Source organism: Chrysemys picta, chromosome 6 (assembly GCF_011386835.1).
Source record: "Chrysemys picta bellii isolate R12L10 chromosome 6, ASM1138683v2, whole genome shotgun sequence".
Classification (NCBI taxonomy): Eukaryota; Metazoa; Chordata; order Testudines; family Emydidae; genus Chrysemys; species Chrysemys picta.
The window spans coordinates 78,816,222-78,870,263 of record NC_088796.1 but is presented as its reverse complement, the minus strand read 5'-3'; the positions used below and the strand labels follow the sequence as shown (position 1 = coordinate 78,870,263).

General features: G+C 42.2%; 1 protein-coding gene and 1 long non-coding RNA gene across 2 annotated transcripts; one reads left to right on the top strand and one right to left on the bottom strand.

Moving 5' to 3' along the window:
- Window positions 1–11,827: 11,827 nt before the first annotated feature.
- On the top strand, window positions 11,828–37,184 carry ALDH7A1 (aldehyde dehydrogenase 7 family member A1). Its single transcript, XM_005310723.5, has 18 exons — window positions 11,828–12,221; window positions 12,846–12,899; window positions 14,485–14,550; window positions 16,647–16,727; window positions 19,750–19,873; window positions 20,972–21,104; window positions 21,411–21,455; window positions 22,956–23,033; window positions 24,306–24,403; window positions 25,856–25,897; window positions 28,161–28,255; window positions 29,840–29,924; window positions 30,187–30,293; window positions 31,560–31,676; window positions 32,216–32,313; window positions 32,490–32,563; window positions 35,420–35,495; window positions 36,663–37,184. The coding sequence occupies exons 1-18, from the start codon at window positions 12,030–12,032 to the stop codon at window positions 36,715–36,717; spliced, it is 1,620 nt and encodes a 539-aa protein (XP_005310780.1). The 5' UTR covers window positions 11,828–12,029; the 3' UTR covers window positions 36,718–37,184.
- On the bottom strand, window positions 27,711–53,786 carry LOC135984344 (uncharacterized). The gene is made up of 3 exons (XR_010602281.1): window positions 53,665–53,786; window positions 51,201–51,281; window positions 27,711–27,846 (listed from the first exon to the last, which is right to left on the bottom strand). It is a non-coding gene; the product is annotated as an uncharacterized LOC135984344 (long non-coding RNA).
- Window positions 53,787–54,042: the final 256 nt, after the last annotated feature.

Here is a 54,042-nt window from a genome sequence, read left to right as displayed (position 1 = left end):
TTTCCGTCAAAACTTTTTTTGGATCAAAAACTAGGGGTTTTTAAAAAGCAGAAAAAATCACGGACAATGTCCGCTTTCCTTCAAAATTTATTGTGTTTTTTTTAATTGAAAAGCTGAAATTAGTCTGCCAAAACCTGAACATGGTTTGGGGGTTCAGAAGTGTGTGGCGAAATATTTGCTGCTTGCTGTGTTTGATTGTTTAAAGAAACAATAAACAAATTCTGCTTAAAAAAAATCCAAAACTTTTGAACCACTTCAGCTTGTGACAAATGCCTGAGCCCATCCAGTCAGACATTTTTCCAGGTTTCCAATACTCATATCTGTCTCCATAACTTTGGGTTCACTTAAGTTAGAACATAAGAATGGCCACACTGGGTCAGACCAAAGGTCCATCCAGCCCAGTATCCTGCCTACCGACAGTGGCCAATGCCAAGTGCCCTAGAGGGAGTGAACCTAAAGGGCAATGATCAAGTGATCTCTCGCCTGCCGTCCATCTCCACCCTCTGACAAACAGAGGCTAGGGACACAATTCCTTACCCATCCTCGCTAATAGCCATTAATGGACTTAACCTCCATGAATTTATCTGTTTCCTAGAGACTGGCTCCATGAGGTCCCTCACAAACTGGAGACGGTTACTGTGGGTTTGTCTTTAGTATAGCTTATGTACATACTCCACGAACTGAGCATTTGAGCTTGTTCCAGAATCTGGAATGAGCCTACGTTGTGAAAACTGAAATGCTCAAAATAGCACATGCATGTGAATGGACACAGGGTGCTAAAATTAAATTAACCCAGGGGTTCTCAAACTGGGGGTTGGGACCCCTCAGGGGGTCACGAGGTTATTACTGGGGGTCGTGAACTATCAGCCTCCACCTCAAACCTCGCTTTGCCTCCAGCATTTATAATAGTGTTAAATATATAAAGAAGTGTTTTTAATTTTTAAGGGGGGTCGCACTCAGTGGTTTGCTATGTGAAAGAGGTCACCAGTACAAAAGTTTGAGAACCACTGAATTAACCTCTCTGGAGCCTCAGGGAATGCAGGGGGGGGGGTCTCCTTTGGTAGGGTTGGGAAGGAGGTAGGTGGTGTATGATATTGCTCTTCTCATGTGATCCCTCCCCCATGGCTCTCTTGGCTCTATCACTGTTAATCTAAAGTGGCTAATTTTAAATGAAGCTACCCTCCTATGACATGAATCTCCCTATGGCACTGAAATTAAATGTAGACTATAATTTGGCATTTGAGAAGTGAAAGGGACGGTAGCCCTAAGGGAAAAGATAACAGCTTGGCTCATTGTGTTAAATAGCTGTCTGCAAGCCTCAAACTGCTGAATGAGCTTTAGGGTAGGGAAGGCTGTGCCTCCCCAAACAGCCTGGCCCTGCCCCCCGACTAGCCCCCTCATAATCTCTGACCCATCCTGCTGCATGTCCCCTCACCGCCCTTCCCAACCACCACCCCGGGACCCCACCCCCTACCAACCCCCCCGTCCCCTGACTGCCCCGACCCCTATCTACCCCCCCGCCAAGTCCTGACAGATCCCCGGAATGCCCATGATCCAACCCCCCGTTCCCTGTCCCCTGACCGCAGCACTGTCCAGGGCCACTCCTGGGTTAACGCCGCCTCTCCCCTTTCTCGGAGCCTCAGCACGCCGCGTCCAGGAGCTGCCTTGGCCCCTGGACAGCGCTGCAGCGGTGTGGTTCCGGCAGGACCGGAGCTCACAGCCCTGCCCCCTTACCACACAGCTCTAACTCAATGGGAGGAGCTCAGGCCCTACCGGAGCCACGCCGCTGCAGCGCTGTCCAGGGCCACTCCTGACGCGGCGCGCTGAGGCGCCAGGGGATGGGGGAAAGCGGAGGCGGGGCTGGGGGCCCCTGTGGGGCCCCGGGCCTGGGGTAAATTGCCCCATTTGCCCCCTCCTCTGGGCGGCCCTGTCTCTGAGCATACCACGTGGTAGCACATCAGCAAGGTGTCACCAGATTGCCACTTCCTGATGGCATAGTGTTACAGTGTTGCCACATTATCTCAACAGATAGCCATACTGTATGATTGTGTTATCTTTTGTCAATCTTCAGGGCCAATTACAGTCCCTATTTTTATTTATATAATTATATTGTGCAGTTATATAACACCTTCCTTCCTAGCCTGTAATGGACTTTACAAATATTAATGAAACATTAGAAAACTGCTATTAGATAGTTATACATGATTATTCCAATTTTACATAGTAAGTTACCGTGGGCCTCCATGCAAGTATGGCCTAGCCCCGTGTTACATGCAGCCAGGATAAAATGTGACTCATTATATACCCCAATTTCCCAGGTTAACTCACAGTAAAACAGTGTAAAGGGGTTTCTATACTGTAGCCTGATCTATGGATTGTGTATTAATTATATTGATTACTTAAGAATTCCTAGTTATCATTCTGAAGTTTGACAGGTTCTTGTCCCAAGATCAGGCCCAGTGCTATTAAACTTACTGTTCAGTTAGAAATCACAATGTGCATAGTTGCAACACTCATATTTTAGGAGCCCTTCTGTATTTGTAATAGTTTATTAATACATTTAGCAAAGTCACAAAAACTCTAACCCAGCATGGTAGAGAGAGATAATAAAGAATGTACATCTGAACAGCCATATACTCACTATGCCTTGCAGAAAAACTTGAAATGTTCACCATTATCTTCCTCATCATCACCATTGTCCATAATCCTGGCACCTCCCAAGGGCTACATCTCTCTCTCCTCTTGTACACAGGCTGGGATACAACTTTTAGTTATGATAGTATGCCTAATCATATTTGGTAGAGGTTTCTTCCCTCTTCCTTATTTTTATTTCCTCACCCTACTAATGTTGAGGTGCCCTTCTTCTATAGGTTAATATTTTAATAATCTCAATTTATCATCATATCTGTCACTTTGTTGCCATGGTACTCTTGTGGTCAGACATCTGCAGATGTTCCTATCCTAAAATATCCAAAAACTGGTTTTTGTTCATATTCTTGTGGTTGCCTGGTGTCATTCTGTACAGACTTCTCCCTTAAACACTCTATTCCCAGTTCCCCAAAACTTAGGGATGACAATTTGGCCTCAAGCCTTATGCTTACTGCTAAAGCCAATGTCTTACAGGATACAGGCCTATAGGTTCCTTGCGTTACTGCTAAATAAAATCAATACTAAAACTAGCTCTATGGGCTGCAATACTTAAGTTCCAAATCCTGAAGTTCTAGTTCAGCTTTTACTTAGGTTCTGGCCCTGCAATAAGGGCAGAACCCTGTGTTTGTATGGTGCTCGTTGCAGAATAGGGGCCTTAGGCTCAGATCCACAAAGGTAATTAGATACCTAAACCACAGATTTATGTGCCTATGTCTCAGTTTTAGGCTTCACTGAGATTCACAAAACTTCCACTCCCTGTACGTGCCTAAACTCGCTTGGCTCCTAAATTTTCAAGGTAAAAATTCCCTTGGTGCCTAAGATTCTGCGTCTGGGTATGCACATTGTTCTATCTCCCTCCTAAGCCCAGCACAATCCACAAACTGGGAGAAAATAGGCATTCCTCCCATATCTTCTTTGCAAGGCCTGATCTGGAATGCATGTTCTGAGCACACCTCATGGATTTGGCCCTATTCAGAGTCTAAGCAAGGGGTCGAAGGGTGCCAACCTTATAACTTTTAGCCCACTGGTTAGAGCTCTTATCAGGGAGACCCATGTTAGTTCCACTCTCTGCCTAAAGGTGGAGAAAGGATTTGAACAGTGGTCTCCTACACCTCTCAGAAGAGTGCTCCCCCCACAACAGGAATATTTTGATGTGTGAGTGTCTCTCAATCTCTCCTGTTTAAACTTTAGGGTAAGAGAGAGACTGTCATAAGAATGGCCATACTGGATCAGACCAATAGTCCATCAACCCAGTATCCTGTGTTCTGACAGTGGCCGGTGCCAGATGTTTCAGAGAGAAAGAACAGAACAGGGCAATTATTGCGTAATCCATCCCCTATCGTCCAGTCCCAGCTTCTGGCAGTCAGAGCCTTAGGCACACCCAGAGCATCCTTGACCATCTTGGGTAATAGCCATCGATGGACCTATCCTCCATGAACTTATCTAATTCTTATACTTCTAGTATAAGAAAATCCTAATTGTCTTCTTATTGGCAATATCAAAAGAGTAGCCAAAGGTGGGTGTTAAACTACCTGGTATGTGGTATTAACTATACACTATAGTTCCTCCAAATCAGCAGGGCTGGCCTTACAGTGAGACGAACCGAGGCGGCCTCCACTAGGACCCAGAGTGTAGAAAATTGTGTCTGCTGCTCGTGCATATGTATTCTCTATGCTCTATATGCACAAAGATGGTGGAGTGCTGTGCTGGAGAAAGGAGGGCACAAGAGACATAACAGGCAGGCAAGAGAAAAGGTGAGAGGGAATAACAGAAAGCAGCAGGAGCTGCAGGGAGAGAGAGGAGGAGAAGCCTCTTATGTACCTCTCTAGCACCCCCAGGAGCCTGGACTGATTAACACCAGCTTCTCAGTGAGCTTCCTGTTTCCTGCTGCTTCCCTGAACCCACTTGAGGAGAACAGGCAGTCAACTGAAGTAGTAGGAGCCAGTTAGGCCCTTAGGCTGATATCTTCCTTCACTCAGGCCCTGCGACCAGCCTGCTTATTTGTCCCCTTCAACGGAGTGTTGAGAGCCACTATAGCTGGCACAGAACAGCAGTCATGAGTGAAAGAAGAAAATGCCCCTTCGGGGCAGCATTCAGAAAAAGAAAGAAAGCAAAGGAAGCTTTTCTATCTAAGCAGGAAGGAGCTCTCCTGAGATACACAGACACAAATGTTCACGGTGAGCCTTCTGGCCCCAGTGAAGATGTGAGTGGTGAGGAGATGCCTGATCTTCCAGTTAGTCAGAGTGCAGGTGACCTGGCAGCTACTGCAGCATCCATATCTCCATTTCAAATGGATGTAACCATGCACATTCCTGAAGAAAAGTGTAGATCAGAGAAGAATGTGGTGGAGGCGCAAGAAACAGAATTTAGTTCCTTAAGTCTAGATGATCCAGGACTGTGGACCCACTTGAGCAGTAGCCTGAGGGACTTCCTTGTACTGCATGGGCCACAGCAAGTGAAAAACTTCATGTTCCCCAAAGACAGTGAAAATAGAAGTTTCCATCCAGCACAGTACTGCCGTGAAATCCCCAATGGTGACAAAGTGGAGAGGCCATGGCTTATGTACTCAAAAACCCAGAATGCTGCATACTGTTTTTGTTGCAAACTCTTCCAGTCTAACGTTCCAGCCACACTGGGTTCTACAGGAACAAAGGACTGGAAAAATCTGGCTAGAAATCTGGCATGCCATGAGAAAGCAGCAAATCACCAGAGAGCATTCCATAGGTGGAAAGAGCTTGAGATGAGACTAAGGTTAAAGACCAGCATAGATGATCAACATCAAGAGAAGATTGGTTCAGAGTCTCTTTACTAGCAAAATGTTCTGAAAAGGCTCATTGCCACTGTGAGAATGCTTGCTATCCAAAACCTAGCACTGTGTGGCACTTCAGATCAACTGTATGCGCCAACCAATAGAAACTTCCTTCAAATTGTAGAGCTGATGACTGAGTTTGATGCTGTACTCTAGGAGCATCTAAGAAGAGTCACCACCCAAGAAATGTAAACACACCACTACCTTGGAAAAACCATTCAAAATGAGATCATACAGTTACTGGCAACAAAAGTCAAACAGAAGATTGTGGTAGATCTGAAGTCAGCAAGATATTACTCTGGTATTCTCGACTGCAAACCTGATATCAGCCATACGGAACAAATGACTTTAATGGTGTGTTTTATAACAACAACAGAACCTAGTGAAAATATCTCTGCAATGGTGACTGTCAGAGAGCATTTTCTAGAATTTATTGACATTGATGATACTACAGGAGCTGGTATGACAAATGTGCTTCTTAAAAAGCTGGAAGATACGGGAATTGCGATAGATGACATGAGAGGTCAGGGCTACGATAATGGTGCCAACATGACAGGAAAAAACAGAGGAGTGCAAACATGGATCCGAGAGTTAAACCCTCAATCTTTTTTTGTCCCGTGCAATTCTCATTCATTGAACTTGGTGGTCTGTGATGCAGCATCAGCTTCTAGTGAGGCTGCTGAATTTTTTAATGTAATTCAAAGCATCTATGTATTTTTCTCTGCATCAACTCATCAATGGCAAATTTTGAAGCAACATCTGGGAATATCCTCTCTGACTCTGAAACCACTAAGTGACACATGATGGGAAAGTCGATTGGAGGAGATTAAGCCTATCAAATACCAAATTGGGAAGATAGATGTTGCCATAGTTGCCCTTATGGAGGATAATGCTATGACAGGAACTGTTTGTGGGAGAACAGTGGCAAAGGGAAATGGAATCACCAGAAACATACATAACTTCAAATTTCTGTGTGGCTTAGTGTTGTGGCATGACATACTGTTTGAAATAAATGTTGTAAGCAAGAGACTCCAAGGTGTTGACCTTGATATATCTGGAGCAATGGAACAACTGGACAAAGCAAAGTCATACCTACAGTCTTACAGGTCAAATGAGGGATTTCAAAACGTTCTGAAGAGTGCACAGATGTTGGCAAAGGAACTTCACACTGAAGCTATTTTCCCACCCATTCAGGAATACAAGAGTCACCAAAGAAGACAACATTTTGATTACGAGGCATGGGATAATCCCATAAGAGACCCCAAACAACAATTCAAAGTTGAATTCTTTAACCAGGTGCTAGATTGTGCAATACAGTCAGTTGAAGAACGTTTCATGCAGCTCAAGGAACACAGCAGTATATTTGGGATGTTGTATGATATTCCAAAACTCCTCACTATACCTGAAGAAGACCTACACCAGCAATGCAGGGCACTAGAGACAGTGTTGACACATGATGACATGCACGATATTGATGCAAGTGATTTAGGTGATGAACTGAAAGCCCTTTCAAGATACATTTCAGCAGGATCAACTCCAAAGGCTGTTCTGGAATATATGTGCACAAATAAGATGACCACCCTCTTTCCAAATGCTTTTGTTGCTCTGCGCATACTTCTAACACTTCCTGTAATAGTTGCCAGTGGAGAACGCAGCTTCTCCAAGCTGAAGTTAATAAAAACACATCTACGCTCCACAATGACACAGGAGAGGCTGGTTGGCCTTGCAGCCATCTCAATAGAGCATGAGCTGGCCCAGACTGTGGACCTTCAGGAAGCAGTTCAAATCTTTGCAACCAAGAAGGCACGGAAAGCACCAGTTTGATTATTCAAAGAGATAAAAATGCCAGTGTTTACTATTCATACAAGAAAAGTTACATTTGCTATTCAGGTGTTTGAAAGTTAAATGTTACTTAAAATTTTTGAACAAGGCATTTTAAATTGTTAGTTCTCCTTTACTGGGGTAGGTAGCAGAGCAGTACCATGAGAGGAGTAGAACAGGAAGAAGGCAGAACTGAGGCCTTTTAAAATTTTGGCCCAAACGAAGGGGAATGGGGGCATCATTTGAGCTCCCCACCTCAGGTGCCAAAATGTTGTGGGCCGGCCCTGCAAATCAGGATTGATACAGATTGGCAGGCTAGTGTGGACAAGTTGTGTGCTACATGTGCTATATCTGTTCCATGGGTAGATGATTTCAAGCCCCAAGTCTGTAAATCTAGCACATTTCACACTTAAATTCACTTCAAGATATAAAGAACTCTAACAGTAAACTTTTAACATAGTTCTAAGGAGCAGATGGAAAAACAAGGAATATGGAAAAGGAAGATATTCAGAGGGTGGAGTCTTTCAGTTCTCAAATGTGGGACACAATAAGACTATCTTATATACTTATTAAGTGTGCCCCCCTCCCATTACCAGAGTATCTGAGTACTTCACAATCTTTAATATATTTATCCTCACACCCCTGTGAGATAGGGAAGTACTATTATCCTCATATGCAGATGAACTGAAGCACAGAGAGGCTAAGTAACTTGCCTATAGTCACACAGGATATCTGTGCCAGATGAGGGACTTAAACCCAGGTTTTTTAACTCTTAGGCTAGTGTCCAAACCAGTGGACAATCCCGCCTCTCTCTCAGAAGCACTCCAAAGCCAAAATACAAAGAAACCTTTTAGACACTGTGGATTTAAGGTGACTGTGAAACATACAAATGAGGGCATATTTCTGAAAAGACAAGGTCTGGGCAAGATTTTCAAAATTCATTAGTAAATATCCCCTTTCAAAATTCTTCATGCTGGATCTGTCATACAGTCTTTATGTACCAGGTTTAGAACTTCAGTGTTCAATATTGAGAGAAAACCTGTGTCTTTCTAGTGTACCTCTCTAGTGTCTTTTTATTGTCCCTTTGAGAGGTGTCAGAGTCAGAACTTCTGAACATGAACTCTCTGAAGTTTCAGAAGGGTCATCTGAGTTCATAATCTCTGTGAGGCTTCTTGTCAGTTTCAAACACAGATGCCTGGGATCCTTTTCTTTCTGGGGGTTCATTGTGTCAGGGAATGGTAGGCCACAGCAGTTATGGCCACAAAGCCCTCTTAATTAAGTGAATCAGGTACTGTTCTAAAAGCATGCCCTTGCCTGATCCACCTCTGGAGCTGCTGAAGTTCCAACTGCATCAGAAGCTGCATAACTTACAGCCAACTGGAACCTGCTTGATCTTAGGTATTAAATTAACCTTAGGAATAAGGTTTGCATTAAGAGTTACAACTACAGGGAGACTGAATGACTCAAGAAGTTATGGGATACAGTGCTTTTTACCTCTGGGTCACTAGTTCAAACCCAGCCCAGGTCAATAGTGATTGAAACTTGTTATCTAACAGGTCTTGTGGTGACCTGTGTGAAAGGAATTGATGGTATAATTCTAGTACCAGCTGGCATCCTTCTTGGTAGTTTTAGCAGAGTGGACAGTGATTGAATAGTCATGGAGACTGAACTACTTTATAATCTATAGAGACCTCCAGGTCATAGTTGTGAAGGCACTCTGTCAGGAAGGGGTGAGGAAGCTCGAACTACTGTTTTGTGTGCTGTGCTTGTTGTGTGGATAGATAAAAGACTTCATCTTCTAGTGAGGAAAATTATGTACCTTTCAGAACCATTGATTTTACTTTAAAGTGGTATTTATTCAAAATTTTCTTATATTTCCCTTCAGAGTAAAATGGATCACTTCCTTTTTAACCTAAGTGCCTACAACATCCAAGAATATTCTTCAGATAAACCAAATAGAACCCATTCCTGCAGCCACTGAAGTCAACAGCACATTTTGTTGTGGAACTGAATATGTAGCATTTTGTTTGTTTTTGGAAGGGTGTTTTCTGGAATCGTCAATAGAATGCACTTTGAATTTGGCTGCCTTTTAATAAAATGGTTGATTACTTTTCCTTTGCGATTCTCTTTTATTGCATCCAGGCAGAATTTTTCATTGCATATGATCATTGTTATGGAATAATAAATAATAAGAATAATACTACTTAATTCTTATATAGCATTTTTCTGTGATAGATCTCAAAGCGCTTACAAAAGTGGTCAGTATCAGTTGCATTTTACAGATGGAGAAACTGAGGCAAAGAGTGATGTAATAACTTACCCAGAGCAATAGAAGAAAGGTTTCTGTTTTGGGGTATTGTTTATGGTTTTGTAGAATCCCACGGGAGGGTTTATGGGCCTGAGTTCCAAACTCTTAGAGTCAGTCACTGATTCACTGTTTTACTGATTCATGGTTTTGCTGTTTTACTGTGTTATTCTTGTATTTCTCCCCCACTTCTTCCCAGTTTTCTGTACCTTTTATCCCGAATACACTTACCTTTATTTGCACCATATTATCTTGTCTTCTCTTTATTTTATTCTGTTTCATGAGTAGCTAAATCCACCGGTGACAGACACGGAAGGGAGCCAAGTCTGTGCTTCTGAGAAAAGGGGCTTTCCCTGTTATATCTTCCCTCTACCATCTCTCTAGTATTTCCTTTGAAGCGTTACCTTCTTCCCCTTGAGGTAACAGGTGCTTTAGTGTCCACTTTAAATTATATATTTTTTGGTTATTCAAAACATGTTGCATTCCTGAAAACATATGGTAGTTATCTAGTGGCCATAGTAAGTCATCTAAATTCCCATAAGCATTAAATGTGAACTGCAATTGTAGTGTAAAATGAGAAAAGGAATATTTTACACTGTTTTGCATGGGTGTAAATGACTACACAAAGTGCAAGGCAGTGGGGAATTAGGACCATAACGATTCAGGCAGTCTGGAATCAACCTGTGCAGTGAGGGTGAGAGCATAACATATTTACAGACTTGTCCCCTATACATAGGTGCTGGAACTAGGGGTGCCTCTGGCTTGAGGTAGTAATAACAACCCAAATACATGGTTTCTGTCTTCAGTACCCCCACTATAAAAATTGTTCCAGCACCACTGCCTCTACACCTGACATCAAAGGGATCTAAAATGAGTTGAGGTCACTCATGCTAGCTCTGGAGCCATAAAATAAACACTAGGTGAGGACTGTGAGAGTCTAGTGGTAAGGCTGGCAAAAAATGATGTTTACTTGTGAGTGGAGTGGTGCCCAAGGAGGCAGCTCTCAAAAATGGAGGCAGCATAAAGGTGCCACAGAGCTAGAGAAGGTAGCCCCAAAAAGTCTGAGTGAGCAGTGCTGTGGTTGCCTGCAAAGCTGTGGAATTAGAGCAAGAGTGGAGTCAGTTCCCATATTTCCATGGTTGGTGGGGCAAAGCTTCAACGGAGATGTAGTGAGGCAGAAGCTCAGGCCTTACAGGTTTAGTCCAACATTTTTAAAGGTGGATGCTGGTTTTGAATCCCTTAGCTGCCACTGACTTCACAGCACAGCTCCTGTGAATATTAGCTTCAAGGTGTCTCCAGTCAGACATTAAAATGGAGGCACCCCAAAACAGTAGTCACTTCTGAACCTTTTTGCCATAGCCCTTCTAAAGAGATCCTTTGGAGGGGAAATAGGTGCTGTAAATTTGATGTTTTACTAAAAGTCCTTTCAAAAGACTATATACACCTTTGCTTGGGACTGTGAAAGACTGGCAGTCTGGTAGCACTGCAAAAGGAGAAAGAAGCAATCTGACAAGTGATCAGCAGACAGCAGCCCTTTCCCATTTGTATTAACCTGTTTCAAGGATTATATGCAGGGGAAACCAAGTATCAACAGATGGAGGGGAACTGACCAGAGATCTTCTAAATATTGCCAGCAAGCAGTAATCTTGTGTGCCAACAGAAGCCAAGGAAAACCAGGCATGGGAGCTTTCAGCATGACAGTACTCCAGGACTCTGGCACTTTTCAGTTGTGGCTCCCCTGTTCTTTTCTACGATGGCATCTTTTCCTTGTGAAATATTTTGGAGTGGATCTTGATTTGCAGCCTCGGTACTGATGGATTATTGTGTTTTATCTCCTTTGAGCTACAGAATTTAGTGCAGTTCCAGAACTAGATGACCTCCTCAGGTCCCTTCCAACCCTGATATTCTATGATTCTATGAACTCAGGCTTTGAAGGGTTTTGCTGTCTCAGAGTTCTCAAATGCCTTCGTTTCAAATCCCAGTATGAGTTTTTACAAAGCTGTCTGTTAGCCTCACTCTGACGCAAAAAAGGAAGCTACATAGTTTAACATTCTCTACTGCAAAATTAAAAATACATTTCATTGCACAGTGAAGCAAACACGCTCCTTGCCCACAAGGCGTTCCTTGCATCCCCCAGCTTGGTGCCTGTAACATTGATTTCTTCATACACTAGATGGCAGTAACTAATTCATTCGCTCCCCCTTTCACTACCCTGTCTGTAAAAAGGATATGTTATTTCCTGTAAGAATAAACTCTCTCATGTATCGATGGTTGGAGGAACAGCTTGTCTTGACAATCCTGCGGAATAACCTCCCCGGATCAAGAATGTGGGCAGACCCTTGAATTCACCAATCATGTCTCCCAGAGTTTGGGGGCGGGTCAGGGCTACGTATTGCTGGCTGCCTCTAGTAGGTTTGACTGCTTGTATTACAGCTTCTGTTCGCTATGCTGCAGCTAAGCTTTGCTCTCTCCAGGCACGTTTTACTGAGGAAGAGACTTTTAGCATCTTGTAAGAGGCCTGCTGCATTCATGTCTACTTTGCTGATCAATCAGCCCCAGTATGCGTGGTTGAAAGACCTGGGACTGAAAGAAGAAAATGAAGGCGTGTATAATGGGATCTGGGGAGGAAGAGGAGAGGTAGGTTTGTAGCTCGAGGAACCCTGAACCAGTGGCACTGATTTAAAGAGTGGCTGACTTTCTGGATTAGGAAAAGCGAGCTGCTACCAAAAGCTGGAGGCTCCTGAAATCAATGTGCTGCCGAAAAAAGGGAAAAAACTTGTTAACTATGTTGCAGTCGGACAGCTTTGAAACCCTATAAAGTTATTGTTTCTGTGCCAAAACATTTCTCAGTGGGAGAGCAAAGTAGAGATGTTTGTCCCATCCCCCGTTATAGGCCCTCTGAAGTTAATAATCACTAGGATTGAATAACTACAAGTTTGTATGTGGCAATTTCTTCAGGCTCCAGCTTTTGATATGCATTATTTGGCTTGCCTCCTTTGTAGGGCGATGTTATCTTGTTGCATATAGTCTGGTCTCTCTCCCACCTGGAACATCTCCTTGGTTGGTGTAGTTTTTTCTGACACACTTTGTGTTTAGTATATTTTTGTATGTGTTTGCATTATTGCTTATATTCCTTTTTGCATAAAAAAAGTCACTGTGTCTTAATACCCTAGGTATCATACCCTCTCCATCCAATACACACCAACATTTCCCCTTGGTTATGCATATTCCTAACCTGACTGTAAAATATTCTCTCTTTAGCTTGTGACAACATGTTGCCCAGCTAATGATGAGCCAATAGCAAGTGTGCGACAGGTAAGTTTGTCTTTTCTTTTTCTGGTGCCTACTTAGAGCAAGGGCTCAAAAAAGGCCACATGGTAGCCAAAGGCTAATTTGGAAAATAAAGTCCAAAACCCTGGTGAGAAGACCAGTCCTCCACCCCAGCTGCTAGGAAGGAGAGGGAGATGAATTTCTGATCAAGTTGCTGTCTCTGAGTCCTCTACCCATATTAGTCTCTGGCAATCAGGTGGCTGGTAAATGTGAAGCTCTTGGGTGGCTGGTAAATGTGAAGCTCCTGCCTGTGTTTTGGAGGGAAGGGGACAATTTTGCTATTCAGTCTCTCTCTAGTCTTGGAGGTGCTGCAGAAAAGGAGGAGATTCTGCTACTCTCCCTTCCCATAATCTTTTTTAAGGAGTTGGGGGATGTAAGGGAAGCTCCTATTTTGTGACTAGCTCTAGTGCCTCTTGCTTCTGTTCATAACTTTCTCATCCAAGTATCTGAAACTGATATTTTTCTTCATGGTTTCACTGCATAATAACAATGACATGGAACAAGAGTCTTCACAATTTCACTGGTCAACCTGTGCATAATATAGTTGGACAACTTCTGTGCTGTGGTGCTTAACTAAATTTCTACCCTCCTTATTACAAAAACAACATTAAAAAATGTATGTCTGTACTGTGAGGAAAAGAAAAAAAGGGTATTCTTAACATAGGTTAGCTCTGGTTAAAATATCCGTGAAGACAGCAGCTCAGCTAACTCAGGTTCACAGCTCGAGTTTAACCCAAGTTTCCCCTAGGCTGTAACTCTTGTTAACTCAAGTTAAAAAGCAGAGTTGCCTTGTTTCTGCTACTGTTTTAACCTGAGTTAGCTAACATGGGTTACCTAACCCTAGATAAGACGACCCTCCCCCCTCTTTTTTTTTCTTTCAGTATAGACATACCTTTAAGCTCAAATGCTGCCCTTCCGGTCCCATAGGTGAGGCGAGCACAAACCAGTAGATCCAGATGGAGGAGATATAGCATGGGGGAGAGAGGGCTTGTTAACCTATTCTCTTTATTCCCCCACCCTCCAAGGGTTTCAGGCTTCATAGATCCCAATGGGCTGGGTGCAAAGGAGTGAAGCTGGGAGGGTAGATACTCTGCAGTACTTTTTATTATTATTACTATTTTTATTTTGTATTAATAGTGGGATTTACAATAATAAAGCAAAATGTCACTAAATGGGCCATGTGTATTCCTATGATTTTTTTCTCAAGGGGAATACAGCTGAAGGAAAACTTTATTTAAACTGTAGACTTTGGCTAGGATAGTAGATATGTTCCCCAGACATCTTTGTTTATGATATTAATTTTCCAATTTAATTTTCATTTCTAGCAACTGTCTTGTCAGCACAGTTAGAAACCAGCATGTCACACTGTGAACACAGTAGCTTAGAATATAACTTTCCTAAAGAATGATACCTCCCAATTCAGCACCGTCCACAGAAAATCCATTCTGCTTGAGTCATGCTCACTGCCTCTTCTGAATTTCAGCTTCAGGCAACCAGTAGCAAAGTGACTTCTGTGTTTTGTGTTCCCCCTCCTCTCCCCTCCCTCCCCCCCCAATCCTTGTTCATTTAGGCCAGCTTGGAGGACTATGAAGAAACAATAAAGAAAGCTAAAGAGGCATGGAAAATATGGGCAGATGTAAGTTGACAAATGATTATTCATATTTTTGAAAGTGTCTCTACAGCAGATAAGGACCCCTGAATCCACTAAATTACCCTTTTCTGTTAGAGACATAATCAAGACCCCCATGTCCTATACCAAGGGCGGGCAAACTTTTTGGCCTGAGGGCTGCATCGGGTTTCGAAAATTATATGGAGGGCCATTAGAGGAAGGGGTCATGGCCCGGCCCCTAACCCCCTATCTGCCCCCCCCAGGACTCCTGCCCCATCCAACCACCCCTTCTCCTTGTCCCCTGACTTCCCCAGGAACCCCTGTCCCTGACTACCCCCCGCCGGCCCATCCAACCCCCACTCTCCTTCCTGACTGCCCCCCCCCCCCCCGGGAACCCTGCCTCCCCCCACTCCCTGCCCCCTTACCGCGCTGCCTGGAGCACCAGTGGCTGGCGGCTCTACAGCCGCGCCGCCTGGCTGGAGCCAGCCACGCTGTCACCACCGCACAGCACAGAGCACTGGGTCAGGCTGGGCTCTGCAGCTGCGCTGCCCCAGAAGCTCGCAGCCCCACCACCCAGAGCATTGCGCCGGCAGCGGAGCGAGGTGAGGCTGCGGGGGCGGGGGAACAGCAGGGGAGGGGCCGGTGGTAGCCTCCTGGGCCAGGAGCTCAGGGGCCGGGCAGGAGGGTCCCATGGGCTGGATGTGGCCCGCCGGCTGTAGTTTTCCCACCTCTGTCCTAAAAGATACCTTAAACCTAAATTGCGCAGCAAGGACCTCATAATCACACAGCACCTTTTCCAAGCCCTCACTGCCCTCCAGGTCCAATGTGTTCATTTGATATAAAATGTAAACCATTTAAATGTGTCTCCAAACTTTCAGTGTGCCACAGACATTTGTATTGTAATGTGTTTTTGTACTATAGAAACTGTTGTAGAGAGTGGAAGGAAGCTAGAAGTCTTTAAAACTAAGTAAGAAAAAGGTGTGTGTGTCTGTCAGAGAGATGTTTCTTGTTTGGTTGGTTTATCCTCTCCCGCCACCCTGAAGCTGCCCATGGAGGAGGTTTTAGTATCTAGGAGGGCAGTTGATCATTGTGGTAATGGGGAAGGCACTAATCTTCTTCCCCCTTGGGTAACTTTTTAATTTTGGGAAAGATGGATATTGCAATTCATTATTTTTCTCACCCCAGAAACCTTTTAGTGAAAATAGCTGCTCTTATCCCAATAATAATACATCCAACAATGATGGATAAATATATCAGGCCAAATTCTTGGCTAGTGTACATCAGCATATTTATGCTAGTTGAGAATTTGGCTCATCAGCTTTCTTTCTGCTGAAATTATCAGCAGTGAAATATAGTTAACAAGGTTAACATTTAAAATATTCATAGTAGGCTTCAGAATCGATAAGCAGCTGAGTATTAATTGTTCCCATTAATATCAACAGTACTATAGTTTCAGCCTGCCTGCAGACTCTGGTAGATATTACTGGAGTGATTACATAAAGCTCACGTCCTGAAGGTTGTTTTTGCAACCAAAAGGATTAGATCGCCTTTTTTTTTTTTTTTTTTTGTGTGTGGACAGTTTGGCTTCTGTAGCCTAGCTACGTAAGACATCTCTTAAAATAGGGAATTATGTTGCCAACTGCTCTGTCATGTAAGTACATTATACACTGGGCTCTAGCAAGATATTCACAATTCACTATCTGAAATCAGGACTGGCTGGACTAAAAAGGAGGGCAGTAAAAATGCATATTGAGCATGGTATGTGAGGAATTTACTTTCTGACAGGTCCCTAAAGCTCGTATCTGTTTGAAAATGATCCACATGTATACTGGAATAGGATAAGGAGAACAGTAATTTGAAGTCTGCATTCAGCCAATGATGCAGAACCCGCAAACCCTTATTCCCGTGAGATGTTCTATTTGAGGCCCTGATTCAGCAAGAATTCAGCCTAACATTAAACATAAGTAACCCACTGTAGTCAGTGGGAGGAGAGAAGACAAAGGTACAGTACCTGGTTGGTCTTCCCTTAATGTAAATAGTGGCCTGGCTGCAAGTGCCTGTAGCATAAGGTGCAGTTTAGTCTCTGAATCAGTTTCTTTAAAAAAAAAATTTTTTTTGTCTAGGTTCCTGCACCTAAACGTGGAGAAATAGTGAGGCAGATTGGCGATGCCTTGAGAAAGAAAATCAAAGATCTGGGAAGCTTGGTAAGGTATCCAGAGAAACGTGTACACATTTGAAAAAGTCAAAATTATGTTTGACTCTGGTTTTAATGTAGCTCTGGTAATTAAGTGAGAAATTAATAACTTCTAAATACTTTTTGGTTTCCACTAATGATCTGTGGTAACAAATAAGATTTGATTTTTTTTTTTAAAGGAAACTAAATGTAAGTCTGCATTTTTGGTGCCCTATTTTAAAAATAATGCCACTTCAGTTTAGAGTTTTAAAGTGATGCCGTCACAATTCTCAGGTTCAGAATTTAGGGTGACCAGATAGCAAGTGTAAAAAATCGGGACGGGGTTGGGGGGTAATAGGTGCCTATATAAGAAAAAGCCCCCAAAATCAGGATTGTCCCTATAAAATCGGGACCTCTGGTCATCCAATCAGAATTCGATCAATATTTTTCTTTTTCATCCACTACCCCTTCTCCCTTCCTTCTTGTACCAGTTCACAAAGCTGTATTTGTTGTAACTTGTGTCTTGTGTGGGAAGCACTGCTTCAGTTTTTTAAAAGACAGTTTGTTTACAGGAAGTGGGCCACAAATATTTATGAATTAATAAACCGAGGATGGGGTTTTCAAAGGTGTTCAGAATTAGTCTAACTCTGCTGGCTCCCATTGGAGCCAGTCATCAAATTCTTAGTGACTTAAATGGAGTTGGGAGCTAGCACTTGAAAAAAATCATACCTCTAATTCACAAATGGTCTTAAAACTATACTAGGCTCCTGGTTACGCTGTCATCTCCAGTTTCTCCCCTTCCCCTAAGAGCATTGTCCTCAACACACCTGTCAAAACAGGAAAAAATGTAAATGATTCTGAAACTGTCCTCTTTCCAAACAAAGACCTTTACTGTGCTCAACTGTCACCAAGCTGCTTTCCCACCTTTCTGTGAGACAGGGCATTGATACTAGAACGGTCCTGAAAGAAGACTTCCTCTCATACAGAGTTTTTCAACATAAGTTCTTTCTGGTGATCTGAAAAATTGTGAGAACTAAGACTAAGCTTGATAAGTTTATGGAGGGGATGATATGATGGGATAGCCTAATTTGGCAATTAATTGATCTTTGATTATTAGCAGGTAAATATGCCCAGTGGTCTGTGATGGGATGTTAGATGGGGTGGGACCTGAGTTACTACAGATAATTCTTTCCTGGGTGCTGGCTGGTGAGTCTTGCCCACATGCTCAGGGTTTAACTGATCGCCATATTTGGGGTCGTGAAGGAATTTTCCTCCAGGGCAGATTGGCAGAGGCTCTGGAGGTTTTTCGCCTTCCTCTGCAGTATGGGGCACAGGTAACTTGCTGGAGGATTCTCTGCACCTTGAGGTCTTTAAATCACGATTTGAGGACTTCAGTAACTCAGGCTTAGGTTAGGGGAGTGGGTGGGTGAGATTCTTTGGCCTGCGTTGTGCAGGAGGTCAGGCTAGATGATCATAATGGTCCCTTCTGACCTTAAAATCTATGAGTCTATGTGGAGAATGAGGGATTTAGGAGGTGAGATGGTCTGTGAAAGGATCTCAGTAAGTGCTGGTGCAGGATATAAAAAGTCGGAGGATTGCTGCTGTTGGACCATTAGATAGTTTCCAGGATGGAATTAGTGTTCTAGGTACCTCTGTGTTTACTCAGAGTACTGTTTTCCTGCCTAGTGTGGACAGACAGAGGTCTGAAAAATGTGCTAGAGACAGCATGTGATGCAGCTCCGAGTTGCTAAAGCATGAAGTTATTACATGGTTCTCAATCTGATAAGGGAAAAAAAAATACTAGAACCCTGCTTGAAATATATGGCTGCTGTTATACAGGAGATGATCATAATGGTATCTTTGGATCTATGACTCCTCCTAATGAGGTAGGGACGCCCCTCTCTAGTAGTTTCAAACTCCCACCCCTTGCCTTGGGTGAACCCTCTATCAGCCTTTTGGGAGGCAGAAAACACTCCAGCACCTTTACAGATACAGATGAATGTTGGTGGATTAAAAAAAAAAAAAAATTCAAGTGCCCCTCCAACATCCATCCCTTAGTCACAGAGGAGGGCACCTCTTTCCCCTTGTTTGGCTGATCTTGAATGCAGTGTGGTGCAGACTCATAGTGGCCATAAAGATAAGTTGCCCTTTGAACCCAGAACTCAGACTCCTAGCCTGTTGTGTCTCTGCAGCAGTAGCAGGTGCCATGTTCTGCACCCTGCCCTGTCTCATTTGATACAGTTCCACATGGGAAATTATTAGTTAAATTGGAGAAGATGGGGATTAATATGAGAATTGAAAGGTGAATAGCACTGAATAGTCCTTTTTAGGTGCCCATCACGTTGGCGGCTCATAGTCATCCTGCCATCAATCAATACATCTGTGTCTTCTCTGTTGCTTCCAACTGGTAAGTCCCCAGCTTATAGCAAAAATATATAAACTGGCCATCAACAAGTTTAGACTTGAAAAAAGAAGAACGTTTCGAACATCAGAGGAGTGAATTTCTGGAACAGGCTTCCAAGGGGAGCAGTGGAGGCAAAAAACCTAACTGACTTCAAGATTGAGCTTGATAAATTTATGGCATGTAGCAGATCTGTGATTGCTGCCACCAAGTATCTCCAACAGCTGGTGATGAGACACTAGATGGAAAGGCTCTGAGTTACTACAGAGAATTATTTCCCAGGTGTCTGGCTGGAGGGTCTTGCCCACATGCTCAGGGTCTGAGTGGCATATTTGGGGTGGGAAGAAATTTTCCTCCAGGTCAGATTGGCAGTGACCCTGTTTTTTTTTTTTTTTGCCTTTCTCTGCAGCATGGAGCATGGGTCACTTGCAGATTAAAACTAGTGTAAATAGTGGATTCTCCGTAACTTGAAGTCTTTAAATCATGACTTGAAGACTTCAGCCAGAAGTTATGGGTCTGTTACAGGAGTGGGTGGGTGAGGTTCTGTGGCCTGCAATGTGTAGGAGGTCAGACTAAATGATCATGATGGTCCCATCTGGCCTTAAAGTATGTGAGTCTAAAAAATGATCCTGTGTGTTCTTAATGTTGTCAGGTCTCACTAGAGATGGGAAAGATTTTTGTCGAGGGTGTTGGCGAAGTTCAGGAATATGTTGATGTCTGTGACTATGCTGTTGGCTTGTCCCGAATGATCGGTGGACCTGTCTTGCCTTCAGAAAGTAAGCACGTGTATTAAAATTTGTATTTATAAAGTTCTGGATATAATGGAGCTCGTTCTACATTACTGCACTGTAGATTATATATTTATGCAAGTTACCAGTTTACTGTATCTGCAGTTGTGACTTGTTTGATCTATGTGATGATCTGTTTTGGTACTACAGAGTGCATCCATTCTTGTCTCAATTAGAAACTGCATACATACGGTAACAGAGAACTGAGTTCTTCTCCATTAACAAAGTCGCTAAATCAAAGTATAGAATGAGTACAGCAAAATCTAGCTAGTTTGCACTAAGACATGGGAAACCTGTTGACAATTAAACTTTGCAGATTGATGAGTCAGCAAGAAGCATGCTTGTACTTTTGTTTCCCTCATTATCCAACTGACATGATTATTCCTTACAACTAGTTTACCAGCATGCTGTAGAGTACAACTGTAACACAGCATATATTGTATGAGTAATTAATTCCTACAAATAGACTTCATTAAAGCTATTAAAGTTCTGCTGAAAAATGAGATGATGCTGTTTGATGGAAATATCTGGCTTGTGGATTATTGAAATAAGTTTCAGCAGATCATCTAGCTGGAATGTAAACACCCTTTCTATGTATTAAGATACTGCTATGCACCAAGACAACTCTAATTCAATTTTGCTGAAACTGACCTCTCTCTTTTTGTTCCCTAGCAGGCTATCTGCATTAACATTTTTGTGTCTGTCCTAACGGTTATTAGAAAAATACTCTCTGTTATGCAGTAGAGCTTATGCTATGTTTTTGTTCTGATAACTATGCAACTATTGAATGAATTCTGGTGCATTTATCAGCAAGTATCTTATGTTGTGTTAAAAAATGTCCTACAATTGCCAATACAAAGGTAATAAATTGAGTGCTGCCCACATCACTGCAAATAAGATAAGATAAACCATCCACCTACTTCTGATAAACAAAATAGATGGGTCCCAAAAGTCAACAAACTTTGGCTTTGTCTCAGATCCTGAAGATCTGTTGCAGTCCATGCCTTTTCTTTTTTCATTTATTGAGCAAAACAGTCAGGCACGCACACACAATCAAATTGCTCTAATTTGTGTCTTTGTTTTCAGGACCTGGCCATGCCCTTATAGAACAGTGGAATCCTGTGGGATTGGTAGGAATTATCACTGCGTTTAACTTCCCCGTAGCAGTGTATGGTTGGAATAATGCAATTGCAATGATCTGTGGGAATGCTTGCCTCTGGTAAGATGCTCAAATACTTTGCAACAAATACTTTAAACTAAAATGCTGATAGTGGTAGTCTTTGCTCATCACAGCAGATGTAGCTGTAGCTCAGCTTCACTTCACTAGAAGTTCTGGATCCGTAACACCTCTAATGCTAGATACTTAGCTGGAAGTCGCTCAATGTTTAGACACTCAAATCTGAAAATGTCTGGCTAAGCTTACTGTGCCTTACCTCTAACTCTGATTCCTTGCATATTACAAGAGTTGCATAAGGTATTTTGTATTTTTGGGAATGAAAATGATTTTGCATTTTTTTTCTTAAAGGAAAGGTGCTCCTACAACGTCCCTCATTAGCGTAGCTGTTACAAAGTAAGTTTTTGAATATATGTACATATAATTGCTTTTGCACTTTGTCTCTGAGAGCTTGTGGCTGGGACGAGAGTGGCTTTGTCTCCTTCCCCTGCCATACAGACAACAACGTATATTGAATAAATTTGTTCCCTTGGTTGCCCCTTTTTTGAGTCCTCTGCTGAGCAGTAGCAGATGTCTGGGGTCTTGCAGTTCAGATTCTCATTGGAGGAGAAATCAATGATGGAGAGTCTGCGTGATGCTCTAAGTGTAGCATGTTTTGTTTGTGCACATACCAATTCTGAGTGAGACTGTGAAACAGCATGCTGACGCTTCCGGCTTCCAGGAACCTCAGCCCAACACCAATGCCTAGATTTAAGGAAGCAACTTCAGGCTCTGATAAGTGTTAGTTCTTGAGGCAAACTCTCCTGATGCTTGCACAGCGCTCTCTCTCTCTCCTCTCTCTCTCTCCTGAAGTTGCCTCAAAACAGAACCTGGCCTAATCCAAAACTAACAAGCCAGCATGTCTTCCCAAGAATCAAAACTTGCTCACATGCAAAGGAAAAAAAAATTGGACAACTGTAATAGTGCCACTTGGTGACACCTGTGATGACACTATCAATACATTGAGGAGATGGCTTGTATGCACTTTAACCCGTTTTAAGTAATGAAAGTACTACAATATTTACAGTACTTGAGAACATGACCTATGAAGGAAGGCTGAAAGAATTGAGTTTGTTTAGTTTGGAAAAGAGAAGACATGATAGCAGTTTTCAGGTATCTAAAAGGGTGTCATAAGGAGGAGGGAGAAAACTTGTTCACCTTTAGCCTCTAAGGATAGAACAAGAAGCAGTGGGCTTAAACTGCAGCAAGGGAGGTTTAGGTTGGACATTAGGAAAAAGTTCCTAACTGTCAGGGTGGTTAAACACTGGAATAAATTGCCTAGGGAGGTTGTGGAATCTCCATCTCTGGAGATATTTAAGAGTAGGTTAGATAAATGTCTATCCGGGATGGTCTAGACAGTATTTGGTCCTGCCATGAGGGCAGGGGACTGGACTCGGTGACCTCTCGAGGTCCTTTTCAGTCCTAGAATCTATGAATTTATAATACTATTCATTCCTGAGAGTATGCTCCTGCCCCCCCCCTCAAATGCTAGATGCTACTTCTGCGAATAATTTCCTTTCCTTTCCAAAGGAAATACTATGAATTATGCTATAATTGGGATTTTATATGCTCATCTCTCTTCCCTTTGCCAGTTACATCCTGGAAGATGCACTATATTTTAAATATGTGGATTTTGTTATAAGCCTTACTATTACACTGGACAAAGATCTTTTCAGAGAGGAGAATATATTTCTATATAAACAGTGCACCTGATACAGATGATAGACTCTTAATTTTTTTTTTTTTTTTTTTTTTTGCGACAAGGTGAAAATAGTAACTGCTGATTTTTTTTATCGCATGCATCTGACTGAGATCTCTCAAATCCCAGCCTCTCAAGAAATTTCTCTTTTTTTCTAGGATAGTAGCCAAAGTTTTGGAGGATAACAAAGTGCCTGGTGCAATCTGCTCCCTGATATGTGGTGGAGCAGATATCGGGTAGGCAAAACTTCTTGCATTTTGTGGGGAAGGGAATGGCGGAAGGGAGGCTTATGGGAATAGTCTAGTTTGAAAATAGCTTTGCGCTCTCTGAGCCTTGTACTACCACTTAGAAACTAATTGAATCTACCTTGTTTTATTTGCCTCTAACTTGGACATGCCTGTCTATCCAGAGACTCTTTAGCGCAGGAAACATCCTATCTTGATTGTCTGGAAGGCATCCAGCACATTGCTGGCACTACTGTAAATATGTAACTAATAATTTCATGGACCATTGCTGGAACAACCATATTACTAGCTTCCAGTTTGGTGAGGGTATTTGTCCCCATTTTTAACTCTTCCCCTCTCCCCCTACTTCGTAGCCACATCTAACAAACTCTCTGAACAGCCATAAAGAATACAACCTGGGTATAGTCCCTGCTATATCCCTTCCCCCCAACAACCTTCATGGGCATGCCAGTTGGGGATGTTCACTCCCATAGAGGTGCATGTGAGCCCACAAAGTGCCTAAAGCCTTGGCAGGCCTACACCCCAAGTTGTAGTTGACAGCATGGGCCTGATAGCATTAGGTTAGTTGCCATGCCAGTGGTGCTGTACAAACAGCAAACAAGTGCTTAAACAGCTTTGTTCCTGTAGGCAGGGTTAGACTTCAGAGTTAGTGCAGATGTCACGGTACTAGAATCTGACATGGAAATATGGCACTTATTCCGGCACTTAGGATTCTTTGAGTTGCATTCCAATTAGGCACTGACTTGATTCTTTTAAATCTGTTTTGTATTCCTGGCTTTCAAAAGCATAAATGTAACCTTTTGTTATAATTAAGGCTAAGATTTTGTCATGCATATTTTTAGTAAAAATCACAAACAGATCATGGGCAATAAAGAAAGGTCATGGGCTTCTTATGCATGACAAAATGGGGAGTTGTGGAGTCCCCACACCACCCCTGGGAGCTCTTCTGGAAGCTGTGGGGTCCCTCCATCGCCCGTGACCTCCGTGATTTGAGCCCGCAGTGCCTGGGAGCTGCAGGGTCCCCCGCACGGCCCGCGATGGCTGGGAGCTCTGGGCCCCACAGTTCCCAGTTACCATGGTTGATGGGGAGACCCTGCAGCTCCCAGGCGCTGCAGGCTCAAGTCATGGAAGTCACGGAATCCATGACTTCCAAAGACCTCTGTGACAAAATCATAACCCTAGTTATAATTAAGAAACACACTTCTCATGTCAACTTTCTCCAATTGTACACACTTTTGAGGATAGTTGTGTTCTCTTATGTAGCACAGCAATGGCAAGAGATGAGAGAGTGGACCTGCTGTCTTTCACTGGCAGCACTAAGGTGGGCAAGCAGGTGGCACTTATGGTTCAAGAGAGATTTGGTAAGTATGTAGATTTTTGCTTTTTCCCCTTTAAGTGTTTTATTTGTTTAGGAAATGGGGCTGAGAGAACTCTGACAAATAGAACTTCTCAGTTGCCTTTTATTTATTTATTTATTTATTTATTTATTTAAAACTTGTGTTACAAGTGCAGCAGCGAAGCTGCATTTCTGCTAACTCTAGCCTAATCCAGGACTTTTTTAGAGTCTCCTGAAATCTGGCCTCTGCTGTACTCAGTGGGCCTGCAAATTGTTTTTTGATGGCCTCTCTGAATCTACCTGATTCTTGTCTAGTGTGTGATTTAATTTAATATAATGGAGATATCCTATCTCCTAGAATTGGAAGGGACCTTGAAAGGTCATTGAGTCCAGCCCCCTGCCTTCACTAGCAGGACCAAGTACTGATTTTGCCCCAGATCCCTAAGTGGCCCCCTCAAGGATTGAACTCACAACCCTGGGTTTAGCAGGCCAATGCTCAAACCACTGAGCTATCTCTCCTCCTGATGATGCCACTGTGGTCAGCACTGATTTCTGGGAGGGGTCAACAAAATTATCCATGCGTAACTGCCTCTCCGGACCCAAGTGTAGCTGCCCCATCTTTTCCTTTTTTTTTTTTTTTTTAAAGAAAGGGAGAGGGTGTGTTATCATCAGGATATCACAAATTGCCTCTGCTGCAGAAGTGTTGCTGAATCCTGGATCCATGCCCGGTTGTCAACATCTAGATATTTTCAATGGACTATTCTCCGCATAAACCAAAAGCCTTGGGCCACTATCCCTCCATTTGAGGATTTTGGGTTGCATTTTGCACTTTCTTCAGTCACTCCCTGATTTGAACTATATAATTCAGAGCAGCTTTCGCTATCAAGGCTCATCAAAGAATGGAAGGCCATACCTTCCTCCAAATTTAGAGATTTAGGACACTTGCCAGCAGGGCCGGCTCCTGGCTTTCTGCCGCCCCAAGTGGCGCAAAAAAAAAAAAAAAAGAGTCGCGGCAGCGCGATCGCGCCACTCCACTCTTCGGCGGCAATTTGGTGGCAGGTCCTTCGCTCCGAGAGGGACTGAGGGACCCGCCGCCGAAGACCCGGACGTGCTGCCACTTGGTATTGGCCGCCCCAAGCACCTGCTTCTTTAGCTGGTGCCTGGAGCTGGCCCCGCTTGCCAGGAAAATAAGCACAAGTGCTAATTTTTCTTGCTGATCCCCTTTGATTTCATTATCATCTCTCTCATTGTCCATGTCTTTCACACGCTGCACTACTTTAGTGTTTTTTAAAAAAAAATTTTAAACCAAAAACTTTCACTGTAGGATAGACTGTGTTACCCTTAGTTCTTGAGTAGTACCATTGGTTTCAGTGGGAGCATTCATGGAATAAGGTATTAGTCACTGTACAGGGACAGTCTATGATTGTTACTCACAACTAGCTTCTTAACTCACATTATTATTTACTTATTTTAACAGGACGGAGTCTGTTAGAGCTTGGTGGAAACAACGCCATTGTTGGTAATACACAGTATAATAATCTCTTCTCATACAAGTTACTTCTAATGTTAATATTGTGTTCATAGTAGACTAATCTTTTTATCAGGGATTGTCGTCTTATGTGTATGGAAAGTACCTAGCATATAGTGAATGCTATCACAGCTGAAGGCCCAGATTTAATAAGTTCCTTGGGCAAGTACCTGACTTGAAACACATGAAATACCCTGCTGAATCAGGACTAAATAATATGTGACTAATGATCCCTCCCCCTCCACACACACCTCCCTTCTCATGAGCAGTCTTCTACCTCCCAGCTCTCAAGGCGCTACATCCTAGTCACCATCTTCCAGTCAAGGACTAGATGGAAATCCCTTTTGTCTGTCAGTGCCTCTCCTTAACTGGCCAGAGGGATCACTGTGGAACAAAACACCCTTAAAAAGCTGAACAGGCAGCCTCTGATCTTGGCATTGAGAGATGGGCATTATAAATTGCACCCAGGTGTCTCACATGGTTGTTCTGAACATAAACACTGGATCATAAGACTTCTATTTTATAGGGTTTCTCAAGCTAAAAATAGTAAAGCTACTACCTCTGTTCTCTATTAACTGAAAACTGTAATATCTGAATTTATTTTTCGCAGTTGTTGCTTTTTCCAACTTTGCTTTATTTATTTTTGCATTGCACTCTTCTTGGGCGATAAGTCTAGAATGGTCATTTTTCCATCCTGGTTGTTGTGTACTAGCGCACTGCTGTTCTGGGTTTGCAGTATTGTAAGGGACAAACTAATTTAGGAAAATACAAGTGAAAGGTCAAGAAAAATGTGTCTATGTATTGGGCCTGGGGGGGGGGGTGTGGTTTTATTTATTTTTCTGATATATTCAAATTATGGGATATAAACTATATCACTTGAGAACCATGTTTAAGGATGGCTTTAATTGGGGGGTAGCTGTGTTTTTAGTGTTCTAGAATATATTTATACTTAAGGGCCAGCCAATAGGCATATAATTTTGGGAAAACATTCTTAAGAAAAATATCTACTTCCCTCTTTGTTGTCCAGTAGCATAGTTCAGATTTAAGTATCTTAAAGCCTGATCTAGTGCCCATTAAAGTTGATGTGAGACTTTCCATTGACTTCCAGGGAGTTGGATCAAGGTCTTGGGGAGCTGCGGGGAGCAGCTCGGGTAGCTATACACGGGCTACCTCTGCTTGAGCTAATGTGCTACAAGATCAGTGTGGCCATGGCAGCATGGGCTGCAGCTCAGGGTAGGTACTCCAGTTTGTACCCAGCAGGTCAGGCGAGATTGTACTTGAGCAGCTAACCCGAGCTGCAGCTTGTGCCACTGCAGCCACACCAATATTAACATACTAGCTCACGCTAGCACATGTATGACTACCTGAGCTGGGAATTGTACCTCCTTGCTGCTATGTAGATATAACCTTAATGGGGGCAGGAGAAATGCACGCTAGTTAACACTTGATGTCCTGGTACACTTTTTCCCCCTCTGTTGCACACTTTTAGCCTTCTTAGATTGTTGAATTTCCAACCTTGCTAATGGATATCAAATCCCTCTGAAACTTGTGTTAAGTTTTATTTCTATGTCTTGTGGCAGGAAGTAGCATAGATTATCTTCCTGTTGTTTTAAACATACTGCCTTTTGTGGTCATGGTCTTGTTTAGGTGACAGGGTAAAAGTTGCCTGATCATTTTTGCCTTTTATTTAATAATCTTGTAAACCTACAAAGTTCCTGCTGGCTAATCTGTCTGAAGTCTTTTTGAACAGTCAAATCCCAGTATGACACCAGTTTGGGCTATATTAATTTTTAAATTTACCACTTCTTTTTCTGCTTCATGATTTTTTATTTTCTTTTGGTGCCCTGGGTCCACTGAATTAGTCACTTGTACCCTTTGGCATTGATCCTCCATGCTATCTGACCTTCCTTTGGTGTTGTTTCTCCAGGCAATCTGGGTTCCTGTCAAGCAGAATAGAGAGGGGAGGGATGCAGGAAGCGGGTTGCAGTTTCTTGATTCACAATCAAGTTGTGTTGCTTGGGGAACTTTGTTCAAAGTGGCCTGGAGAACCAAACCTTTGTGCTTAATTCCAAATACATACAGGAAACTAATTTTAAAGTGTTCTTAACCTACACTATTCATTCATCTCTTTGCTAGTGCTACCCGAAAGGCCTAATAGAGTTTACTATGTTGACTAATTTATGTCCACTGAATTTAGAGGCGCTTGGAACCAGAAGCCAATAACTTACACCTTGATGTTCAATTCCTCTTTAAGTGTTTGAAGATGCAGATCTTAACCTAGTCATCCCCTCTGCTCTATTTGCTGCTGTGGGGACAGCAGGCCAGAGATGCACAAGTGCCAGAAGGCTGGTGAGTACATATGTATTGTACAGTTGGGATAGTTAAATCATCCAGTATGAAGGAGGAGAACAGTCAGGAGTATTCTTAAAACATACTTCAAATGCATCTAAAGCCAGTGCGACAGGAAAAATGACTGTTTAACCTGCGGGTCATGATTTTAAGTTCCAGAACTTTTTCCTTACATGTGTTTATTTAAAAATACACAATGACACTAAAACTAAAATATAAAATCTAACATTTCTCATCCTTTATACTCATTGAATTTCACTTTGCTTTCATTGCCAAGGCAGTCATCTTCATTTATTTGAAATATACTGCAGTTTCTGCTAGCAGGTTTGGATTATAGCATATAGGGATTTTCTTTGGTTTTTAAAAAAGTAATTTCCATCATATTAAAATTGTTTTGACTATCTCTGTTGATATCCTTATTATTTTGTAAAAGCTTATTTTAACAAAATCTAAATATTGGAGACTAATTTAACCAATGTCCCTTTTTTAGATGAATAGTTACTGAACAAAACCATAATTTGAGCAGGAAAACTTCAACTAGTTTGCCCGGTCTAGGATTCTAAAACTAATGTGTTTAGTGCTCAAATATTTTGTCTAATTATTACACTTCAGGCTTCAAAGCCAAATTAAAAATAAAAACTAGTCTGTCTTGCAGCAGTATTACAGATGTCAGTTGTTTGGCCACCATAAAAAGTTCAAGTGCAATTTTGGTATGAGGAACAACTTCTCAAACTCAGTATAAGCTTTAGAAAGACATTTATAATGAATGAGGGAGATCCACTGTAAATGAATGTTGCAAATTAACCATAAGCAAACAAAGCAAGAATAATATATCAGTGTGTTTTCACCATTTATTTTGACTTGTATTTAGTTTTAAATTGATAGCTTGAATCTTAGCATGAGACTTCACAGCAGTAACTTGATATCAAAGTTCACTTGAGATGGGGAACAGCACTTTTTTTTTTTTTTAAATTGACTGAAGTGTGAAGATTAGCAAGGCTCTACTATAAATTTCAGTACTTTTGTAGTGAGAGAGGCTGCATGTCTTCAATTTTCAGTCCAGTGAGTGGGGTAGGATGGGGTGAGAGAAAATATTTCAGAGTTGCTAACTAAATCTTAAATCTATTTATCTTCTCTTTGTATTACAGGGGACTGATTCAACAGGCATTTTGTTGCTAACTCTCTCAATATTATCATGAGTCTTATGATATTTGGAAGGTTTTTTCCCCTAAAAATCCCCAGGTTATAGCATTTTATGTGTATGTGTGTAATCTCAACTTTTCATTTGGAAAAATATGCTTTTTAGACCTTGTGGAGAAAAGCTTTGAAAATGTGTTCTGGGTGTCCCCTGAAGACCCAGAAATCAGAAGGCAAATTAAGACTCCCTTTTTAAAAAAGAGAATAGTTTTTAAGCCAGTCTCATGATTTTTGAGGCCTTATTTAGGCTTTTATTGAATGCTTGAGGTTGATTATACAGCTCCTATTCTTCAGGGATGCCCAAAGCTCAACACACAAAGTTTTGCAAATTTCAACAGCTGTGACATATTACTAACTGTTTCATAAAACTCTTGTGACTCTCTTTAGTTCTTGCATGAAAGCATCCATGATGAGGTGGTGGAGAAACTTGCTAAGGCCTATGCACAGGTTCGCATCGGCGACCCATGGGACTGTAAGTAGGGTTTTATTTTATTTGCTCCTACTTATAGAGGGAAAAGACTATTACAAAATGATTGAGTTAGCTTCAGTTAGAATAGGAGCTGTGAAATAGGGAGGAGGAATCTAATTAATCCTAATTGTTTTGTTTATCTTGGACACATTAAATGGCTATTTTCCCAGCTATCATGGTGATAGGCATGTTAGAAATGTATACAGTTGTCCTAAAATAATGTCTTTGATCTTTACGCCATATGTAATATGTTTTTACTTTTCAGCCACCACTCTGTATGGGCCTCTCCACACTAAACAAGCAGTGATGATGTTCCTTGATGCAGTGGAACAAGCCGAACAGCAGGGTGGCTCTGTGGTGTATGGTGGGAAGGTGATTGTTTTTACTATCCGGGCTGTTAGAATAGAGCATCAGAAAAATGACCACAGATTGGTGGGTCACGGAGAACCCAGATCATATTCCGACTGGTTGTATGAAGCTGTAAGGAGCTTCAAATATATAAGTCTATCAAATCCGACACATGGTGGGTGGGGATGGCTCCATCTGACATCTGAGGCAACATGTTTTAGAGAATTGAGGTGAGTCTGGGAAAATGAAATCCTGAGTTCAATGTCAGCTGTGCCACTAACACAGTGTCTGGCCCTGGACAAGTCTCTTGCACTTTCCCCAATCTGTGGAAAGAGAATTCTGCTTTCCTTATTCCTGTGTTGTTTAATTGCAGTTCACATTTTCACACAAAGAAAAGCAGCTCCCCTCCCCTCCAAACCCTGGCCTCCCATTCTCAATGAAACACTGGAGCTGGGGCTCTGAACGACATCCCGAGTCATGTAGGCATCCCTGTGGAGCAGGATAATAAGCTCTTATCCAGGCCTTCAATTTGGATTATTGCAATCTCCTCCCTGACACCCATATCTTTCCCAGGTTTCTGGCTGGTGGGTCTTGCCCACATGCTCAGGGTCTAACTGATCACCATATTTGGGGTAGAGAAGGAATTTTTTCTTAGTTCAGATTGGCAGAAACCCTGGGGGTGGAGGGAATTTGCCTTCCTCTGCAGCATGGGGCACGGGTCACTTGCTGGTTTTAACTAGTGTAGCTGGTGGATTCTCCGTAACTTGACATTTTTAATTTGTGATTTGAGGACTTCAGTAACTCAGCCAGAGGTTAGGGTCCCATTACAGGAGTGGGTGGGTGAGGTCCTGTGACCTGTGTGCAGGAGATCTCACTAGATGATCATGATCGTCCTTTCTGGCCTTAAAGTCTTTGAGTTTTTGTCTCCACCTTCAGTGCATTCAGAACATAGCCACTCAAGTGACCTTCCCTGCTTGCCATTCACAACACAGATGGGAAGAGGGAAGCTTACTGTCTGTAGGGTCACTTTGCAATTTGATTTTGTGTGTATAATTGTATGTGTAATGCTGTACATTTTGCTCATCTATTTTCTGGATGTGTTACTAAGTAGAACTTGGTTCAGTGTGTTCAGTTTAGCTACTTATGGAAGGTTTTCCGTTTCTCATTGCAAGATATAGTTACTGCATCCAAACTCTGAATGGGATGCACTAAGTGTACCTAGTTCCTAAGCCAAATACTGATTTGTCTGAAGTAATAACTTGGCTATCACTTTTTGTGTGTGTTTTGAAGGTTCTAAATCGCCCTGGTAACTATGTTGAACCAACAATTGTGACTGACCTTCCCCATAATGCATCCATCGTGCACACTGAGACATTTGCCCCCATTCTTTATGTGCTGAAATTCAAGGTAAAAACAAACCAACAGAAGGAGGAGTTAATTGAGCTTTGGTCCAGTGTTATTTCAATAGTGCATATGGCCTGTATGTTAAATTGAAGCATGCAAGGGGGAGAGGGAGGATGAGAGAAGTATTCCCAAGTGTGTGTCATGTTCATGAAACTGTCCTAATTAGGTGTATTATTGGCCAATTATTATGGTTCTCAACTGTAGGGGTATCTGGCATAACTGCATAGCTTAGGACTTGGTTATGTTTATATATCTTATTTAAAAAGCACCCAGGCTTAAAGATGGTAGTCTATACGGGACTGTAGATGATTATTGCATACATTGGAGTGGGGGGGGGGAAACTTTGTCATTGCCTTTCTGTACAACCAGTGTGTGCAGGCATGCTAATATATGACTAGGTATACAGCTATTTGCCATGTGATTAACATGATGCAACATGGCACTAGTTTAAGTTAGCATTCTGTTTTTCATGGTACCTTTTTGTGGTGTTCACTGCTTATCTTCAGTAGTCCTGGCATAACTACTTATGTACTTCCTTCCAGACAGAAGAAGAGGTCTTTGCTTGGAATAATGAAGTAAAACAAGGTCTCTCTAGCAGCATTTTCACCAAGGATTTGGGCAGGATTTTCCGCTGGCTTGGGTATAACTCTTATATTTTTCCTCTTTCTAAAACACAGGATTGTCTAATTTGCAAACACTTAGTCAAACATTACTTCTTCAACATTAAAGCCTCTTTTAGAGAAGACACCTGGCTCTTTTCCTTACCATGTGACTACAGAAGTTCACATCGTTTGTCTATCTTGTCTTTGCTCTTAGGCCTAAGGGATCAGACTGTGGTGTTGTAAATGTCAACATTCCAACCAGTGGGGCTGAAATTGGAGGTGCTTTTGGTATGTTAATTACATTTCCTACCTTGATGTTTTGGAACAAATTGATAGATTTAACAGTAGTAAGTTGGACCAGGACCAGATGGTATTCACCCAAGGGTTCTAAAGGAACTCAAATATGAAATTGCAGAATTACTAACTCTGGTATGTTAACTATCATGTAAATAAGCCTCCGTACCAGATGACTGGAGGACAGCTAATGCGACGCTGATTTTTAAAAAAAGGCTCCAGAGGCAATTCTGTCAATTACAGGCCAGTAAGCCTGACTTCAGTATCAGGGAAAGTTGGTTAAAACTATAGTAAAGAAAAGAATTATCAGACACATAGATGAACACGATTTGTTGGGGAAGAGTCAATATGGCTTTTGTAAAGAGAAATCATGCCTCACCAATCTATAAGAATTTTCTGAGGGAGTCAACAAGCGTGTGGACAAGGGTGATCCAGTTGATATAGTGTAGTTGGACTTTCAGAATGCCTTTGACAAGGTCCCTCACCAAAGGCTCTTAAGCAAAGTAAGCAGTCATGGGATAAGAGGGAAGGTCCCGCTCATGGATCAGTAACTGGTTAAAAGATAGGAAAAATAGTAGAACTAAATGGTCAGTTCTCACAGGGGACAGAAGTAAATAGGATCCTCCAAGGACCAGTGCTGTTCAACATATTCATAAATGATTTGAAAAAGGGGTTAACAATGAGGTTGCAAAGTTCACAGTCAATACAAAACACTTGCATCTGAAGAAGTGAGGTTCTTACCCACAAAAGCTTATGCTCCCAATACTTCTGTTAGTCTCAAAGGTGCCACAGGACCCTCTGTTGCTTTTTACAGATTCAGACTAACACGGCTACCCCTCTGATACTAGTCAATACAAAATTACTCAAAATGGCAGTCAGCTTTGGACTTTACTAGTAGTTACAAAGGGATCTCTCAAAACTGGGTGACTGGGCAACAAAATGGCAGATAAAATTCACTGCTGATAAATGCAAAATAAAGCACACTGGAAAATATACTATCTCAACTATACATACAAAATGATGGGGTTTAAATTCGCTGTTACCACACAAGAAAGATCTTAGAGTCATTGTGGATAGTTCTCTGAAAACATCCAGTCAATGTGCAGCAGTTGTTAAAAAAGTTAACAATGTTAGGAACTATTAGGAAAGGGATTGATAATGAAAGAGAAAATATCATCATGCCACTCCATAAATCCATGGTATGCTGACATCTTGAATACTGTGTGCCGTTCTGGTCGCTCCATCTCAAAAAAGATATTGGAATTGGAAAAGATACAATGAAGGGCAACAAAAATGATCAGAGTTATGGAACAGCTTCCATATAAGGAGAGATTAAAAAGATTGGGACTGCTCAACTTAGAAGAGAGATGTTTGGGAGGGGAGGAATGTGATAGAGGTCTATAAAATCATGAATGGTGTGGAGAAAGTGAATAAGGAAGTGTTATTTGCTCCTTCACATAACACAAGAACCAGAGGTCACCCCATGAAATTAATAGGCAGCAGGTTTAGAACAAACATAAGGAAGTGCTTCTTCATCCAACACACAGTCAACCTGTGGAACTCATTGCCAGGAGATGTTGTGAAGGCCAAAAGTATAACTGGGTTCAAAAAAGAATTAGATAAGTTCATGGAGGATTGGTCCATTAGTGGCTATTACCCTAGATGATCAGGGACACAACTTCATGCTCTGTGTCCCCCTAAACCTCCAACTGCCAGAAGCTGGAACTGGACTATAGAGCATGGATCATTTGATAATTGCCCTGTTCTGTTCATTCCATCTGAAGCATCTGGTACTGGCCACTGTCAGAAGACAGGATTCTGGGCTAGATAGACCATTGGTCTGAATCAGTGTGGCCATTCTTATGTTCTTATGATGCTTTTAGATGATCATATCCTACAGTAATGGGGCCTATGGTATAAACCTGAGGTTCAATTTTTAAAAACAAACAAACATGTTTTTTGTTTTTTTCCCTTATGAACATTATTTTCTTCTTGCATAGCTTCTGGTAAAGACTAGTCACAGCATTGCCACTTTAAGAATAGCTTATTTCAGGTCTTCTGACCACTTGATTTTTAAGGCCAAAATCTGCCCAATTTCCTCACTGTAAATCTACGGAAAATAATATTATTGCTCTGCATTTATGCTAGTGTAGCAGAGACTAGAATTTGGCCAGTGGCAAATTTTCCGTTCCATTAAAAAAAAAATCTTTATTTAATAAAAGGATAGCATATGGAACATTTCTTGCTATGAAGGAAAGGTAACCCAAAATACCTTGATGATGGGTAACAACCTCTCACTGGGCTGAGAGCACAAACTATTAAAACCAAAATTCCAATTGCTGCATGCATAAGAAAAATGGCTTTTAGAGAACCGCTATGCATGTTGTTATTGAAACTTGATTCCACATCGTGCCAGCTACTGAACTTCTTCCTAAGGGGATCTGTAAAACATATATTCACCTTTGGCACTTCTCTCTCCTAAACCTCCCAACCCTGAAACAAAACAAAATAAAACTGCCATAGCATTGCTCTCACACTACATAGTTATTTTCTCCAGTTAAAACCAACCATTCGCATAATACAGTTGTCAACAGGAAGGCAGAGAGACAAAGTGGGTGAAGGCCAGCATTTTCAGCCTGAGTATGGGGAGGTGGGTCTCTGTTTTTCTTGTAAAGTGGGGGAAGGAGAAGAGCTTTTTTACTTCTGAGAGTTTTAATTGAACTTATTAAAAAAAACCTCTCATCCTCCCCGCAGTACAAATATAACTTTGGTTGAAGTGTGGGAGCATAAAATAACCACAAAGGAGCTTCTAGCCCTCAGTGGTGTAAATATATTTTTTTTTTTGGTAAGGTGGTGAAAAGCACACTGGCGGTGGAAGAGAATCTGGCAGCGATTCATGGAAACTGTACATGAGAAGGTCCACTTGGTAAGAGCTAGGCTTACATAATTTATATACAAATCAACGTAAAAATGCACAGGTAAACTTGATAAAGTTGATCTCTTACAACTGAAGATTTACAAGCTAACTTCCCACAGCAGCAGTAATAGTCCCTTAGCGGTAGTGTGGACACTACTGGAACTTCCTAGCTAGTAGCAGTCTCAGAGATTGGTCAGTGGTCTGTTGGCTAGACTGCCCAAAGAGCTACAGAGACCAACAGATTTTTGTAACAAATAGTTCATTATTACAGAGCAGGAGATAACCAATTACAGATATAATCTGCCCTTTTTTTAAGAACAAGAAGGAGATATATTCATCCAGGAAGGAAGGAAGTAGGGTACTAAAAACATCTAATACAAGGCCAAAAATCTAGATTCCCCTCTTTTCCAAAAAGGATGGGTAAGTCCTGGCATCTATAGAAGGAATTATCTTTTTAAATATATTCGTTTCAATCTTCCTGATCTTGAACTTGACTGAGTAAAATATAATTGCTCTGATTTGTAAGGAAATCTGTGAGGTTGCCTCTACAGAGAGTAAGGCAGACCACTACTGACAGTGGCAAGTATATAGGTAAATACTTAATGTCTATGAATGTCCATGTTTACTGGGCGACTATTGACACACAGCAGCAAACACCTGTCCTGAACCATATGTATGCCAATAACTAACATCCTTGTTTCTGTATGCAGAGGGCCACATAGTAAGGGTGACCAGATGTCCTGTTTTTAAAGGGACAGTCCCATTTTTGGGGACTTTTTCTTATATAGGAGCCTATTACTCCTCACCCCCGTCCCGTTTTTTCACAGTTGCTGGTTACCCTACACATAGTATAGACTAGGAAGCAGAAGTTGCTTTCAGTAGTAGAAGTAATTTGAAAGACATCAGTCTGCCACAACACTCTTGGTTGGAGACACATGGAGGATTATATATTCTCTTCAATCTGGTGAAGAGGAGGTAGTTAGGAAGGGGATGCAATCCTCCTGTGATGCCCAATTTCTACAGTATAGAGATTGGTAAAAATGACTTTTCGCCATTCTTTTTAATTTAAAACAAACTGGCAAATGCATTAAGGAAGGCTTGTATACATGAAACAGTTCTTGTAATTGATTTCAATGATCAAGTCTATTTCCTAAATTCTTCTTGTTTCTCTTTCAGTACAATCAACTACAGCAAGGATTTGCCTTTGGCTCAAGGAATCAAGTTTCAATAACAACCTTGTGAGAGGGGGTATCCTGAAAACTCCTGACATTTCAGAGCCATGCACTTTCTAATTTTGACTGAGATAATGATCTGAAACTATACTGCACCAAAATAAACGCAGCAGCTACAATACTTCTGTGTCAGAAAGCCAATTGTTATATTTTGCATCAATTTCAATAATGTATCAAATTCTTATTTCAGTTCTGAAAAGTAAATTACATGATGTTTGAGGGAAGGGTTTTGCATTGCATTAAAGTGGCCTGCAGGATTTTACAATGCCTTTTCTATGTGCTGCAGTGTCAGCAGAATTTCTATGCCCTTGTCCAAACACTGACCTTGCTGTGGGTGTGGTTGTTAGATCCACGCTTCAGAAATGCATGTTCAGTGTTTAACCAATACCTTGTCCCATATCAGGGACTGTAGTACAGGGGCTGCTGATCCTCTCTTAAATGTATAAATAAAAGCACATTTCAGAGACTCATGATGCTTGACTTTTTTTCCCATGAGTGACTTAGGGTTAGGACTCTTCGACTTACTGGCCCCATTTTCTCCCTGCTGATAGTTCAGTATCAGAAGTGCCCTGGGGCTGGATGGACCATTTGATGTTCCTTGGCTATCAGTCAGCAAGGAGGACCCCATCCCTTGTACTGGGACATAAAAGATAAGATCATGGGAAATGGTTCCTGCTCCTGTACTCTGGGCTACTCCAGTTGGCAACTGGGGATTGAGTCATGGGGCCAGATTGTCCTTCGTGTTATGTGCCTTTTGGGCCACTCCATCAGCATAAAGAAGCCGTAGACCTGGTGCTGGGGAATATCCTTAGGAAAGGAGGAGTCCCCAGGGAAGACGGGTTTGTTGGTGAGAAACAGGGTGGCCACAGTGCTATTGCACTCCAGATATGCTCAACAGCCACAATGGCCACTGGTAAATTACAGCAACCCTGAGGGGGTCAGCTGGAAGCTACACCTAGAATCAAAGAGGTGCAAAGGTGGCTTTAAGATGGTCCCCTTTTCCCAATCCTGTGCTGAGCAGATCGTGGGCCAAGCAGGCATTGGGTTGGTGGTAATCTGGTCAGTGTTATAATATACACAGCTGTGCTGAAGGCTAGTTTTCTCCCCAAACCTCCATGCAGAGGATTCCATAATTGCAGAACATGCTGATGTGTTCAGTTTGGGCTTTAACCCAGGGCCACAACATAGATCTATAAATCATGCGCTATCACATGAGATTGGCAACAAATGTCACAATCCTGCTTCTTGCAGCACTAGCTCAGTCTCTTCATAGCATGTAATAATTTTTTATGTAAAACAAAGGATAGATTATTAACTTAAAATACTTGATAATTCCATAGCATGGAATTTTGGGTGGCACTTTCTAAAGAGCTGGAAGCTGACCTGACTCTGCTACAAGAGAAGTCAATGGGAATTTTAGCAGACCTAGGCCAATGCTGAACATTTTTGAATGTCCCAGCCTTTGATTGTAAACTGACTGGTATTTCAAATAGGACATGGTCTTCGTAGAGACACAGAAGTGCATCGCTTGAGACATTCAAAACTAGAACACCCAGTCCCCCAGCAGCAGATGGATCACTAGTCATTACATGATTAAACTGTTTCCCCTTCTTGATGCTCCTCAGTTCTTGCAGAGACTTCAGGGAAATTCTCAGTTTCAAGCACCTCTGCGGCTACCCTTGTTTACTGCTGACTATTGCCATCATTTATCTACTTTATAGAGAATAAGTAACAAGCACCTGCATATTATTGGGATTATAATTCCATCTAGAGGTTTGCTCATCTCACAAATCATGAGATCAAAGCTCATGTTGTTAGTGTAGTCGCTAGAATTTGATCTGGAATTACAGTTCAATCCTTCACCGTGTGACTGGTTGTATTTTAACACATTCATCAGATTCTTAGACTACTCCTGCTACCCTTCGGTGATTCTAGCATCTCTGTAAAAATGGGTAACTAGACATCTCTGATTTGGTCACCAGAGTGGTTTTCATTGAAGCTGGTTTGGGGAGGGTGTAAATGATGGTGGGGAAGTTTTTGGCATGGATACTTGTACCATAGATTAGATGCCTATAGCAGCAGTATATATTGCCTAGGGAGGTTGTGGAATCTCCATCTCTGGAGATATTTAAGAGTAGGTTAGATAAATGTCTATCAGGTATGGTCTAGACAGTATTTGGTCCTGCCATGCGGGCAGGGGACTGGACTTGATGACCTCTCGAGGTCCCTTCCAGTCCTAGAATCTATGAATCTATATGGTGAATTAATAAAAGTCAGATAAGTTCAGACTAAACTGTATTAACTGTCATTTGATTGTTTGAATATTTATGAAATATATGTTCTAGAGCTGCTAGTGAGCTACATAATGCAGTTTGCCATATAATGCAACTGCTGTTGGTGGCTTCAGCTGGTTCATAAACTTTACTATTGAATGTGAAACATCAGTTAATTGCAAATGTTACAAGGTGGTCAATAATTAATTTCTTAGTACAGTATCATTTACTATGAAATGATCTTGAAGAGAAGACACTTGCAAATGCCTTCCTTTTGGGGGGGCATTTTTATTTGTAGCCAATGAAACACATACATTCTACTAGTGCCTTTTCTTTTATAAGCAGTGTAGCAGTGGCTTCTGTCACTAACTAATCATGAAAAATCACCTACAAATCCATGGGAAAGAATTGCTGTTCCCATTATGTTCCATTGTATCCTAGCACAGTTTGTAATAAGAGAGTAAACTACCAGCCTGATGGCATCGGAATTGCTTTCAGGCTCAATAACTAGTGGATGCTACTAGCTTACAGTGAGTCTCAGGTTGGATTTTTGCAAATAGCTGCCCTGCGATGCTAAATTAACAACCCTGAAAGTCTTCGCAGTCATCGTCTAGTACTAATACAACAGCAAATTCAGAATTGCCTACTGCATATATTATAACATCATGCTGCTCTTTCTGTGATATCCCTCTTACAAATCTATGTGTTTGCTGCTGATCATCATAGGGATTCAAAACCTTGTGGTTACCAGAACTCTAATTTGATGCCACTGTCTCTACTGTATGAAAAACCAATCAACTTGTATTGAAATCAGTGGAAGTCTTTGCATTAGTTTCAATGGAAGCTGTCCCTAAATTGATGGTCATGCTCAAAAGCTCTTTGCCAGCTTGTCTTGTGAAACATACGTCACATTCCTCCTGCATAATGTAGCTCACTAGATACACACTACATAAATGTGTACTGCTAATGTCAAAAATAGACTGGGTGCAAGGGAAGGGGTAGAAGGGAGATATGAATTATTAAAGATGTATATATTGGAAAGGATGTTGTTCAAGAGGTTATTTCTACATGAGGCAGATGGGTTGCAAGTACTTTTGCAGTATCCTTTACATAGTTCTCGAAGTGTAGTGAGGTCTGCTTGGCTAGTGTTCATGTATCAATGAAATCTTGCATAAATGAAGCTGTGAAAGTGCAAATTATTTTTTGAAGTGAAAAGGAGACTACGTTTCTGTATTGACCAGCAAAATTGTGCTAAACTTAGTTTTTTCAACTTCCAGGTGCATGCAATCTTTGAATAATTGAGTTAGTTTGCCACTCCCAGCTGCTGCTAATATATTTTTTCCAGTGTTGGGCATCTGGCCTCAATTTGGAAGTGATCAGTAATGGATACCCATATAAACAATTTACACTGAGTTGTCCATAGCATAATTTTTACATTAAATATTTTGGGGGGGTCGAGGTGGTAGTGGGAGGAAGAGAGTGAACTCGCCCCCCCACCATGTAACATGGACAATTTCCGATCTTTTGGAGTAAGGGGAAAAACACTTGTACAGTGAGCTGTGTGGACTTAATCTTCACTTCATTGTCCTCTAGGTGGCACTGTTGGTCAGAACAAGACCTGCTAAATAGCAGCAGAGTGCATTTGGTTTTTAAGTTCTCCTTCTGACTCATGAGGTCACACTGTGGAACAACCTTTGCATTCATTAGGCAGATGGGTAAAAACACCAGCCTCTACTTTTATGAGTGCCTTTTACATTCTGCACAGCTGGGAACATTACTTCTTTAGCTGATAATTACAGCTACTTCACTCTGCTTAAGCCTCAGTTGATTAATACCATTCTTATATAAAACATTAGCTCAAAAAAAAAAAAAAAAAGTCAAAGATGAAAATACTGTTTCAGTTTAATTGCACTCAAGCACCCATCTTCCATGGAAAAGGGCAAACCAAATTAAATACCTTATTCAATGCTTTACTTCTAGTTGTTTGGGGTTTTTTTTGTCCCTTTTTCAGTGCAAGAATTCCCCAAATTGGGTTGAGCGCTCTTCTGTGTGGAATGGAAACTGAGAAAGTTCCACTCCTGTACCATAAAGGAAGGAATACTTTTCCAGGAATGCAAGTTTTATACCACCTCTGTAAGTTGGTAATAATAATTTACACTCCCATAACATCATCTATCCAGGGATCTCAAATTCCTTTGTGAACTGTAATGAATTTAGCTTTGCCATTTAATTGAGGTAGGGAAGCATTATTATCCCAGTTTTACAGATGGTGAAATGAAGGCAAAAAGGTTAAGTAACTTGCCAAGATCACACTCAGAGAGTCAAGCATAAAGCTCTTATGCCTCTATGGCCTGTGTTTAATTCCCAAACCATTCTTGAGTTTTCAGGTTTTCACCTTGAGGTTTAAAAAACAAAACCCCCAAGCCGCTAATAGACCTATTGTCAACATGTGATTTAGACTAGGCTATAATGATACAATGTTCTGAGCACAATAGGTGTCAAATGTAAATGGAAAGTGTCTGAGGATATCATTGCATTGCATTGTCTTGAACTTTAGTTCTAATTTAGAGCAGGCTTCCTCCTTACTGATGCAACACTTATTTTTCATGGACCATTGATTAAATATTGCAATCTTGATTCCAAAGAGTGAACACTTCCAGGTTCCCAGCACTATCTTTTATTATTAAACAATATTTACATATAGTGCCATAAGTGTGCATAGCAGTTAACATAGGCCCAGATTGTGAATCCCTTGCTTACTCAAATAATCTCATTGGAGCCTGTGGGACTACTCATGGAAGTACTCGCTAGCCAGGGCCAGCGTAGCAAGCAGGTGCCTGGGGCGGCCAATGAAGAGGAGGGCGGCATGTCCGGCCGTTCGGCAGCAATTTGGCGATGGGGCCGTCACTCCCTCTGGGAGCGAAGGACCTGCTGCCGAATTGCCGCCGATCGCGGCTTTTTGTGTGTGTGTGTGTGTGTGTGTGTGCGCGCACGCGTGCTTGGGGTGGCAAAAACGCTAGAGCCGGCTCTGTTGCTAGCGTGAAAAAAGGGTTCACAATGCCAACTCTGAATGAGTAAACTCATGATCCCCCCTCTGAAAGTGATCACAACATGTGAGGGCTCTAAGGCAGATAACAGGCAGTAGGATAGAGGAAGAAATATGTAGATTAAGGTTATGTGAAAAAGGAAGGTGCATGGCATACATGATCAGGGAGGCCATTCCAGCACAGGAAGCAGCATAAAAGAAGGCAGGAGCGAATTACGGGAGAGGCGGAAAAGGTGACATGAAGGGAGGTGGATTGGTAAAGTTTGGGGTCCAAACACAAGAGTGAAGAGATACAGGCAAGGGCAGAGCCTTGAAAGTGAGGATGAGGAAACTGAAACTGATAGGGAGGAAATGATAAAGGGAGGATGTGGTCACAGTGGTATACGAGAAAGATGAGTTTGGCAGCAGTATTTTAGATAAATCGAAGGTTATGTTAGGAAGGCTACAGTGGAGGAGGTTACAGTAGGGCAGGTGGGAGATTATCAAGATGTGGACCTGGCAGCAGGAATGGAAAGGATGGGATGGATTTTGGGTCTGTTGAAAAGGAAGAAATGACAAGATTTAGCAAATGCTTGAAAATGATGGTACAAGACAGAGACATCAAGCATGACAAGTAGGTTGCAACTCTGGGGAGTGGGCAAGATTGTGGAACTATTTACTGTGATGGTGAAAGAATGGGAGGACTTGGGACAGAGTGAATCATTCCTTTTTTGAGATGTGTTCTGACCTTTACAAGAAAAATGACTGCAATATCTCTTAGCCCATGGTTTGTGTAAGTTTGCTCTGTGTTTTTTGTCAACTCTGATGTAATAATCCATGTATTTCAAACCTGGCTACAGCTGTACATTTGCTAACCTTATACTAGCCAATATTTGCCTAAAATACTCCAGTTTGCATGCTGATTATGTTATTTGCTATTCCAGTTGCTCATCACCAGCTCCTTAAAGAAAAACAAATAGATTAAACTGAGGGCTTAGCTCTGTCTATTCGATATGGACTGTTCCAACAAAAGGACTGGTACACGAGTTACATGTATTTGTTTTGCAAAAGTCTCTTCTTTTTTAAATTGCACAATTATCTGTTACCTATGGTGAAAGATTCATGCTTACACCTGAACATTAACTTATTTCTCCATTTTTTGTAGTTGGGTTATGAAATTGGCAAGTGGGGCCCTAATAATTTTGCAAATCTTAAGCAACTTGCCCTTAAAGTATGAGTTGAACAGGAAATAGAACATACATTTCCTGCCTTCAAGCTGTATGATTTAACCACTAGAGAAGCAACTGCTTCATCAGAATGTCAGGTTAAACCACCAGGAAGTCACAGTACTCCTTTTTATCCCTGACCACAACGGACCTGAGGCAGCTTCTACTATAGTTAAGGGGAATTCTGGTGTAGATTCAGGCCTTGTCTACACCATGCGTGCGTTAGTGTGCAACACACTGGGCAGGCACTGGGTGATTTGCACCCAGCTGGCACATACTAAAAGTTCCCTAGCACACCTTGACATAGTCTCATTATAAAACTGCATTATATCAGTGCTTACTGGGGAGCTTCTAGTGTGTGCCAGTGTAACCCACATACCTCTGGACTGTGGTGTTCTGTCCCATCTAGTGGCACTGAGACCACTTAGAGAGAGAGAGATAAAATGAGTCTGCCGGTTGGCTTTTAGCTCATGTGGTAGAGGTTCATGCACTAAGCTCCAAAGGCCCCAGGTTTGATCCTGCCCACGGACAACCGGGGTCTGTCGGCGTTACACCAGCAGGGTCTATGTGTACAGTTAGTGCACAATATGCTTGTGCACATTATAATTTGTGCCCCAACTAGTGCACACTAGCACACCCAGTAGACAAGTCCTTACATGGGACCAGGTCTCAATTCCATCAGCACATTTTTCAGAAGTCCTATAGACTGAAATACCTTGTTGACAGCAACTGTTATACCTACCTTTGTTTTAAACGCTCATAGAATCCAAGGCACCAGAAGGGACCATTTTGATCATCTAGTCTGACCTCCTGTATAATGCTGACCATGCAATTCCCCCAAAATGATTCTTCGAGCACCTCTTTTAGAAAAACATCCAATCTTGATTTAAAAATTGTCAGTGATGGAGAATCTACCATGACCTTTCCTAAAAAGTTAATTACTCTTACTTTTAAAAGTTTACACCTTCTTTCCGGTCTGAATTTGTCTAGCTTCAACTTCCAGTCATTAGACTGTGTTTATACCTTGCTCTGCTAGACTGAAGTGCCCATTATCAAATATTTGTGATTAGAACAGAGTGTTTGTTCACTCCAGTAAAGTGGTAAGTTGCTTATGTACTATTTCTTAAAAGGGAACAGCAAACTTAATAACTTCTGTAGGTGTACCAGGAGAGGGCAGAACACTTCCAGGCAGATAGTTTCGGGGACATTCAGGATGGGGAGTGTGTTTGGGGTCACCTTGCATAAAATAAGTGGGTGATAGAGACTAGAGTGGGACTGTTTGTGTTGTAGGCAGGTTACTGGGGTCAGAGTGCTGAACCCGGGCTGCACAGCACACACTCAGGGGCTTTCATGCTTGTCTGCTGACTGTTGGTGTCCAGGCGGTGAGCCACAGCAGCAGAGCATTTAAGGCACCCAGGGTTATAGGGCGGGTGGTGACACAACCTCTCACTAGTCTGGACTGCACCCCAGAACACTACACCATTGTGTGCTTTATCTGTTAGGACACTGATCCATAAACTTTCAAGTTCATTTTCTTCTGAGTTAGCTGTGACTTTGAAACAGGTAATGCCATTTTTGACACACAGTACCACTTCCCCTCCCCTTTTGCCCACTCCAGCCTTCTTAAATAGGTTATATAGCCATTTATTTTAACATTCCAGTCATGGGACTCATCCCACCAGGTTTCAGAAATACCAACTAGAGCAAATTTATGCACACAAATGAACAATTCCAATTCTTCTTGATTGTTCCATTGCTGGCCATCTTGAAATCACCCATACAGCTGAGCCTAGGAGATCCTCTCTCACTCCCTCTGAAACTCTCCTGTTAGCTGCCTCTGTTCACAACTCTCTAGTTTGCCTAGCAAATAACTTTTATACCAAGTCTCCCTGCTTAGCTCAGCTCAGTACCAGGGAGTGACTAGCCATTCAGAGACTTCAAAGAGTGGAATTGATAGAAGCTCCAAGGATTAGAGCCTCACATCCTTTACCAAGGGACCAACAAATGGATCTGTCTCAGCTACTTACTTAGGGGCCTATGGCCTGGCTATGCAACCCATACACAGAGAGCAGCCAAACACCAGAAGCCATGGACACTTAGGACAGTGTAGCAATAATAGATATTAACATGTCTGGTTTCCAGGCAAGTATTGCTCAGTTTAGGTGGTGTTATAAGACACAGGCAAGTGGCTTTAGCCATCTGAAAAGTGCAATGATCCCCAATAAATATACTACTTGGTATGTCTTATTCCTACTAAATTCCTGGATCAGCCACTCTGTTCTCATTTACTAGCCCTTGAATTGCCCAGTGTTATTCAGACTCTTGTGCAAAATGAAATGCTCTTGTTCTTTTTCCTCTGAAATCACCTACACAATCATGAATGAATTTCTTCCTTGCTGATAGCATTAGGAACCTTAGTGCCCAGCAGCATTTAACCTTTCCATCAATGACCCTTGTAGAATTTGGCTGCAAAAGTATTAATTTCATTTTTCCCAAGGAATCGCCCTGTGCAGTGGGCCTGATTTTCTCATTATGCCTTATCTCGTGCAGTCACTTATACAATTGCAAAGAGTATATGTTCCTGAGCAAGAATTCTCCACTCACATCAACTCATAATAGCATTTTATACCCACTTTGCCCAGGTGTATGTGATTTTTGTGGCACAGCCAGAGCTGCAACTAAGCATTTTAATGCCTGAGGTGAGCTATCATATTTACACCACTAGAAGCGATGTGATTTCTGCCTTCCATTTAGCACAGAGGTTTTCAAAGTGTGGGGTGCGCCTTCCTAGTGGGCTGTACCCCACAGTTTGAAAATAGTCATCTGCCAGGAGCTGGCAGACTGGAAGCTGGTGGGAGCCACCTGGTCTGCTGGGGCCCCTGGCTTTCCACGCTGTGGAAGCCAGGGTGCTGGCTGGCTGCCTGCCTGCTTGGCAGCCCTCCCTGCCCTGCTTCCCAACCAGGCCACCTCTGCACAGCCGGATGCTCCCCAGGCATGGCATGTGACATAGCTCCAAGCTGTGCCCCTGACACACTCTTGTCTGTGCCCCGAAGGAGCTCGGTGCTGGCCAGTGATGCCCCTGGGAGCTGTCCCCTATCCGTGGCTGCCATGGGATGCTCCCAAAGGTGCTCCATGCAGTACTCATCCCACCTGCCTCTCAGCAGCCTCGCCTCCTGGGGACCTGCCATTGCAGCTGGGTCACTCTCCCCACACTTGCTGTATGCAGAGCGGAATCGCCCTTGCTCCTGTTGGCTGCCCTGCCCCACCCCATGGCTGCCAGGCTCACAGTCACACAGAGCCCAAGCTCTGACCTCGGCCACACCAGCACAGTGCCCAGCCCAGGACTTGCTCCCACCAGCTCTGGAAACCAAGGCCATGAGAATTGAGAGATCCCTAGGGTTACTATATTTAAGTTCCCAAATAGAGGACACTGCCAGGGGGAAAGGGAGCTGGAGGGGGCATTTGGGGGGTACTGGAACAGGTTTTTGGAGGGCACTGGAGCGGGTACCCACTGAGGTGGGCTGCCAGTGCTGGGAGTGGGGGGGATGGGGCAGCTTATTGGGGGAGCCCCAGCTGCTGCTGAGGGAAAACTGCATAGAGGGCTCCCACTTCCCCCCATTCCCCTTTGCTTCCCCATCCCATTCCCCTTTTGCCCTGCTCCATCCCTTCCCTTTCCCCACTATTCTCTGCTCCCTCCACTCCCACATGCCCCTGTCCCTGCCCCATTCCCCTATCCCCTTGTCTTCCCTTGCCCTATCCCATCCCCCTTCTTTCCCCACTTCCTCTTCCTCCCACATCACCTCCCTTCCCCCTTGCTCTGTCCCCCCCTCCCCAACACTCACCTTTGTACAGAAAACAGGATGTATACCATATAGGGTGCTCAACACATGTAGAAGGGGAAGACGAGCGGCACTAGGACCCAGGAGGCGGTGTCCAGCTGCAGAGGCATTGAGAAGCAGCTCTGGACCAGCCCCTCCAGTCCTGGCCAGGGCCTCTGTTCGGGGGCGGGGGGCCAATGCCCTCAAAACTACACCCATGGTCTCTGGCCCATGCTGCTGGGCCAGATCCTGCACAATCCCAGTTTTGCACCCCTTACCCCCGCTGGCTCTGTGCCCTGGGCAGCTGCCTCCCTCGCCCCGCTCCGCCCTAATTATGGCCCTGGGCACAAGGTAGTGGGGTATCAGGCTTTATGCAGTTGGAGACCTTTGGCACAGTAGGGTCTTTTGTCTTGTTGTGTATTTTTAACAATACTTTGCACACATTTTGTCCTATAGCAGGCATGAAGTGAAGAGGCTTTCTTTTCCTCCATCACAGTACAGGAAGTCTGGTCTAGCTGACTACATCCAGGTCATAGATTGGTTAGTGAATCCAGCTTGCTATTGTAATTCACACACCTCCTGGGTGTGGTATTGTGTCCCAGGTAGTGGCACCAACACCACTTAGAGCGCGAGATTAATGAGTCTGCTCTAAAGCCTTAGCTAACAGCCAGCTGGTTTTTAGCTCATGCGGTAGAGGCTCATGCACTAAGCTCCAGAGGTCCCTTGTTTGATCCTGCCCGTCAATGAGCGGGGTCTGTCTGTGTTACTGTAGCAGGGTGCTGGTGCAAAGACACCTAATTAGCCCCTGCTCAGCCAGCCCCAATCAGGGAAATAGATTGGGGCTGGGGAGAAGCCTGGTGCCTGGCCTTTAGAATTGGCTGCACCTGCGGGCCTGAGGATTCAAGGGCTATAAAAGCTGGTTGGCAGCCAGAAGAGGGGGGAAATAGCCAAGGGAAGGTTAGTCTCCAGGCTGAGGAGATTATCAGGCTTGCAAACTCTATACATAACACTGGTGATAGGAGAACAATGTGTAAACAAAGTCATGGGTGCTGCATAACTAGAAGCCTCTCTGAGCTTTGTTGGGACAGCCAGCGGGCCCCAGGAAGAGGGGTGGGCAGAAGACTTGTCACAGTTACACTATCACTTTTTCCCCACCTCCCATAGTGAGCTTTCTAATTGTTTTGTTGATCAGATTGGATGTTTGGACTGGACTGATCACAGCTGTGGCTGCAGTGGACAAACACAGTGGTTCTGTTAGTAAGTCACCAAGATCCATTTTCTTTTCCCTCTTCTTCTCCCCCCCACCCCCAAAGAGCACATTTTAAAATATGCCAATGCTTTTGCCTCACACGCTTTACTAAGCACAAAAGGGTTTTAATCACAGTATGATTGATAACCATAGTTAAACAGAACATTAGCCTAATGACATGTAACTCCAGCATGGTTGTTAACTTGTGTACAAGTTTACTCCTTAAAAAGGAACTGAAGTTGCTAGGCTTTAAGTTCAAATGAGTGAAAGACAGACAGGTCCCTCTTGTTCTCATGTGGTTTGCACTTGTGGCTGTGGAAGCCCAAAGAGAAACACCTAATAGTGAGCTAGTCCTGGGGCATAAGCAGTGCAACTGAATCTGCAGAATAACATGCACATTTCACACCCTCCATGTGTCTGTCCACATGTAAAGTCAAGGAGGCACAGGTATGAACCACAACAAAATCCATATAAAGTGAAAAGACTGTAAATATTTATTTAAGTTGTTTTATTATAGAGGGAGCTGACGGAAGTCTGTTTTTATAGTAGTGAACTTTATATTCTGTGTTTTAACCTTTTTACATTCAAGATAAGTTTTAAAAGTACATTTGGGGGATGGAAACAAAACTCCTCTACTGCTAACAAAAACAAAACAAAAAAATTATACCAAGGAACCCAGAAGCAAATCTCTCCTCCTCACCAAAGAAAATTCAGGATATGCTAATAGCTAATTCAAGAAATAGGAACTGAGTGATGAAAAACTGAAGGGGAGAAAAAAAAAAGACAACAGGTAAATAGAGTCAGTCAAAGATGAGAGAATGATTGATGTACTCTGCTTAGTGTTAAATGGACAAATTAATCACTAGTCACTCACAATGGCCAAAGCCATCAACTAGGGAGTGTTGAGAATGTGATCATGGTTTCATATGGAAGAACACAATACTGTTCTTAACCTCACATATTCATAAAACGATGCTAATATTATACTTGTTATGGCAGACATTCTTCAGATTTAGATATTAAAGGGCTGTGGTCAGTGTTTTAATCTGGTTTCTGTTGGTAAGAGGCAATAACACAAGGTCTTCCCTCTTGTGGGGAAAAAAAAAACATTATTCAGTGTGATCCTCCGTATGACATATTATGAGGGCCTGATTCCTGGACTATGAACAATAGAAGAGTAATGAGCAGAGTTGTGTCAGCAGCATGATTTTAGAGCTCAGTACTACCAGAAATCAGTCTGAAATGATTAAATATCTCCATTTTTTCTACATGGAATGAAGTTCTATAATTAATAGGGAACAAAAAAGAATAATTGGAGCAGTGTTTTTTTTTAAATTTGCTGTGCCAAAACTTTCCGAATAGTTTCCACTTGCTAGAGGCTGTGTTTGAATAGTTCCACAGTTAATACAAATAACAGAGGATAGGCGAGAATAGTCTAATACAGCAGTTACTATAAGAGGTCTGTAAAAAGTGGCTGGCCAAATTATGCTGAATGTCTTGTTTTCATTTATTGCATGACATTAAAAGATCAGAATGCATCAAATGTGTTTTTAGCTAACGTAGCCATCCTATAGTTCCAAAGAGATGTTATGGGATTGCAAATGGGAAAAGAAGTGGTTTGTGTAATTGTGAACGGGAGGAGAGACATACTTTTTATGAAGATGTAGTTGACATTTTTGAGCCTCCCCTATTTAATAGTATCTGTGTTCTACCACTTGAATACTTAGAAAACCTACAAATAAACTATGCATCATGATTAAAGACTACTGAGAATTGTTTCTGAAAAAAAAAAAGTCAGCTGAGGCGATACCAAAAGATTTGGTGAAAGCAAACATAGGCTTGGTTTTCAATAGAAGACATAAGAGCAATTCTGGCAATTACTTTCCCATAAGTTTAACTTCTATTTTGACCAACATAATAGAACAAATTTTGAGGAAAAGGTTGAAGAGCAATGCTGGCAGAAATGGGGACTTGAATGGAGCTGGATTTGCTTACCCCAATAGTGTATTTGGTATCACTTTTCTGAACTTTTAGGGTGAAATCCTGGGCACTGTTGAAGTCAATGACAAAACTCCCATTGACTATAATAGGGCCATGATTTCAACCTTAGGCCATTTCTTCACTAGGAAAAAGGTAGTGTGTATGTGTGGAGGCTAACACCTGTTAGCTAACACAAAATAAAATCCTAGTGAAGACAAGGCCAGAGTAGTGTTCACATGTTATCTCTTTCAGGTAAATCTAGCCTCTCCCCCTACTGTGTACCTCAACTGACTAACACTCAAGAAAATGACAAACTATATTGTCTACATGAAGATGTTACCAAATATCAGCTGATGTGGTAAAACTCCCCCCACCCTTTTTGAGCGCTCAGAGAATAAGGGCTTATCTGCATGGGGAAGTTGACTGACATAGCTATTTTCCCCATGCAGACAAGCCTTAAAAGAACCACAGGTGTAAAGCAGCATGGGTTTATAAACACCAAACCTCAGCCAGCTAACTGGATAGCTTTTTTGATAGAATTAGTAAATTAGTTAATGAAGGGGAGACAGTAGATTTAATATTTTAATGTCAGTAAAGCCTTTGATGAAATCCCACTTAAAGTAATTCAAATTGGATGGCATGGGAACACTGGCATGTAGATCAGTAAACTGGGTAAAGGGTGAACACAAGGGATAATGATAAATAGTAAAGTATCTGTTGAGAAAGGTGTCTAGTGGAGTACTACAAGGATCAGCAGTAGGTTTTGTCTTAAAATTTGTGTAACTGGTCAGTACTGTGCTCTGTTTCAAGCTGGATACCACGTAGTGATTGTTTTAGATGTAGTTGTTCACATCATAAGCCCGTGTCACAAACTGCATTCTATGAGAAAAAGTCAAGAGTTCACCACTTACGTGTTGGAATTAAACATTGGTACAGAGCGACTTCCCTGTATGAACTTCCCTTCACGGCTTGCCTCAGCTGCAGCTTTTGTACTGAAACAGAATGAGATCACATTGGAGGATTAGCACAGCCCTTCAAAATCATGGGCACTACCATGCTGGTAGAACAGTTCCAGAGCTGTGTTTTGCACCATATACCAGGAACCAGGTACAGCATGTGAGGTTGTAATGAAGTGGTTAAGCCACCGGTTAATTCTTTACTTTGGAAAGAACACTTAGTACTATCTGCAGATGTATAGATAAGAGCTAGTTTTTAATTTTGCACTTGGCAGCACATCCAAATGATTGCTCTCTAATCTGCGACTAAGCCCTGGTAAAGTGCCTTCTCAATGGAAAATTACCTCATCAGTATCATTATGTATGAATGCAATTGAAGGGCCCCTTCAGTCTACAGTCCTATTTCCATGCTACCTACATTGCCAAAGACCAGGAAACTTGTTTATAAACAACTAATGGAGTTTAACATGGACACTTCCATTTCGTCATGACTTGAGTAACTGAGGGACGGCCTTTCACAGGGCTTCCTGTCTGACCAACAAGCGTGGGTTTTTAAATGTCTCTGAAATCAATGAGTATGTGACCAGTAACCAGATCAATTCAACACCGTGGAAGAAAAAGTGTCATGTACATAGGAAAAAGATAACTGCCATTAAACACAATACACAAGATGATTATGCACACCATTGTTGATTTTGTTTTGCTATTGTTACTTAAGTAGGTACAGTACCTGAATATTAAGTGAAAGTTGTTCTGGGAAAGAGAGAGAGAATAGAAAAAGTGAGATGCATAGGTGGGAGAGATGTGCATAGCTACACCTTGGGAGGAGATACCTATAGGCTATATGACATCTTGTAGTAGCTCCTTGTTCTTTCCATGATATATAGGAATAAACTCTCCATGGCAGGGCAAGCTCAGTGGAAGGTAGTGGTGTCACATCTTTAAAGCCTCTTCTCTGGTGGTCTTCCTAAGCTAGAATTTGGAGTACTTCAGGGCGCACCAGGTATGATCTAGCTATTTAGTTAAGCTTTTGCCTCTTTTTTTAGTAACAGGAGGTTTGCAGGAGTGGGGAGGGAGGTTGTTAGTAAGCAACCTACTAATAGGCTATCATCTAGTCCCACAATTTTGTGAAACCTTGATTTTACCAAAGTTCTGTCTTCCCTGCATTATAAAATTTCTGCTACTGGTATAGCAGCCAGCAGGAATTAGGGAGGAGCTCACTGATTTCAAGCCACAAATTTCAGAGGCAATAAGTAAGATTAGCCATTCTATGCATGCTAGCAAATTAAGAGTGTTAAATAAGGGTTCAGCTATTTCTCACCTGGCAAACTGCAATTAATGTGTAGCTGGTGAAATCCTTCCAAATAAAGACATCATTGTTATGTTATTTATAAAAAGCATATGACAGAGTGATAAAAGGCCCAGTATGTTTGCTTCAGTTTCACTTATAAATAGCCATCCTTCTTTCATTATCTTTATTGCAGGCTATTCCTCCTTAATAACTTCAAACTCTCAATGCTCTTAAGTGTAGCAGGTTACCAGTAACTGCAGCTGATCCATCAGGTGATAAACTAATAACAGTGCTGAACTAAAGGTTCATCTAGAGATTACCAGCTGACTAAGAAATCTTAGCAGTAAGGGTATGTCTACCCAGCAGCTGGAAAGTGTAATTCCTAGGTCAAGTAGCCATAGACATGCCTAAAAATAACAACATACACAGCAGTATTGGCAGTGGTTTGGGCTATGGCCCGAGTACGTACTCGAAACAATTGTGCTACAACCTGTCCCCTCTCAAATGTAGAAGGAATGTGATGAAAATTTGACATTTTATTGTTTTTGTTGAAAATTCTCACACACACTCATCTCATGAGCAACTCTGATGGAGCTGTAAGGCCCAAGGCAGAGGGGTCCTAACAGGTGGGCAAAACCCAGTTGGAACAGACAGGTGAAACTCAACTCCTCTGCCTTATCATCCCTGGTAATAATCCTATATGTTTTACTGCAGCAGGGGATGATCTGATCTTTATTGACTAGACCAAGTTCAGAGCTGTGAGATAGAGGCTCTACGTGTTCTTACTAGATGAACCTCACAGAGGTTTCATGGGCCCTTTCCCAGCAGCTCTCTATTTCCCAGTCTGGGGAGGGCATTGCACCATAATTGGCACTTACACAACACCTTTTGGCTCTGGGCCCATAGTGCTATTGAAACATTTATAACACACTTGTGAAGCAATCCATCATTATTCCAGATTTACAGTTGCAGAAACTGAGACAAAAATGATTTGCTGAAGGCAGTGTGCAAGTGACACTCCCAGGATCAGAAGACAAGCATGAGCTCTGACCTTCCCCCACAACAGAGCAGTGCAGCACTTATTTTTCCTGCATTAGAAAGAAATTAGGTTACTTGGATTCACCTTACCTTAAATTGTGCCATCTGGGTTAAAGAGACAAGTTTCTGAGCTACACAGAGATTTTCTTCACCCATCTTGTGTCTCTCTAATATGCTGGGACCAACACAGCCACAACAACACTACAAACAATATGTAGGTTAAAAGGCAGCTATCAGCCCAAAGATCTATTAAAATAAATTTGGATTACTCATTCACTGCTGCAACTGTTTATTTTGGTCACTGTTATCTATTATATGTGCTTAGGGAACAGTATGGTTAGTGATAAATCTTTAACTTACCTGCTCTCCTTCCCAGTATGCTGTAAGAATTAATTCAGCATATTATAAATATCCCCACAAAGCTTTTTTTATAGCAAAAACATGACATGCTTGCAGTTATGATGGAGT

Excerpts from the sequence above, each read along its gene's own strand:
- ALDH7A1 (XM_005310723.5), top strand. The coding sequence starts at position 12,030 with ATGCTGCAGCTAAGCTTTGCTCTCTCCAGGCACGTTTTACTGAGGAAG. Across the intron at positions 31,677-32,215 it reads TTTATGTGCTGAAATTCAAG|ACAGAAGAAGAGGTCTTTGC; the intron begins GTAAAAACAAAC and ends ACTTCCTTCCAG. Across the intron at positions 32,564-35,419 it reads TGAAATTGGAGGTGCTTTTG|GTGGTGAAAAGCACACTGGC; the intron begins GTATGTTAATTA and ends TTTTTTGGTAAG.